This window comes from Quercus lobata, chromosome 2 (assembly GCF_001633185.2).
Source record: "Quercus lobata isolate SW786 chromosome 2, ValleyOak3.0 Primary Assembly, whole genome shotgun sequence".
NCBI classification, from domain to species: domain Eukaryota; kingdom Viridiplantae; phylum Streptophyta; class Magnoliopsida; order Fagales; family Fagaceae; genus Quercus; species Quercus lobata.
Window position 1 is genome coordinate 70,538,261 of NC_044905.1, and position 72,089 is coordinate 70,610,349.

Genomic DNA, 72,089 nt, shown 5'->3' on the forward strand with positions numbered 1-72,089 from the left:
CTAAGGTTTTATGATATCCATAAGATCATGAGTTCGAAATCTCTCGCCAACATCTTGGGGCCACCTCCATGAAATTCCTCCCTACGTGTTAAACGGAGGGACTGCATACACTCGAGGAAATAGTCGAAAACAATGTTTGAGATAATGATTATAATTAGGGAACCTTTCTGAAGATGGGTTTCATTATGATTTAATTCTTTAAAGACAAATGGTCAATTCTAATTGACCAAAATCAAAAGTTCTACTAGAATTTGTAATTATTGACAATTCTTTAGTTTTATTTATTTTACTAGTCGTAGACCCAAGCATCATGTGGAAATATATAATTATTTTAAGATATGGTATAATGTATAAATTATTCTCAAAATTTTATTGTAGATAATTTGTTCTTTCTAAAAATTAAACAATTTATAAAAAGTAATTTTCACCTCTATTTTTAAAAATATATAATTTTATCATTTTTGGTGTTTTTGATTGATATATATATATATATATGTATATTTGAAGTGGTCCATATTTTAATAAGTATTGTTATTACGCATTATATTTTCCTCACTTTTTTTGGTACAACTAAAATTCTTATGTTTCAAATTTATCATTCAAATTTCTCATTCTCTTAAAGAGATTATCATATAATTACAATTAGTATTACTCAAATAATTGATAATAATTTCAACCCGAACCTAAATTTTCCTATTCTTAAGTAAGTACACTGAAGTGGACCAAAATGGATCAAACTAGACTTAATGGGCCAAAATGGACCAAAGTGAACCAAGTAGACCAAAGGGAACCAAATTGGAACAGATGGACCTAATTGGACCCAAACGGACCAGAAGTCTTGTGACTTAACTAGTTAACACCTCAGGTCCTCATGATATTTACAATAGAGACATTGGATTCAAATCCCCTCCAATTATCACATTATAAAATAAACAAAATACCATTCCATGTAAAAGTTAAGCCTTCACTAGAGGATGTTTTGTTTTCAGCTATTAGAATTTGTATATTGCTCTTTTGGATTGTGATCAGGGGCAAATAATGCCTCTCACGGTTTATGTAAATGGGTTAAGGTGTTGTGATCCAAACTCTTTTTTTTGGTTCCTTGGTCCTCCACCCCCACCCAAGTTGTTGACGATATTTTTTTTTTAACCAAAACTTCAAATTAAAAACCGCACAACAGTTTAACGCATTAGTAGTAGAGATTGTTGACTTTTTTGGCTTAATTTAAAGATTACATTAATTGATATAATCATATAAGATTTCTTTAGCTTTTTCTTCTTTCTCCCCCAACCCCCAAAATTGACCAAGAGTCGCTTTTTTAACAAGCTCTGTTGGTACTAGTGGTGGTTGGGTTGGGTTGGGTGAACAATTAAACAAATAAGCTCAATTCACTTATAGAAGTTGACAAATTTTTGTTTCAAAATTGACTTAGTCAAGTTTAAACCAGTTCTCAATCCCATTATCATGCCCAGGTCAGGCAAAGAGCTTAATAATAAGCTACGCCTGCCCTAACCACTAACTGTCCAAACCCTATCAAGTGCAGCCCAGCCTAATTTTACAAATCAAAGTATAGCAATGAAAATTATTGCCCCACTAGAAAGAGATGGGAGTTAGCCAGATAATTGACACTAATTCCACAATTGCAATACAACTAGACGCTAAATAATTCCACAAATGTGGTACCAAAACCATGACTCAAGAAAAGCTCACTCTTATAACAACACACCACAACAGCCAAATCAACACTTACAACCCAGCAAAAGTTCCCCCCACCCTCCCCATTGCAAATAATATTAAGTGGAAGTTGAGTGACGAATCGTGAAACTTCAATGAATCCACTCTACACCAACCAAATCAAATCCCATCTCATTTCCTAAGTCCAGTAATCCATCATACATTGGCTATGAATTTCGGTTCTCGGTTGTCAAGGTGCTGCTGCTACTCCCACCAACACGGTTTGGCTCCCCCACTCTTGCTGCCAAAGCAAGTACTTCGGGTGACATTTCCCAGCTACCACTTTTCCTTCCCCAACTGGATCTCCTGGGATGTATTCCGGCACGCTCCCCTGGGGCATCTACTGTAGTCCTTATATCTGGAGCAATTTCACCTAATTCACCATCCTTTATATTCATGCGATCATTACTGTTAAGTTGCGCTTCACAATTATCTGCCCCAGCAGCCATGTCTTCCCATACTGTTTTCCTGCCCATTTCTATGTCCTCCACAGCTTTCCCCATATTTGGACTCATAAAACCCCCACCCGCTGGCCTTGCAGGTAACCCAGCTTCCCTTGGCACCTTTGCCCTGAAATTGTTCTTGGACATGGGAATGCTGGTGCAAAATATTTCCTTGAAGTTGTCCACCACTCCTTTGTTAAAGGGATTAGCTCGTCGATCATATCGATATCTGAAATTTTCATATGTTGTCTGCAAAAGCAGATATGAAAACTTGTCCGTTACTAACAGGGGAATTAATTTAGGGCAGATGCATAGAATTCCACACTATAGGGTTGGGACATGAAGAAGATGGATATCATACCTGATTTGTACTGATGAGATATAAATGGAAGGCAGTAAGGCCACCAACGAACCACATAGATATGAAAGTGTAAACTATTAGCACAATGGAGGCTGGTGTTTTGATCATTGCTTTCCAAATTGATGTCTGCTCTCCTTCCATGATCCTTCTGATGTAGACCCAGCAGAATGCAAAGACATATATACAAAGAAGGGTCGTCGAGAAGACAAACATGAAAAAGAATCGATAGTTTCGCTGCAACCAGAATTTAGATTTTTCAGATATACTATTTACACCCAAAGCTTTGAGCATCATCAATTCAACTCATAACCAGAAATATGAGTCATTCAATATAACAATTTTAATTCAAATTTGAACTAAACTCATTTGATCAATTTTCAGTCATGCTTATCTTCAGTCAGGCTGATAATCATGAGCTCCAGCCTCCAGCCCTTCCAAGCTACCCCATGGAGGTGGTCTCTAAAATGATTTAAATTCCAGTGTTTTCTCCAGAAAGTCTTTAGGCTAAGCAAAAAAGTTTAGAGGTGTGCTCAAGATCATTAGATTTGAGTCCATCTAATATTTTCCCTTATAGAAAAGCTCATGTTTCTCTTAAACTAATGAAACAGTCTACCCATGAACAATGATGCAGCTTGCAGAACCTCAACCAACGCCCACCACCCACACCCCCCCTCCCCAAAAAAAAAAAAAAAAAAAACGTATAAAATAAAAAGGAAAAGAAAACGATATGACATAGTAAACATAAAACAGGTTTTGGTACTGGCAAACATGCACCAAAAAAAAAAAAAAAAAGCTCCAATCAAAGGTTGTGACTTACCCGCCCAATACACTGCCCAACCCAGGGGCAGTGGTGGTCAAATCGCTCCACACAGTTATTGCAAATTGAACAATGTGAGCAGCGAGCAGGTCTGTAAAGCATGCAAGTATCACAGTATTTAATCTTTATAATGATCCCATTGACCTCTACTTCCTTGATGCGAGGCAAACGTAACTGTGGAGTTTGACTAGCCCCAACTTCTACATTCCCATCAAAGCCTTCTGGTTCGGGAGGGTGTGCATTGCGTGGAATTATACCAGGATCTCTTCCAGAGGTTAGCAGAAGAAGAACTAAAATCTGTAAAAATAAAATAAAGTAAAAATGTTAAACCACTTAGATTTCATTAACAGAAGGTCATTTTGACTACTTCTGACACAGAACAAGCCAAAAAAAAATGCAACAACAAAAATTTTAAAACAGAAAATAAAGATTGAAGGAACCTAGGAGACAACACATAGGCTTTCTTGGAGTCAGCACCAAGTGAAAGAATACAAGGAGTCAGCACCTATAAAAATTGCAACTGACTCCAAAATTAAATAAAACCAAACGAAATTAAAGTTTCTTTGCACTTCCCGCATCAGCTTCAAAAATTGCAATTGCATATTGAAAATATTGTCCAAGCTTGTTAGACAGAAAAAACTAGCCCATGCAAGACCTAACCAAAAGATGAATGAAACATTTAGGCACTTCCGCTTTTGCGACCACATAACCCTGTCTCTGGCCATTTTCAGTCTAGAAAATTTGGCCAATCAGTGGCTCCTGGTACATTTATTTGTCTTTGTATCTGTCAACCTATTTCTGTAATTGATTCCTCCTAGTATGTTATGTATCTATATCACTATAAGTTTACTACTTGTCATTATCCACACACACACAAACAAGTACATCAGTGGCCGTGAAGCTCATGCACTAAAGAAAAAATATCAAATGCAGAAACACAAGGGGTTCTACTACTTGCAAAGATTCTGAAACATGAATTCCGATAACTCTCCTGCATCACTAAACAAGCTTTTCTCAAGCCTCCATAACTAGAGGTAGCATATTTTTCTCTCACCTAGGATCTACATAGTTTGACTCAACAGTTGCTCTGCATATTCTTTTTCAGGTAAGTCAGCATGCCAAATAGTTTTGATTTCAAAATACATCCATCATAAAGTTTTTGCAATGATTTTGTGTATAGGTAATCCAAACAATAAAAAAAAGAAATTGATGGCTATTGGAGCATCATTTGATAAGGCAAAATAAGTCAAACCATATAATCACCCCTCCCCCCTTCCCTCTCTCTCTCTCTCTCTCTCTCTCTCTCTCTCTCTCTTGGGCCAGATGTGAGGCCTTAAAGATGCAAACGGTTCTTGGTTGGTAGGTTTTTCCTGCCATATAGGGCAATGTACCAACTATTAACACTGCAGCTGAACTCCATAGACACCAAGAAGGCTTGTCCTTGAACAATGGAGGGGCTCGCAGAAATTATAATCAACTAAACTCTGTATTCTATCTCATTCAAGATTTCTGCATGAGAAAAAGACCACAAAACTCTGCTGTTCAACATGCAATGATGAAACACATTTCTATGAAAGCTTCCTGGAAAAAGTTGGAGATTATAATGATTTAATCCATTTTGTATCTTGTAAAAATCATGGCGGTTTTAGACCTTTCATGTATCCTGACTACTAAAGGCTGCTACACCACATGCTGTAGCTACATTAACTGATATCTTAATTCCAAAAGGAGATTATAAACAAACTTGAAATTTATCTTTCTTCAGTACAAAGAATGCCAAAGCAAACTGGTCCTTATTAAATGTCATAACATCAACAACATTGGAAAACAATAAAAAATGCAAAATAAAGTAATAAATACTATATGTGTGCAGTAAAAGAGAACTCACATAAATAGTGAACACAACAGAAACAACCATTATTGATACTCCCCAGTGATTAGAATAGACATCCATCAGTTTTCTGGCAACAAAGACACAGAAAACTGCAACAGGAGCAACGATAAGAAATATGGTCAATCCCAGTGATCTTACATCTGGTCCAAATATGAACCTTCCCTGAAGAAAAAATATCTGCAAAAGAGCAATGACAACAATTAACACCTTAGCAGAACCATAGAACTATTCTTCATATGATCTTCAAAAAGAAATTACAAACCTCAAACACAATAAGAAGCAAAGGCTTTATTAACTGTTTATGAACAACTTGGACTCAACTTGAGAAAAAAAATTGTTTATGTTTGTCTATTTAGCAAATGAGCCAAGCTCAAGCCTAAATTTAGGATCTACTTTTAAATAAGCCAAACTCAAACATAATATTGTGTTCACAAGCAAGCTCATGAGTGTGAGGTTTGATTTAAGTATAAATTATATATGTTTTATATGCATACATGTAGAAAAACGTACTTATATAGACTTGGGATTGGATTGCATAAGTTTGTAAATGTTTTTATGAATGACTGTGTAAGTTTGTAAATAATTTATGATAGTATAAATAGTCCATTTTGTAGTAAAAACTATGTATAATTGTTAACAATACAATGTTGGAAAATCTAATTTTTACAAGTTCATAAACGAAAAGCATTCTATCTTAATTAACTCAACTAGTACAATTTCTCAAAGAATAAGCTAATCAAGTAGCCTGTGAACAAGGTTGAGCTTGTTCAACAAGAAAATGAACCGAGCTTGTAATCTAACTTGGCTCATGCTCGAAATAAAATTAAATGAACAATCTTGAACTACTTATAATACTCCGATTCTTTTACATCCCTAACTCTATATGTAACTAAAAAATATATATAATAAAGGCACTCAACAAACAAAACTGAAATGAATGGGCTAGCTAATCGAAATTAATTGAAAGAAAGCAATTGAAATGGTCAGTAGAAAACATCATCGTTTTTTGCTAAATAAGAGGGTACCAAATTACTCTCACTGTCTTTAATTAGGCACCCAAAAAAAAAAAAAGAGATAATAAAAAGTTAGCGAATTTGTTTAATCCAAAAATAAACTAAATATATACGTTCCTAGTAAAACATTCTCGGAGCATTATTCTCTGTTCAGATTCTAATCTATTAAAAGGCAAAGCAATATTGTACGAAAAATTAGAAATAAAGACGAGAAAAATAGAAAGTGAAAGAAAAGAGAGAAAGAGAAAAAAAAAGGGGAAAAAGAAAAGTGGATATACATTGCTGCCTTTCCAGGCTTGGTAGACCCGTAAATCGTTGGATCCGGACCCGGGATCCGATCGCTGAGGTGGCGGAACCACGTACATAGTGTGTGACTGTTGAGTCTCTTTCTGAGCTTAATTTAGAGATAAAAGGATAAAAGGATCCTCTATATTTATTGAAAGGAGGGTAAAAAGAGCTTAATCTAGTTGCTCGGTTATGGTTTTTAGGGTTTGGGAATCGGGAGGGATGGACACGTCAGATTCCGGCGAGCTCATCGATTAAGTTCTGAGCTCAGAGAGAGAGAGAGAGAGGGTTTGGTATTGGTTTGGCAAAAGCAAAAAGAGACTGTGAGAGAGAGAGAGAGATGACTGTGAGAGTTGTGTGCGTGAGGGAGGGGAAGCCTTTACAGCATTGGGTGTGTGACGTGGCGAGGTTTGATTGGGCGGTGAATGTGAGTTGGACCTGTGTGGGGGGTGGTTGTGGGACTTGCCGCTTTTCTTTTTTAATTTCTATTTTGGGGGTCTCGTTATTCAAACAGAGAGAGAGAGAGAGAGGATGCGTATGCGATGTTTTTATCATAAGAAGAAGGGAAGGAGAAAGGAGATCGGTCATCGTTTCGCTACTTCGCTCGCTGTCCCAAATGGACCCTTTCTTTTTTTCAATCCTCCAAGCTACATCAATACGAATACGATACCTCTCATTCTTTATTATTATTATCATTTTTTTTCTTACTATTGTTGGGATACCAACATTTTCATAATCATCTTTACAAGTAGTAAGTGATTCTAATTTTATATAAAATAAAATAAACTACATGGTAAGTTATTCATGGATATAACTTGGCGCCAATTTGGAATAAAGTTTAATATCCTGTCAACTTTACTCTAATATTTTTTTACTCTCCCTCGATTCAAACGGGTAATAAAGACAAAATTTGATTACAAACTTTGTTGTAACTAATGGTTACAATTCCCACTAAAAAAATTAATATAATTATATATTTTGAAAGTCTATCTGTTGGATTATATATTCTATACATTCTTTAATATACATGTCAAATTTTGTGTCAATCGGATATTATTTACTATTTGATTCGTACATTTATTTTTTATATATAATTTTAGATTACAAAAACTTGAAATTTAAACATTTGATTGATGACATAGTAATAGTTATTGATCTTTGATTTTTTGGAAATTTTGCAGGCATGAAGTATATAAGAAGAAGATGTTATCCAACAGTGAATTTGTCAAAATTCACATCTAATAAAAAGATATTGAGTGAAGTTGTAGTTTTAAGCTACAATCAAATTTGAAGTCTGATTTTGTCCTAAAAGTAATGTAAGTATCAATCTTAACTTAGCATGTACTTTAAAAAATAAATAAAAAACCAAGTAGTTGCAAAAATGAATATGAAAATTTTGGTGTATCCCAAGATTCCCAACAATATTAAAAAAAAAGAAAGAAAATGTTTTTCTCTTCAAATTCCTTATATATCTTTTTATTTGATGTAAATTTTGAAAATATAATTGTTGGATTGCATGTTTTTATCATATCATTTATGCTTGCAAAATTTCAAAGAGATCAAAAATCAATTAGTATCTATGTTATCAATGATATGTTTAAATTTCAAGAATTCCAATAAAATTCAAACACATGGTAAAAAAAAACCATATAGTTTCATTTACCAATAAAACAGAAATTAAGTTATTTATCTTTTTAAAAGACAATTAAATTCAAAATAGTTATGTGCTTGGTTTCATTGTTTATAAAAAAAGAACACATGGTTTCATTCACCAACAAAACAAAATAGAGTTATTTGTTTTTTCATAACAATTAAATTGAAAATAGTTATGTGCTTAGTTTCATTGTTTATCAAAAAAGAACACATGGTTTCATTCATCAACAAAACAAAATAGATTTACTTTTTTCATAACAATTAAATTCAAAGCAGCCATGTGTTCGGATTTAATTGGAGAATCATATGTATTGCATCTAAAGAATTTGTACCTAATTTTACTCTATTATCATTTTATCACATTATTGATGCTACTTTTATTTGCATCAATCAATATATGTTAGTTATATAATTATGGGGGAAAAAACTATGATAATATAAAATTCTGTGTGTTCGGTATGGAAGACTTTGGTATAAGAAAATTCCATAGAATACATGAAAATTTAGATTTTCGTTTGAGAAAATTTTAAAAAATTACAATTCCTAAGAACATCACAATTCACATGAAACGCAAGAATTATAAGGTCATAACTCTTATCTTTAGGTAGGAAACATATATATTCTAGTATTTCTTGCATATGTGAAAATTAGTAATGTGATATCTGAATCCAACTTTTCATTTTTTTAATGTTTTAAAATTAACTAGATAGAATAAACTTTATAACAAAAATAGTTATAATTTTCATATTTAAATTCTTGAAAGTTTAAACTCACAAAATTTTATCATTTTCACATTTAAAATTCTCAAATGAATAAGTCTACCGATGACGACAATGCTCATGCAATGATTTAAATTAGGTGTGATATAGTATTAAACAATAAGTAGCCAAACAAGTGGGATTCTAAACGTTCCTTTCTAAACAAATTTTTTAAGGGATTGCTCGTAAACAGTTTAATTCTATACATTTTTAATTTGTTGACATTGACGCGAAGGCAAAGTCATCAACTAACAGAGTTGATAGTTCCTCTCAAAACCAATGTTATAAATGTTATTCATGGATACAACTGTCTAATACCTGCCCCTTCCCTCTCCAAATTAATTCAGAGGGTAGGAGAATTAGGGGAATAAGAGAGAGGAATGGGCATACTTATTGGAAGTGACGAGACTGACGAAGTCAACCTCCTTGGACGGTGTCATTGATATTGACGAAGTAACCTTGACAAATGAAACAACTACACCTCTGACGAAGGTAAAGAAGTCATTCAATACAGTCAATAAATAAGGCAGACAATCAAAAAGTCAGTTGGACAGACTGTTGGAAGACCATTAAAATCCACATTACTGGGGAAAAGGCGTTACTCAAAAGAGCATTAAAACCACCATAACAGCCACAAGGGCTAGGAGCTAAGAGAATGAATATATATAGTCCTCACCCCTCCAACGGAAGGTACATTGACACATAAACCGAATCCCTGGTTATTTTTATACTTCATTATTCACTATAAACTTCTTATACTAACTTTGGCATCGAAGGTGTTGTGGCAGGGCACCACACTAGTGACCATCGTGAGAGATTGCTATTTCCACGGCATCGCAGACGAATATCGGACTCCATTCGGACGTGTTCGTTACGACTGACGAGTCTATACCTTATCAGTTTGGTGCCGTTTGTGGGAATGTGACATTTTCGTGCTCCGATCCGAAAACGTAGTATCAAATTCTATATATCCAAATGGAGTCTAATTAGGACACAACCACGTTGGTTTAGCAAGTCCAGGCTCTAGCGGCCACCGTTGAAGATCTCACTAGGCAAAATCAGGAAATGAGGTTGCGGCTTCAACAGGAGGAGAATCGATCCAGAGCCAATCAGGAGGATGAGGGAGATAGCCGTAGAAGAAGTGACCGTCAAGGGCCTGTTACTCCAGATGATCAGAACTCAGATCTTCTCCGAAAGATGAGGAAGGAGATGGACGAGCTGAGGAACGCCATTAAGGAGAAGACAAACCAGAGCCTAGATAGAATAGTCAAGGCCACATATTCTCCCTTCACTACTGCCGTCCTAGAGTGCCCAGTGCCGTCAAAATTTCGATTGCCCCAGCTTGAACCGTTTGATGAACTTAAGGATCCCCAAGACCACCTCAACATTTTCAAGACGACACTAGGCCTTCAACAGCCTCCTAATGAAATATTGTGTCGTTCCTTCCCTACCACTCTGGAGCTACAAAGGAGTGGTTCACGAAGTTGCCAACTTCGACCATCGATAACTTCGAGCAGTTGAGCAACACCTTTTTGTGCCACTTCGTCGGGAGACAACGCCCCAAGAAGCCAGCAGACCACTTGCTTACTATTAGACAAGGGGAGAAAGAAACCCTTAGGTCGTACGTGAAACGATTCACGAGAGAGACCTTGGAGATAGACGAAACTGACGACAAAGTGCAGTTGATGACCTTTAAGGCAAGGCTAAAGTCTAGAGAGTTCGTGATGTCACTCGTGAAGAATCCTCCTAAGATGATGGCAGAGATGCTCTTGAAGGTACAGAAGTACATGAATGCTGAAGAAGCACTAGCCGCCATAAGAGACGTAGAGAAACCAACAGACAAGGGAAAGAAGGAGGACGATCGTAGAGGACAAAAAAGGGAGCGTCTAGATCGCCAGACCAGCGAAGGGAGTAAACGGAGAGATGAAAAAACTCCTCAAACGGTAAAATTTACTCCTTTAGTTATGCCTGTTGACAAAATTTTGGCGTAGATTAAAGATGAGCATTACTTCAAATGGCCAAAGTCATTACATTCGTCCCCCAACGTCCGAGACAAGAAGAAGTACTGCCGGTTCCACAAGGACCATGGTCACTATACAAAAGATTGCCGGGACTTGAAGAAGCAAATAGAAGAATTGATACGGAAAGGAAAATTACAGAAGTATGTGAAGAAGGGAGAATCCAGCGGGTTTAAAGACGATGATAAAAACCAGCGCGGGTTCTCGCCCAAAGATGAGGATCACATGTCTCAACGACCACAAACCATGATCAAGGAAATAAGAACGATCACAAGTGGGCCATCCACGAGCGGGTCATTCAAGTCTCTCAAGAAAGCATATTAGAGGCAGGTGAACAGCGTGCACACGACACCTTCGTTTAAACAGATACGTGCGAACAAGGACATGTCATTCAGTGAAGAAGATGCTAGAAAAGTGAAGCAGCCTCATAACGACCCACTAGTCATAATGCTCACAATAGAGGGATTCAATACGAAGAGAATCCTCGTGGACAATGGGAGCTCCGCAGACATCATCTACCTTCCTGCTTTCCAGCAGCTAAAGCTAGATCCAGAGAGACTACACTCATTTGATTCCCCCCTCGTCAGTTTCAGTGGGGATAGAGTATATCCCAAGGGTATAGCAACTTTGACAGTGACAGTGGGGACCTACCCAAAGCAGTTGACACAACAATTAGACTTCTTAGTGGTAAATTGCCTCTCATATTACAATGTGATCATTGGGAGACCCATGCTCAACCGGTGGAAGTCAACCACGTCCACCTATTGCTTAAAGGTAAAATTCTCAATTGAGAACGGTGTCAATGAGGTAAAAGGAGATTAGGTCCTGGCCAGGGAATGCTACCAGGTCGTGTTGGCCGCAAAGGAGAACCATACATGGATGATCGAGGAAAAAGAAGAGGATAAAGTGGAGACCTTAGAGACAGTGGAACTGATTGAAGGAGAGGCAACAAAGACGACAAGAATAGGGACGATGCTAAGTCCCGAGATGAAAACACGGCTCATCCAGTTCCTTAAAGAAAACCTAGACATCTTCGCCTGGACTCACGAAGACATGCCAAGCATATCTCCAAAAGTTATTCAGCATAAGCTGAACGTAGACCCAAAGAGAAAGCCCGTACAGCAAAGACGACGGGTCTTTGCCCCAAAACGGAACCAAGCGATTACAGACGAGGTTAACAAACTATTATTAGCGGGCTTTATCCGAGAGGTCTACTATCCTGATTGGCTCGCGAATGTCGTCCTAATGAAGAAAGCAAATGGAAAATAGAGAATGTGCATGGACTTCACAGACCTGAACTTCACAGACCTGAACAAAGCCTGCCCTAAAGACAGTTTCCCTTTACCAAGAATAGACTAGTTAGTGGATTCTACAGCAGGGCATAAGTTACTGACATTTATAAACGTTTTCTCAAGATACAACCAGATAAGAATGGCCGAAGAAGATCAGGAGAAAACTGCTTTCATCACGAATCATGGGCTCTATTGCTACAAGGTGATGCCCTCTGGGCTAAAGAATGCAATAGCAACCTACCAAAAGTTAGTGAACAAGATGTTCAGCAAGCAAATTGGCAAGAATATGGAGGTGTATATGGATGATATGCTTGTCAAGAGTAAAGAAGAACTTGCCCACCTAAACGACCTAAAGGAGACGTTTACCACCCTCAGACAATACCAGATGAAGTTGAATCCCAGCAAATGTGCCTTTGGCATATCCTCGGGGAAATTCTTGGGATTTATGGTGTCTCAAAGGGGGATAGAAACAAATTTGGAGAAGGTATAGACCATACTCAACATAACATCGCCCAAGATCGTCAAAGAGGTCCAGAAGCTCACAGGAAGAATTGCAGCTCTTAACAGGTTCGTCTTTAAAGCAACGGACATATGCCTGCCCTTCTTCAAGACCTTGAAGCAGGCCTTTGCCTGGACTGATGAATGTGAAGCAGCCTTTCAGGAACTTAAACGATACTTGAGTAATCCACCCTTCTTAAGTCTATCCAAGGAAGGGGAAAATTTATATTTGTATTTGGCAGTCTCAACCACGACCGTAAATGCAGCTCTCATTCGAGAAAAGGAAAGAAAGTAGCTCCCAGTTTACTATGTCAGTCAAGTTTTCCAAGGTGCAGAAGCTAAGTACCAAAGGATTGAAAAAATTGTCTTCGCATTAATAGTGGCCTCGCGTAAATTGCGACCATACTTTCAGGCGAACCCCATCCTGGTGATGACGGATCAACCCATCAAGAAGTCCATGAACAAGCCCGAAGTAGCAAGGAGAATGGTACAAGGGGCGATTGAACTTAGCCAGTTCGATATTGAGTATCACCCCAGGACAACCATTAAGGCGCAAGCCTTAGCGGACTTCATTGCCGAGTTCACCCTCTTGGACAAGGATAACTTTACCAATGAAACAGAGCGATGGACAGTACAGATCGATGGTTCGTCAGCCCAAAGGAGAGTAGGAGTCGTTATAACCACCTCTGACGGAGAAGTGCTCAAATATGAAGTTCAACTAAAATTCTAGGCTACCAATAACGAAGCTAAGTATGAAGGAATAGTGACGGGATTAAAGCTTGGTAAGGCACTCAGAGCTAAGAACTTGCTAGTCCAAAGTGATTCAAAGCTCGTGATAGGGCAGATTAAGGAAGAATACGAAGCAAAGGAGGAGTGAATGCAAAGATACCTCAAACTAACAAAACATTTGACTCAGAACTTTGATAATGTAGAATTTGTACAGATCCCAGAAGCCAAAACATGGTAGCAAACGAAGTTACAAAGCTAGCCTCGTCGGAAGAAGGAGCGGCGAGCATGGGCCTAATGACGGAGGTCCAGAAACGCCCTAGCATCGAAGAGATCTCCACTTTCGCAATCCAGAGCGCTGGTAGCTAGATGACACCAATCATATCCTTTCTTTAGGATGGGCACCTCTCTCAAGATGTCAAGGAAGCCAAAAAAGATCAAGAGGAGAGCAGCCAGATTCACGATTCTTAACGACAGACTATACAAGAGAGGCTTTTCCATGCCTTACCTGAAGTGTGTTAACGAAGAAGAAGCCAAATATATTCTAGAAGAGATCAATGAAGTAGTTTGCGGAGAACATGCAGGCCCCAGATCGCTGGTAAGTAAAATTGTCAGAACAGATTATTTCTAGCCCACAATGCAGATAGATGCAAGGGAGGTCGTCAAGAGGTATGATAAATGCCAAAGGTTTGGGAATGTCCAACGCCTTTCAACGAAAAGACTGACTATAATATCTTCCCCCAGCCCTTGCACAATGGGGAATCAATATTGTCGGCCCACTGTCTCAAGGTAAAGGACAAGTGAAATTCCTTTTAGTCACCATTGATTATTTCACAAAGTAGGTCGAAGTAGAGGCGCTAGCAACCATCGTTGAAGCCAGGATCCAAAACTTTGTGTGGAAAAACATAACTTGCAGGTTCGGGGTTCCACGGATGATCATATCAGATAATGGGCGGTAGTTCGATAGTCAAAGTTTCAGGGATTTCTGTTCAGGCCTAGGGATCAAGAACCAGTTCTCATCCCCGGGACATCCACAGGCAAACGGACAGACAGAGGTAACGAATCGAATACTACTCAAGATAATCAAGGCCAAGTTAGACGATGCAAAAGGTGTCTGGCTGGAATAATTACCCAGCGTCTTGTAGGCCTACAGGACCACGGCAAAAACCTCAACAAGAGAAACCCCCTTCCGACTCACCTACGATACTGAGGCAGTAATCCCGGTTGAGGTGGGAATAACCAGCTCCAGGCGAGAAATGTTCCATGAAAAAGATAATGACGACCAGCTATGAGTCAACCTAGATTGCTTAGACAAAGTGAGAGAGAAAACCTATGACAAGATGATGAAGTACCAACAGAAGATGGCTGAGTATTATAACAAAAGGGTGAACCTCAGACGACTCAACATAGGAGACCTCGTCCTGCGCAAGGTCACCCCAACAACCAGAGACCCTACCCAAGGAAAATTTGGCCCCACATGGGAAAAACCCTACCGGGTCGTCAATTATTCCTAACAAGGCAACTATCACCTGGAAACAATGGACGGGCAGAGGCTTCCATGACCATGGAACATTGAGCACTTGAAGAAATACCACCAATAGATGTAACAGACAATTGTGTTCATTCTTGAAAGAAATAAAAGGGACTATTCAGCCAATATTTTAGTGCAAGCAAATCTAGTAAAAAAAAAGGCCTCTAAGTAACAAGAGTCTGCCTTGACGGATGTAAGTTACTGACGAAGCCATAAATATGACAAGATCCCTTAAATGGGTGTAAGTCATAAAAATTTTAGCAAAGTAACAAAATTCTGCCTTGATGGATATAAGTTATTGAAGAAGCCACAAACATGACAAAATCCCTTAAATGGGTGTAAGTCACAAAATTTTTAGCTAAGTAACAAGATTCCGCCTTGACGGATGTAAGTTACTAACGAATCCATAAATATGACAAGATCCCTTAAATGGGTGTAAGTTACACAAAAAAAAACATGGTTAAGTAACAAGATTCTACCTTAACAGATGTAAGTTACTGACGAAATCATAAACATGACAAGATCCTTTAAATGGGTGTAAGTCACAAAAATTTCGGCAAAGTAATAAGATTCTGCCTTAACGGATGTAAGTTATTGAAGAAACCACAAACATGACAAGATCTCTTAAATGGGTGTAAGTCACAAAAATTTTAGCTAAGTAACAAGATTCCACCTTGACGGATGTAAGTTACTGACGAATCCATAAATATGACAAGATCCCTTAAATGGGTGTAAGGCTGTGTTTGGTTCCCGTAAAATATTTTCTGGAAAATAAATATTTTTCGAAAATGCTATTTTCGGGAAAGGAAAATATTTTCAAGTGTTTGGTTGCATTATGAAAATTGTTCTAGAAAATATTTTCATATGTTTGGTAACATTCTGAAAATACTATTTCCCACCACCACCCACACAAAACCAACCACCACACAACAGGAAAACCACCAAAACACCACCACCCACACCACCACAACAACAACAAAAATCAAAATCACACAGAAATCAAAATCACACAGAGAGAGAGATTGGTTCGTTGGTTTCCGGTGAAGTCGAAGGCTCGTGGGTCGAAGGCTCTGGGTCGAAGGCTCTGGGTTCATGGCGTGATCTGGGCTTTGGGTTTGCCAGCGAAGTCGAAGATTGGTTCGTGGCGCAAAGGCTCTGGGTCGCCGGCGATGGGCTTTCTCTTCTTCCTCTCTCTCTCTCCCTCTACGCGCGAGCGCGATCTCACTCTCACTCAGCTCTCTCTATCTGTTTTCTGGAAAATGAGATTTGAAGGTAAAATAAAAACGGAAATGATTTTACACCCCAACACATGGTCAACTGAAAAGCATTTCCGAAAAATTTATTTTCCATGCGCAACCAAACATCTGCATTTATCGAAAAGCATTTTCGGAAGTGATTTGAAGCCAAAACAAACACAGCCTAAGTCACACCAAAAAAAAGAGCTAAGTAATAAGATTCCGTCTTGACGGATATAAGTTATTAACGGATTCAAAAGGGACAAGAACCTTACAACAAACATGCTCAAGAGAGAGCATCTTTTGAAGGGTCACGACTAAAAGCTGTGGACAAAGAAGGGGAAGGGTCTCAACTAAAAATTCTCTTGCTAAGTACAAAGCATTGACACAAAAAGGAAACTACAGGAACAGAAATGGCAAACAAGTAAGTATGCAATTGCTAGTTTAATTGAAGCCCAAAAATAGCGAACAATTGCCATTGTCTTTACATCTGGACCAAAGACCCATAAACACTGGGTTAAGATATTTTTCTCAAAACATATTAAGAAAAAAAAAATATTTTCAAGTAATAAGTTCAGGCATCAGCAGCAGCATCATCACCAGTAGGAGCGTCATCAACAGGAACATTCTCGGGAGTGTCACCCTCAGGAGCCGAAGACTGGGTAGCCTCGTCAATTGCCATTTCCTTGTCCACCTCTTCAAGGTCCAGGTTCTCTAGGTTAACTCCAGTAGGAAGCTTAATGAGATACCTCCACAAGGGCTCAAAACCCTTGAAGTACCAAATGAAAAGCACTGTGTTATACTCGTCAGTCTGCTGAAACGCCTCAACGGACCGAGCGGCAATGGTCTTGAGTCTTTCCTTAGCTCCTAGAAGCTGTTCATCCTTTTCCAGGTTCAGCTGACGCTCAACCCTGATGTCGTCACTCAAGGTCTTAATTTTTTCCTTCATAGTGTTGGCCTCGTCCATAGAATCAATAAGTGACTTCTTCATTGTGAAATTCTCCGACTCCAAAGCCTCCATCCTGGATGTTAGAGAAGCCACCTTGGCCTCTTGGGTAAGGTACTTAGAAGTAATATGAAGGCTCTCCCTCAACACCTGAAAAGAACATTGAATCCATCAGTACAACGATAAGAAAATAAATAAATAAATAAATAAAATAAAAAGGAGACTAAAAGTTGCACGAGCATGTTACCTAAACTAATTTATGGACGTGACGAGTCGCAGCCTCATTGAAAGACGCGCCGGAAATGGCCTTCAAGTCCTCTGCAGTCACGGCCCCGTGCGCCCTTTCCACCGCCAGGCCCTCATCATCCCAAACGCAAGACAGAATGGAATTGGCTTTCTCCTTCCCTTTGTCAGTCACCCGAGGCCTTTTAGAAGTAGGAGTAGGGATCTTTTCAACCAAAGTGGCTGGAGAGGCCGTCCTCACCATCTCAGTACCAGAGACAATGAGAGTGACGGAGGCCAGTGGAGTAGCCGAGGAGCCCTTCCCTGTGATACGCACTGCCCTTTTCCCAAGGTTGGATAGCGGCTCGTCCTTCTTTAATCTCATCTTCGCATACAAATCTTTGTTAAATTTGGTCGTCATTTCTGCAAGAAGAAAACGCTTATGAAAAAGAAAAACCAGTATATCTAAGGAAATCAGTACTGACGAATCTAATACTTACTCTTTTTCCCTTCAATTTCAAGATTACGCAGGACAAAGGCAGAAGGCTCCGGCCCGAGGAAGTAGAAAGCAAGAGTCCCTGGGTCTACAAGATCGTCCCAGTTCTCAATTGTTTGCACGTATTCGATTGCTTTCTCCACACGCCTCTTATACCTGCTCTTAAGTTTGGGCCGTCTCTTAACTGCGTAAAGCAAAAAGTAAAGGAGTCAGTGGTGGTAGTGGTAAACGCAACAAAACTTAAATGATGAGAAGTAATAATGACGCACCTAAGGTCAGGGTTCCCCATCGACGATGTAACCTCGGGAGATCACCCCAAACACCTCTAGAGGGAGTCTCAAAATCGTCCCCAGACACAAAGAAAAACCTAGACTTCTAATATTTAAAAAACAAAGGTAAACCCTTGATGATCCTGGTCTTCCGTTGCCAAGGCACCAATTCATAGTACCTGTGCTCTTTAGACTCTTTCAAGCGATATAAGTAAATAAGCTCATCTACTTTGAGCATACCTCCGTCCGTAGCGGCTAGTCATATCCCCATACAACTGATCACTATCCTCCATGAGTTGGGCATAAGCTGCCCAGGAGCAATATCAAAGTGGTCCAATAGCTCCATAAGGAAGGGATGGACAAGAAACCTCAACCCACAGATAAAGGCAAACTCATAAAAGCACACCTCCCCGAGGAAGAAGTGACACGCCCGATCCTCTTCATTGGGTAGACGAACCCTAACTCGCTCCGGGAATTGGAACCTATCCTTAAATCTACCTAGAGTGTTAGCATCCAATCCACACTCCTCCTTGAAAGTATGAAAAGCCCTAACCTCTCGAGGGGTAGAGACGGCAGTATCTCCCTCCACTAGGTCACCGCTAGACAATAACCTAGTCTCGAGTTCACTAGACCTAACCTTAGACATTCTCTCCCATTCTCTCACCAGACTCTGGAACTAATCAATTGATTGACGAATCAAAGGCAACAGAGTGGCCAATGCAATGCTCAAACTATTACCCGTAAAAACAAAACTCTCAAGGTGCGGGAAAACGCCTAAAGACCCTCCTAAGCACACAAAAAGGAAAGAAATTGAGGGGCAAGTTATCTTAATCTCAGAGCTACTAACCATGGAAAACTAGAAAAAACACAAAGGGATGAAATAAAAGCTAAATCCCCAAGAAATCAAAGACAAACACCAAAAGAAAAGGAAAGGAGAGAAAGAAAAAGATTAGAAATTGTATTGCAATAATAAAAAAGAAAAAGGAAGCAAGAAAAAGAGAAGGAGAGTACCTCAAAAGGCAGATGAAGGAGGCACCACCACACCGCACACCAGCTTGAAGAAGAGTTGCAAAGGGAAATTAGGAAAGAAAATACTCAAAGCAATGATTGGAAGTTTTAAGAAAAGTAAAAAATGAGAAGAGGAGAAGTTTAAAAACCAAAGCTCAAAAAACTAAAATTCAGCGAGAAACCCAAGAGTCATTGGAGCATTAACTCCACTGATCAGAACGTGCCACGTGACCACGATGCATGTGGCGCCACCACTATGCATTTAATACGGAGCGAAACCCCAAGGGTCATAGACAGCTCATAAAAACCTTTCATCTTCTATGGTCGTCATGACACGTCACAACAACCATATAACCTTGGGGGCAGTTAACAGGACTAACAAAGTCAACCTCCTTGGACGGAGTCAACCTCCTTCGTTATTCACCATATGCTTCTTATACTAAATTTGGCATCGGAGGTGTTGTGGTAGGCACTACACTTAGGGATGGCAATGGGGCAGGGTGGGGCCGAAGGATGGGATCTTCGCCCCCGCCCCGCATAGATTTTTCTTGCCCCATCCCCGCCTTACCCCACATGACGAGGAAAATTTCTTGCCCCGTCCCCACCCCTTAAGGCCCCGCGAAGCCCCGCCCTACACCATAAAACTTTATTTCTTGTTAATTTTCCCTACAACTATTACCATTTTTTCAAATAAAATGACATGTTTCAATAATAAAAATATACTTGAAATTATAAATAAATTTATTCTATTGAATCAAACTAATTTTTAGCAAATACTAAATAATATTATCTAAATATTTAACAAGATAATATCACAACAAAAATCTCATAGTATGACACAATAAAATAATCCAAACTCCTAATACATAACAAAATAAAAATTGCCTAGTTCTTCAAAAAGAATCTCCACTTAAATAAAATAAAATGATGATATTTTTGTTTAAATAGTAGGGTTTTAGGGTATAAAAAAATTACCTTTTAACTCCTATTAATGCGAGGCAGGGCGGGGCGGGGCGGGATGGGTCTAAAAAATGTAAACCCATCCCCGCCCCGCCCCGTGGTGCGGGTCTAAAATCTCGCCCCATCCCCGTCCCACCACTTTTACGGGGTGGGGAATACCCGCACGGGGCGAAGTGGGGAGGGGTGGGTCAAGCGGGGCGGGGCAAAATTGCCATCCCTAAAGTCTACACTGGTGACCATCATAAGAGATTGCTATTTCCACGGCATTGCAGACGAATATCAGACTCCATCCGGATGTGTTCATTACAACTGACGAGTCTATACCTCACCAGGAAGGTTGGGAGGTTAATAAGAGAGTCGAGATGATAAAGATTTCTCATCTCGCTTGATGTGTCTTGTCTTGTGAAGATTTTTCCCACCCCAAAGAAGTGATGGAGCCAAAGATGGGTTTTGTTTGCCCCACCCTCACCTTGTCTCAAATGCATATATATAATTGATTTCTTTATATAAATATCCTATTATAATTGATTTTTTTACATTTTCCAGTACTATGAACTAAAACACTTTCTTTCTCTCTCTTTTAACACTCATGATCGTCGTTATGCTTTCTCTTTTGTCTTCATCTTATTTAAGTTGAAGCCACTTTATTAAGGGTGGTTAAAATACCTCCAACTTGCCCTGCCCCCAACCTCTCCCATGACTAGCCCCATGATGTGTTTCCTTCTCCGAAGAGGAGATGGGGTAGGAATAGAGTATCCCTAATCCAATCCCACCCACTTTATTGCCATCCCTATAAGATATGGTTTTGAGTTTGTTTTTAAAGATAATTATGCAAAACTATACATGTATTCATCTTAATTCTACTAATGTCAATTCAATGCAAATACACTGACGGGGAATGCCTTGTCCACCTTCTTTCATCCTTTCTCAAAAAAAAAATTGCCGCATCCAAAGTAGTAATGGATGAGATAGGAAGGACAAGTCACCATAACTTGGAAAGGTGCGATCCTTAGGACATGACATGAGCGTAACATTTACACATCATTATTCAGTAATCCACCATTCCTAAACGTGGGCTTAAGTCTTGATAAATTTTCTTGTAATTATACTCATGACGCCTTCCATGCCCCAACTAAAGGGAATGACTGTAATCATGGTAGTGGCCAAAAAGTCTATGAAAATGTGAATTACTTCACCTAAACACAATACAATTTTTTTGTAAGTTTTTTTTAAAGATTTTTTTTTTTTTTTTTTTTTTTTTTTTTTTTTGCATCCTTTGAAAGATAAATTTGATAGTTACAAATAGACGAGGAGAGATTTAAACCTTAGACATCACTGTTGGAAGTATCATAAAGTGTCAATTGAGTTTTATTTTATTATTATTTTTTTAATCTCTTGCCTTTTTCTCCCTCCTATCCTTTGACTGGTTCTCACATGCATTTAGTTGGTTAGATGTAATTAAGTGAAACTAGCATGTAACTCATGCAAACGCACGAGTGCATTTAAAATTGAATACAATTTTTATTATAAAAATATAAAAAATTTGTCAAATTATTATTATTATTTTTTAAATAGCATGTAACACATGCATAAGTAGGGATACATGTAAAATTAAACACAATTTTTATCATAAAAATATAAATAATTAGTCAAAATTTTTTTTAAGTAGACGTAATTAGTTAGATTTTAAAATTCTTACTTAAATTTAATACTACTTATGATCATTTTGTTTTCTAATCTTTAATAAGATAAAATGTGTAGTGATCTTTGTTGTGTGGTGATTTTGATTGAGTATATGTTATTGGTTTTTTTTTTTTTTTTTTATTTTTTAGTTCATTAATATTAGATTCTTAGTATTTTGCACTTATTAACTCACTTGACACAAAGATTAAAAAACTTTAAGTGAACACATGGCTCAAACTTAAGTGAATAATTATGATGTGATTCCCACATAAATTTAGACACATGGCGCAAAATTTAATTACATAAAAGTATAAATAATTAGTCAAATTAATTTTTTTTAAAGTAAACTTAATTAGTTCCATATTAAAATTCTTACCTAAATTTAATACTACTTATGATAATTTTTTTTTCTAATTTTTAATGAGATAGAACATGTGGTGATCTTTGTTGTGTTGCGATTTTTATTGAGTATATGTGATTGGTTTTTTTTTTTTTTTAGTTTATTAATATTATATTTTTAGTATTTTGCACTTATTAACTCACTCGACACAAAGATTAAAAAACTTAAGTGGATATTTATGATGTGGTTCCCACATAAATTTAGACACATGGCGCAAAATTAGATTCTAATTTCAAACTCTAATTAACAAGGGAGTATCCTCATGTCACTATACTCCTTATGTATTAAATCACTATTTCATTTATTTAGGGGGGGAAATCATTATTTACTTTGAAGAATAATGTTAGAGATATAAACTATTTTATAAAATATTTTACAAACTGTTGATGTGGTGAGTGATTATTGGTAAATCAAAAAGTGATATTAATGGTAGGCCTAAATAAAATCACACTCTAATCAATAAAAATGTAAAAATATAATGATCTTAAATGCCATAAACTTTCTATAAGAATATTGGTTTGCTGTCTAAAAATAGATGAGTGCAATATAGAAAATTGAACTTCCACTTTTGGAAAGTTTAAAGTTTCTCAAAAAAAAAAAAAAAACTTTTGGAAAGTTTCGTTTACTTTAGGATAGCTTAAAAAGAAACGAAAATAAAATTACCTATTAAAAAACCATCTAAAAAAGAAAATAGTACTATCACTTATGGTGGACACAGGTTTTATTGTAAAGATATGAGTAAACGACCAAATCAGAATCCTCATACTCATATATTATATCTCCACCATATGCTGTTATCCAGTCCCATGGATCTTTGCAAGAAAATTGAATCCTAACCTCAAGCAATTTATTTTTTAACTATCTATTTGATTATGTTCTTCCCTTTTCTTGCAAAGGGGATAATGTTTTGGATCACAAAATTTGTTTTGGAAATCATAAATCTACTTTTTGTTGGCTCACAATTAGAGGTTAGACAATTCCGGAATGCATGTGATATTTAGTCTTTAAAACTATTCCTATCCTAATTAACTTGGTAAACTCAAAATTTGAATTTGGATTGCTAACACAAAGCTCAGCAGCTTTGACATACCACAATCCAATGTCACAAGCGAGTTTTATAAGGGCAGTGTTAAACTGCTGATGCACATGGATTAAGCTAAAGAGGAGTGAGGAAAGCAGGTCCCTTTAGGATATGAAAGCATTTTGACTAACAATTTAAGTTAGTTAATAGGAAATTATATCTTAGCCAATTTGTGTCAAAAAAATAAAAATCTAATCCAATTAGAAGATTTTAAAAGCAGTGCAGTTTTTAAAAAGCCAATTGTTTTACTTGATCTATGTGGGAATTCTTTGTTGAATATAGGGTGTTGAATTTGGTTGAATATAGGATTCTTTGCAGTGTAGAACGCAAGGCAGAATGCAAGGCAGCATAAGATAAAAATAAGAAGACTAAGACTTGGCCTTCAGATTTATCCATAGGCACAACATTTATTAGAGATCAAATCAACCATTATTTGATAAGATGATGAAAGACATATATTGTAGTTACCAAAAGCTAAAGGGGAAATAAAGAAAGAGGTATATTGCTAAACCGGAATCAGTTTCACTTTCAACAATGACTCTATAATGAACCTATACCTTGCTAGAGCTCTCAGACTTTCTCTCATCCTTGACTATCCCCTTCAAACTAAGCTATGGTCTCAATCTCCTATTTTCTCCACTTACATTTTATATTCTAGTTTTTTTTTTTTTTTTTTTTTTTTTTTTTTTTTTTATGGCATAATTTCTCTACTCACTAAATTTTTTAAACAATGAAAACAACAAGGAAGGAATTATGCTTAACTACGTATATAAGCCATCATGAGATTCAGGACTACTATTTGCACTTTTTCGTCGTTTTTCTCTCCAGGTCTCTCCCCACATCCTGGCCTCTGCAACAGCTTGCTCGCGGTCTACACCTATGTTCAACAACTTTGTTCCAATTGGAGAGCCTATGGTTGACGTGTTTGTTCCACTTGAAGAGTAATCTTCAATGCCCTTAATTTCAGCCGTGTTAGCCTTATTTGGGTTATACTTGCGGGAAGCTAGGTAATTCAAAGCAGTCACCACATCCTGCATGCAAGGCCGATTATTGGCCTTTTCTTGGAGACACAAGATTGCCACATCTACGGTCTTCTTAAAGACAGATTCTGGGAACTGACCTCTCAGCAGTGGATCGGCTAACTGTGTAATTCTCGTGCGGTCTTTCAACATAGGACGTGCCTAAAAACATGAGGAATATGAATAAACTCTGATAATTCATGAGTTGAAAAAAATAAATAAATAAATAAAAAATCTTGTGTATTTTGTAGAGAGCTGCATAAACTTAATTTGACCATGTACAGAAACTTTTATGGTAAGCTTTAGCCATAGGAAACATCCAAAATGAGTACTATCAAAATCAGTATATATGCAACTAACAACGATATGAAATCTTCACCTATAGCCTCTAATTGTCAAAATACATAACCCAGTGGCATAGACCAATTACACTCACTCAATAGATGAACTTAGACATCAAGCAGACCCAAAAAGATGACTAAAACCCTCAACATAAACGTGAGAATGAATGCAATGTTATCAACATCCAACATGCAGACCTCCAAATGACTAACCATATTCACTTGACATAATCAACTGGAATTAGTTATTGCTATGGGAAATCACTTGAGAAGACCCTACAGAGATGGTTACTTCCTCTGGCATGTACATATATGCTAACTTTACTGACAAATGCTCTAAACAAAAAGTGCAATTGATAATTCCCTTTGAGAATCTATAAAAATGTAATCCTTTTTGCAAAGTGATAGAAATGTAGATTGACATTAATTGAATTACCCACTCAACAAGCTGTTTATCACGACCATAGTTGTCATCTAGTGCTTTCCGTCCAGTTAGCAGCTCCAACAAAACTACCCCAAAACTGTAGATGTCAGATTTTGATGTCAATTTTCCAGTTGTAGCATATTCAGGGGCACAGTAACCTTGAGTGCCCATGACTCTGGTGGAGACGTGCGACTTATCACCACTTGGACCAAATTTTGCTAGCCCAAAATCAGAAAGTTTTGGATGGAACCCCTCACCCAATAATATGTTAGCTGACTTTAAGTCCCTGAATATAACAGGAGGTTCTGCTTGATGGTGCAGAAACTCCAATCCTTTGGCTGCACCAGCAGCTATCATCATCCTAGTGTTCCAGTCTAAAGGCTCCTTATCTGGTCGAAGATCTGCAGAGAAATCATGGGATCATCATTCAAACAATAGGCAATTAAGAATATAATGGATATCATATGTTCAACAGAACAGTAAGTAATGTTAATTAACAACCTGTTCAAATTACATCATGTAAAAACTGTACTAGATAGTCTACTTTAGTTCAAATAAGTTGGAAAATGTCTTTATAATTGCTTTAATGAGTAGATATCCATCCAAGAAATGGTTAAACAGGTTTTCTTTGTTCTTTTTCTTCCTACTCAGAAAAATGTAACAAGGCAAAAGTGATACACAGCTTATATTGAGTTTCAGACTATTGCATTGTAAATGTAGCCTAAGATGTATCTCAATCTCAACTCTTAACTTGAGTGAACACCCTTGTTCTTGAATCATAAGAATGTCCAAGGATTAAATTTCCAATTGAATTTAAATTTCGATTTGATCAAGCATCTATGCTGAATGCAAAAGAATAGCACTGAGTAATTACAGACAAAGAAAAAGTAGAAACATTAATACCACACAACATCATTGCTAATCCATTTTTCATTTCTAGAGAGGAACTCCATCCTAACCCTAGACCTTCTCCCCCCCACCGAAAAAAGGAAGCAAAAATGAAAAATGTCTATTTTGAATTTTGTGATTCAGATGAGAAATTCTAGTTGTTCCTTTTTAAAAAGTTAAACCAAGCATAAAATTTTAATTTTTCCTGAATTCCTTCAAATTTTTATTTAACCTTGTGAAGTTTAGTATAATCTTAGTAATCTGAGCTTTTTATGGGGGGTGAATACAAATGATCTGGTTTTGTACATATGAGGAACTAATCTTCTGTAATAAAATCAGAACTAAAGTCATCTAATAAAGTACCATGGAGGTGATCTTCCAAGGATCCTAAGGACATATATTCATATACAAGAAGACGCTGATTCCCTTCAGCACAGTAACCAAACAATGTGACAAGGTTAGGGTGACGCAGAAGAGTAAGCATGAGAACTTCCACCAGAAATTCCGGGTCCCCTTGGAGACCTGAATGGTTAAGTTTCTTAACAGCTACAACCTGCTAACAATAATAGATTTTTCAATGTTAAATAAATAAATAAACCATTAAAATTCTTGTGAAAATGCAAGCCAAAAGTAGAACAAAAATAAAAATGAAAGAAAAGTATATGGCCACTATTGTAGGAGAATGAAATCCAGAAAAATAAGCTTTTCATCCATCAAATGATTTACCTGACCAGTTCTTTCTAACTTTCCCTTGTACACAAGCCCAAATCCACCCTCCCCAATAAAGCTTTCTTCCCTAAAGTTATTTGTTGCAGTTGCAAGCTCTCGATAGGTGTATGTTGGAGGCTTGTCAGGATTTTTTGACTCATCCTTTGGGGGATTTGATCCCAGTCTTGATTCTACATTGAATTTTGAAGCAAGTGCTGTAAGTTCTATAATTTCCATAAGCATAAAGTATATCTAAGGAACAGGGAAGAATTATATCATGTCAATCAGAGTCAACATATAGTTCAGAAGAAAAAGAAAAAACGTGAATGGTGATTGGCTAGCCAAGCAGACAAACGACCCTGCATCTTATTGTCCAAAACAACTATTTTTATCAGCTGTAGCAAAGGAAAGAAACTTCCAAGTTCAGTAAATTGCTGCAAAGTTCTCTAACAAATATTTCATGATTCTAAAAAGGTTAAGATAAAATTACAATCATAAGATAGTCCTTTTTTCCCTGATGAACATGATGGCCCTGTTTTTTTAAAATTACATCTATGAATAGTGTTGTTGTTATGTTGTTAACTGGTTTTGTAAACAAGTTTGATAACGCATTTGTATTTTTGGTTGAAACCTATTACATGAATGGCCTTCATCAAAATTCATTTACCAATGGATTCAAAATAGCATTGGCCTCAGGTGACCTAATTGGAGTCACAACACGTTACCATTTCTTTTTGGATAAGTACAAAACATTACCACTAATTAAGAAAGGAGCCCAAGACAGTGATTTTATCCTTCAATGGGAAGGTACAATGATACATTTAAATGTTTCATGTGTAAATGTGAGTAATAGAGAACTGACTCTAAGTCTTTTACCACCTAGTATTGAGATTATAGCAGCATTGTTGTTGAATTTAGATAAAATATATAGTACATGTGCTTGGACCAAAGTTTTCCTATTAGTCTAGAGTAAAAGCTTCATGCAGCAGTCACCTCCACTCAACAATAAAGAAACATCTGAGATGCCAGCAGCAATAAAGAAATTAGTGCATATTGAACTCAATGGAGGTGTTCAATCAACTTACTACAATTGAGAGAATCATGTCAAATAATTTGTCAGGGTTTTTGTTACGTGAACATATATGCAGTATAGAGTTAAGGAAAGGAAAATAAAAGAGAGAGAAGTGTGAAGAAATTTATATATTGATCACTATTTGAAACACAACCTGCTCTCTCTGTCCCTATGTTGTAATAAGGTGGGGCAGTTCACTTGAATTGCTTTCTTGTTGACAAGAAAACCAAACATTTTCTCAAATAATATATGAGCAACATAAAAACCACAAATTGTCCATTGAAAAAGTAAGAAATACAAAAAGTAAAAACACAAGGTTTTGCAATGTTGTCATTGTGCAAATCATGCATTCCAACCAAAAGATAAGCTCACAATGCCGGTTTCAGACCTCAGAATCCTAATAGTCTTTGGATTAGACAAGTTTCCACGTTTCTCTACACAATTAGGCTAATAGTGATCAATCCTGACAGAAATTAGTAAAGTATAGTGGCTATTCCAACTGTTTGTTGAATTTTTATTGGAAATACAGTATTCCCAGTGCGCAAGCAATGACAAAGACTATGTGGCCGCTTCAGCAAGTCAGTGATAAAATGAATTGCATCTTCAAACATAATATTAAGAAGGATTGCATCTTCCTATTTGCAAAGTCAATTTCAATAGCTGATACGGCTGGCTCTATTTAAGATCAAGTAATATTTGTTTTGCAACTCAAGACTGAATTTTTTTGAGATTATTTTAATGCATTCTCAAGAGCACTGCTCATCCATGCTTGAGCCAAACACGCTGATCTGAATAACCAGCGCCGATCTATAGTATAAAGTTGCTATTTATCTCTCTTTTTCTTTTCTTTATTAAATACTACTTAATTCCTTAACAACTGAAGTAAAAGTGTCATGATCCTCAAGGGATTATGATATGGACCATCAAAACATGACAAATATGATATTTTCTCAAAAACCAAAGAACAGCCAAAAGTCTTGTAACTCAATTAATTGACACTTCCTAGTGTTTCCTATAAAGACATTCAGGATTTAAATCTCTCATCCCCTAACTATCAAATTATTATTATAAATAAATAAATAAATAAAATTTAAAAAAACTTTATATATCAACAAGAATCCCATTTAGGGGTCATTGAATATGCTTAGTACCACCACTTGAATTTTACTACAAAATCTAAGATCACAAATCCATTGGAGTTATATTCTCCACACTTGGCCTAATACATTAGAATCTAAGTAATGTCACACCACTTGGATTTTACTACAAAATCTAAGATCACAGACCCATTGGAGTTATATTCTCCACACTTGGCCTAATACATTAGAATCTAAGTAATGTCAACATAACATGATCCTCAGTTACATGCAGCGCGCCGAACAAGTCTAAATGCAGTAAGATTCAGACATGGTAATTAAATCTCCAAAAACCCATAATAATCAAAAGCAAAATTCAGACATGGAAATGGAGAAACGAAAAATTCAGACATGGGAAATCTTCCAAAAAAAAACATAAAAATCAAAAGCAAATTGTCTAAGAACCATATCATTACATATCAATGAAACCCATCAAAAAGTTGTTTCAATATGCATATATATATTAATCATACAAACCAACCTGAAGATAATGCATCATGAACATTTTTTATTGCAGGCTTGCGATTATCCTTAACCTCATCCTCAAGCTTCAGCTTTATATCCTTCCATTTTTTCCGAAACCCAAAACAACGGCTCATTCTTTCTTGCTTCCTATCAAAACCAAATTCTATTTCATAAAACAAAAAAAAAAAAACCTGAGAATATTATTCAGGTGCCAATGAAAAAAAAACAACCACCTTGGCTACGTTGAGATTAAAAAACAAAAAACAAAAACAGAACGATGAAATGAGTTTGTTGTACCTGTTGTGTTGGGACAACGTGTGTGCACACTTGATCTTAGCCAAAAGGCCGAGAAAGGTATACGTGTGTGCACACCAGTTACAATGTAGGAAGGGAAATCAATCAGGAAATGTTGGGTTCCAAGTCTCAAACGCACGTCTTCCTAGAAATGAACGTTGAGAACACGATGGTTAATAGAATCTCAACGTTGTACATGTCTTGTGTATATCTGAGTTTATGATGTGATCAGACAATTACGTAGCACTCATTTCCTTGGTCAACTTTTTTTTTTTTTTTTTCTTTTTAATTAATATAAAAGAAATTAAAAATTGTTGTTCTTATCCTTCTAAATTTTTGGATATATACATAGTATATAATATACTCATGAATGTAAATATGTGCATAAATGGTAATGTAATCTTGTGCTTTCAAGATTGGTCCATATATGACTGTCAGCACTGATTTAAGTAATATTGGGATGATTTCTTTCCTTCTAAGATTACAATGTATTAAGAACTAGCTATGTATTTTACATTTATACTAACCCCCAAAAAAAAAAAAAAAAAAAAGCTATATATATTCAGCCAAAAAGAAACTAGTAGTATTTATGTACATATTTCATTTCTAAATTTCTCCCCCCAAAAAAAATTTATTTCTATTTTTTCACCATGTGCGTGCATCATAACAATTGGGATATTGGAAATTTGGGAGGATCATTAATTCCTAATCCCTATCGATTAGGTAGTAAGGATGTTTCAAAAAAAAAAGGTAGTAAGGATGTTAGTTTTTCTTTTTTGAGGAATGGATATTTATAGTTTTTTTAAGGTTGTGTTTGGTTGGGATGGAAAAGTGAGGAGATAGAAGATATTTAATTTTTTATCTTATGTGTGCTTGATTGGAGGAGTGGAAAAGTAAAGAGATAAAAAAACTCTTTTGTTTAGTTAAAAAAAAATAGAAAAATGTAATTTGTATAAATTTATTGATGTCCCTATTACATAAAAAAAAAAAAAAAAAAAAGATTAAAAGAAAAAAAAAATCATGTCAATATAAAATAAATAAATAAATAAATCTAAATGTTTCGGTCCATTTGGTTGGAGTGGTGTAAAAGTGAAATGATAGAAAATATAGAAATGATAGAAAAGTGGGAGGATAGAAAATATTTAATTTTCTTTCATATGTATTTGGTTGGGAGGATGGAAAAGTGAAGAGATGAAAAATTTATTTGTTTGGTTAAGAAGAAAAATAAGAGGATGGAAAATAAAATTGGTATAAATTTACTCCTATTCCCCTACTACATAATATAATAAATAAATTTCTTTGTAATCATTAAGTGTCCGTTTGGTAAATATTATTTTTGCCAACTTATTTTACTATTCAGCTTATTTTTGCCACTATTTATGGGTCTCACTATACTATTTCAGGTAACTTTTACCTTTATCTACTACAGTACTTTCAAAAAAAGTTTTCAGTTTTCAGTTCCATTATATATGTATATATATATATATATATTAATTAGAGGTGAAAGCCACCATTTAATTCAAAAAAAAAAAAAAAAAACCCCAATTTGATTCAACAAACAAACAAAAGAAAAGAAAATAGAAAAGCACAATAGTAGCAAACAAACCGAAACAGATGACCAAGAAAAAAAAAAAAAAAAAAAAAAAAAAAACCGACAAAGACACGTAGGGAGCTTACAAGGACTTTTTTGTCTAGAATTTTTGGTCTTGTTTTCCCTTCAGATTTCTCCTTAATTTGGGGTGAAAACAATTTGATGGGTCTAGGGAAAAAAAACCAGGCCCCACCACTTTTTTTTTTCTCTCTCCCAACCACATACTTACTAAAAATACTTTTTCTCCACTTTTATCTCCTCAATTTTCCATTCTCTTTAAAATCCCTCCAAACAAACATACCCTTAAAATTGAAAAAAAAAAATAAATAAATAAAAAATAAAAAATAAAAGAAAATAGAGAAGCTAATGGTGGGAGGAGATAGGGATAGATAGGTAATTTCCCATCAAGTTCAAGCCCCTTCCTTCTTTTCCTACATTATCTCTCCAAATTAAGAAGATTCCAAAATCAACCCAGATGGTGAGGCCAAAGAAAAGGGTAATTATTGGATACTCCCATAGTAACATAAATGTATACTCCCCCTCTCACATAATTGTGAGTCTCATTAATTAAATTCATAGTGGAACTTACAATTCGTGTGAGATGGAGGAATACGCATTTATTGTATTCCCGGAGTATTCAATAATTTTCCCAAAGAAAAAACTCCTATGGCCCACCATTTTCTCCCAAATTTTTTCTCCCAACCAAGCACCCTCCACTCCCATTTGGTATTTAGAGTTAAAAAAATTTCTAAAATAATTCACTATCTTTTTAGATAAAGCAACCCAATATTAAACAGCATCTCATTGAATTAGATTTGATCTTCTTTTAAAAAAATTAGAACTAAATTAAGTAAGTTCTTTTATATAGTTTATAAATTCTCTAATTTAAATTTTTATTTATTAATACTTTTAAGAATCTATTTATTAATTCTAATTAATTAAACACATATCATAAAATAATGGTTTCAAAATTTGTTTATACTAAAAATCAATTGATGTCTTGACTTGAAAATAAAAAGTAATCATTATGAGCACAATGAGCGGATGTCATGGTTCTAGTTTTTGTCAATTTTTTTTCTAGTGACAAGTTTGATCTCTAAAACTAAAAGTGTCAAGTCATAATCTTACATCCTTACTTTTCTTTTCTTTTCTTTTTTCCAAAATTGGTGTTATTGATAAAATAGGTGCATTTCTCATCATTCCTTAAGGGGTTAATTGCACAAATCCACTCTAAATTGAAAAATTATTAGATACTCCCGAAATACCATAAATGCGTACTCCCTCCTCTCACATGAATGGTGAATCTCATTAATTAAATTAATGGTGGGACCTACCATTCATGTGAAAGGAGGGAGTACACATTTATGGTACTCCGAGAGTACACAATTGAAAGCTTGAAAATGTGTTAAAACACAAGAGCTGTTTAGACCCCCAAATTAAAAATTACGACTCAATTGATTTTTCTCTAACTTATACTAAGTGCAGAACAGAGTAAATACAAGCAGATAAATAAATAAACTACTCTAAGCCAATATCAATATAACACAACAGTAATATGAAAGCTAAAAGAGTATGGAAGAAAAATGCAAACACAAAATAACACGTCAATGTGTTATCGAAGAGAAAATCGAAGTACTCGGCATAAAACCTCTCTGCCGCCCTCCAAGTGGTAATCGATCCACTAGACAATCAGTTGAGATACATGGGTTAGCAAGAGACCCTCCAAGCTTAATCTACCCGATGCACCTAAACCCTCCAAATTCCTACTCCAACAAAGCTTCTCGGAATCGTGTCTTGTCTAGCTCTCCGGATCCCGCAATACGCCCAATTGCATCCACCAAAGCATGGCTTCTTCCAATGCTTCCCAGCAGCACCAAAACCTCACTAAACACTCTGAAAATGTGTGGTAAGTGTTTGAACTATCTACCTCTTAAATGTATGGAAATGGAGAGGTAGGAGTTGAGGAAAATCCACAAGTAATTGTATAGAGAATTGTGAGTATAACAATCACTAACTCTTAATGTTTATGGTTAGGGTTTTCTCTCAAAAGCACTCCTCAACATATGTGGGTAATAGGGGTATATATAGTGTAGGTACAGATAGTGTGTATCAGAAATGACAATCTGGCAAAACAAAATATTTCGCAGGTATCTCGCACGAAGGCCTTACCCGCGAGACAATCACGAAAACCAGCTGTCTCCATCATGTCTTGACTCTTTGCATTCCAGTCATGTACAAGGTACATGCATCACTTCGCGGGAAGCTTACTTGCGAGCTACCAGCAAAAACAACTTTAGTCTTCAATTAGCCTTGAGTCTTCACACTCTCTTTCTCTCACACACAACCCTTACAAATAAAAACCCACATGAAATACAGGCTACATAAGATTGAAGATAATTACAATAAAATTTTGCACGGAATAAAAGCCAACAAAAATATAGTTGTAAATTACAACTTTACAACAATAATTTTCCCTCTAAATTATGTGGTCTTTATACTTTTCTCTCCCAAACTATTAAAACTTGTAATTGAAACCCAAATTTTAACAAAGCTTGCAAATTGCGGTCAATTCTTCATTTTTTAAGACGCTTTTGCTCCGCATAGGCATGTAGTGGGTTTCCTCCAAAATAAGAGTTGTTATCGCATCATAGAGGTAAAAAAAATTGAGGTTATAATTGTGGTTTTATGTTAGTGTGGTTGACTAGTTGCTGCTAGTGGAAAGAAAACAAAAAATTGTGGTTTTATGTTAGTGTGGTTGACTAGTTGCTGCTAGTGAAAAGAAAACAAAAAAGGAAATAGTTAAGGTTCAATGATGTGTTGGCAATTGGCAAATCCTACTCTCTCTCTCTCTCTCTCATTTCCCTATTTTTTTCATACTTCTTGAAAATTATTCTCTCCTAAATATTTTAGACTTTCAACCTTATAAATGCTCAAATAAAGCGCAATTTATTATCTTTAATTGAGTGTCGAAAAATTATAGAATTACAATCAATTCTTCAATAATTTTCACATATGATGTGACTAATTGTAAATGATGAAAAAAAAAGTATATTTATATAAATGTAATAGGCAATCAGTTATAATCTGCTAAATAAGATAGTTGTGGAATTGATTGTAGTCCTAGAATAACTAATAGAGTAACTCCATTGTGGGCATTCATAATTGCAGACAATTAAAATTTTTTTTTTTTGGGGGGGGGGGGGGTGTGGAGGATATTGTGCATTGCATTGACATAGTGGGTTTTTTCAAAATAAGAGCTAACATTGCATCGTAGAGGTCAGAAAGCTGAGGTAACAATGTTAGTTTTCTATTAGAGTGGTTAGCTAGTTGCCACTAGTGGAGAGAAAAAAAGAAAGAAAAATGTGAAGGTTTATAGATGTGTTGGCAATTGAAAAATCCCTAGTATCAAAACATGTCAAAATCGATTGTATTATTAGAATTGTTGAGTTGAGTCAAGGTTAGAAGTTGCTCAAAGACAAAAAGGTTTTGATTTGCACAAATATTATGATTTGATGAACTTTTGCCCATATCTTTTTCACCATAATTAATTCCTAAGTGAAATTGTTTCACTAGAAATAAGACATCTAAGGCTTCGATACTAACAAAAATTTGAGCCAATTTGGATTTGAAATGAGTGAGATATAGTCATTTGAAGTTAGAAATTGTGTTATCTCTAAGAGTTTCACTTGAGTAGGGAAAAAAATTGCTCAAGTGAAATTGTCAGGATTTGCAATCTGAATTTTGCTAAAAGAAAGGTTTATGTTAGGTTTTAATCCACTTTGTACACCTATATAAACCATTTATTGCACGAAATTTAAAGGTAAGAAAGGATGTTGTACCAAAGCTAAAACCTTCGAATGTTGAAGCCTTATTCTTAAGCCTAAGCAGAATCATTCAAGTTTCTATAGCTAAAACAAGAAAAACTATTGTGTGTACCTATACACCTTAAGTTTTAAACTGTTCTTGAAACCACAAAGTTTGATTCCGGCAAGTTCGCTACTACTGGAAATCTTTGGGAAGTTCTTGAGAGTGCCAAAGGTTTTGGCTCATGGAGAAGATTTTCATTTGTAGATAATATCAGTATAGAAGGATTCTAGAGGTTTTAGGACTAATGCAGTCAAAAGTCAAGTGAGACATATGCAAAGATTACATAGAGTCTAGGATTACAGAGGTTTTGAGTATAAACTATTGTAAATGTTCCTTTATAATGGACTTTCTAACGATAATCATTAGGTCATGCTCAAGGCGGTTATGAGCTTAATGTTTTGTTGGAGGAATTGGCTTGGGAAGTATGGTTTGGATATTTGGAACTCAAATTCTGGGTGCTTGATGTGAGTTGTTTGGAAAGGAACAAAATCATCGTTTGTTTGAGAACACCGAGTACTCCTTGGGTCAATTAAAATGACACTCTTTTTGATCATTCAAGGTGTTAGGATTTCACTGATTGTTCATCCACTATTGAATTCCTAGCTTCTCTTAGACCTCCCATTTGATTTCTTTGTATTTTTTATTCTTTTGTATTCATCATCGTGAACTCAAAGATTCTTTTTGCCATTATTAATAAAAAAATTTAAATAAATAAAAAAAGATTTTCTAATGAGATTAGATCCTTGAAGTGGCTTTTTCATTGAAGGTGTACTGCATTAATTTTCCACACCGTTACCAAATCTTAATGTCATTGTTTTTTGCTTTAGATTTGGTATCGTAACTGTTGATTGATATAAATTTTTTGTGATACCTACGAGGAATTTACAACATAAATTTTTAGTGTTCCATATCGTTACCAAATCTTAGTGCAGAGTTCTAATTATGAAAACACACGCAATGCAACTCACACAAGTCTCGTGGGTCTACTTGTTTTGTGGTGGTTGTGATAAGTTGAGAGAAACAAATTAGCTCCCCAAAAATCTAGCTATTGAGCTACAGCAGTTTTCACAACAATAGAAATGGATTTGGAAAGAAGTTGAACTAAAATTCTCTCATCATTATGGTTACGTTGATAAGAAGAATAAAAAATGCAACTCCAACTATTACAAAATGAATGGTACAGTTTTCACAACAGTTTTTCTTGACTTACAGAATGACTGAAGATAATCTTCATCAACGGTTCCAAAGCCAGATAATTGGATACCATAGGCAGCCAACCTACGGATATCCCGTGGAATCGGGGACTGCCAAAGTCCTTCCCACCATGCTGGAGGCAGAAGCGGTGTAAAAGCACATTGACTGGGCTGGTGACGACAACTCAATGGACCAGCAAATCTGTTCCAGACATGTCCCCATCCAACCTGAAGCCTTAAACCTTCTTCTAACAAATTACCTTGGAAGCTACTTAAGAATGAAAAACTTGGTCCCGTAGAATTCTCCTCTGAAAGATTATGACGACCAATTTAACTACTAGACCAGAAAGTTTACATCCGATCACATATGAATAACACAAATACAGATCAAGGAATGAAAGACTTACCAAGACTGTATGCTGCAGCCAGCCCAGCTATTAACTGAGCATAGGTAGTCCCAACACGCCTGTGAGCCCCAGAGACAACAGCATACTTAGCACGTGATGCAAGAAAGAAGTCCACAAATGCGACCCATCTAGGTGCGGGGCCCCAATCCTTCACCCTAAAATCTGAATTATGCAATCCATTTTCGCCACTAGATATATTCCCTTTGAAAAGTTTAAAATCAAAATGAAGCACCTGGGAAAAGAATTGATGAATTAAAATCAAATGTGCATATCAGACATTTGCATGGTGTAACTGATATGGGGTTTAGAGGTCAACTGAAACTAGGTACAAAAATATATATAATAAACTGCAACTTGGATCTAGGAGAGATGGAGAAAGTGAGAAGTAATGAATTTTGGTGACAATTTGACTAGGTATTCAAGTTATGATGGTTACAAATATAACCAGAATAAAGGGCATCATTTATTGAAAAGAAGTTTTAACTTTGACGGGATTGACCTGTATGGATGGCATATACATATCGAGAATGATGTGTTGGCTTTATGATTTGGTACACGGACTAAATTACCTCTGCAAATTCACTTAAATCTGGTTTGATACTTTTTACAAGAGAGGGGCTATCTGACACTAATACCACCTTTGGTCTTGACATGAGGTTTCGTATGCGTATGGCTTTTCTAACGCAATTCAATGCAGCTCGTACAGCTCTTACAGATCTGAAATATAGAATACAAGAACCCGAATCAATATCAGTTAAATTCATACCCCTGGAGCATATTGAACATTCCACAGCATTTTAAGTATGTTCATTCATCATGTAAAAGCATCTGTAAGTGTGAGCTTTATTAAAGCATTGTACGTAATCAATATCAGTTAAAGTCATACCCTTGGAGCACATTGAACATTCCACAGCATTTTAAGCATGTTCATTCATCATGTAAAAATTGTGTGCTTTCTTAAAGCATTGTAAATATTGTTGTTCCTAACAAGTATGAAGGGACAAACAAAAAAATTTAATAAATTAGTACCTTTCTTTTCCCAAATATTTAACACAATTTCTGGTTGATTTCCAGACTAAAAGGACACATTTACAAAAAGATCCCTTGGAAGAATCCAGGAGCATTCCATGTGCAAAAATTATAAACTACAAGTTGTTCATAATAATTACACGAACAAATAACTAGTGCAATTATCAAGCAAACCTGGTCACCATTTTTCTGGAACTATTCCTTTCCATAAGGGTTCTCATTCTTCTGCTAGGATCTATTTTGTATACGGTGATATCAAGTGCATTACAGTAAAATCATTAGTTCATAATGAGGAAACCCTATTTCATAGACCTCAGTTATTAATCACACACACCCACACGTATACATATGTAAGATGTGAAACTAAGACTTATTCTAAGCCCAACCTGCCACACTTTACTACCAGAGCCACAGATCAGGGAAAAAAAATATGAGTAGCTGCTCCCAGTCAAGGAATTGACTGTAAGTTGCAATACCTATTCATAAGCATCCGCATGTGCAATGAGATATCAGGATCCACCCCACCCCCAATAACCCAATTTACTGCTTCCTCTACATCTTTTGTAGGAGATATGAGGACTTTCATCAGCTCCCCAAACACGTTAGCCCGAGATTGGAGAGACTCTGGCTGTCCAAATAAATTAGAAGCAGCATTCCTCATCTCAGGGTGTATGTTCTTCAAGAAAAATTGAGCTGCCGTTGCATCTGTGGTACCTTGTAACCTGCAGCACTGAGGTTAAAGTCAAGTGATGATTGCTGATCATGAGTGACTGATTATTAGCAAAAGTTTTCTCACTTTACCAAATGATTGGGTGCTTCCATTTCTGCCAATCGCTACAGAGGACATTTGTTTCAGATGGCTTCTCAAAATCATCAGTTCTCATAATCAGATGCCTTTTATATTTTTTCTCACAGCCATTGTGTCTCCACAGATGCTTGACTTCTTTCAAGGTAAAAGTGTGGTTCGAGTAAGAAATGTAATCACCAAAAGGATATTTCTTCCTAAAGACAGAAGCAAAGAAAAATTCAGATCAATGAAATGCATTAACAATACAGCAATTGCATATAATATATATCTCTGTGTCAGTCCTGGACTCTAATATGCTGTTCTAATTGAGTGCTCCCCCCCACCCCCCCCCAAAAAAAACACACACACACAAACCCACCATCTCCCCAAAAAAAAAAAAAAAAAAAATGAAGAGCAAACCCCAGAAATTGGACAACATATATGGTAAAATGCTTCCAAGGAAGATTGCATTCTAAGACATTTCACCTTCTGTGGATTACACTATCCCAGTAAACTAATTAAAACATTCAAAGTTAACCGGACCATGAAGCCAAATACTGTATAATGCAATGATAAAAGCATAAACCACAGCATCAGCCTTTCAGAAAATTCAGGTTGTTAAGGGAAGAATAATAAAAACAACATAATGATACAGAACAGAAAGGCTTGAGGAAAGACCAATATGCCTGGTTTGCCCAATGATCAAAGACCGGTTCAACATTATACTTAGTGCTGCACCAGTTAGGACCTTGTACATTTCATTTCCAAAACCTGCCTCAGATGATTTCCCCATCACAAAACCATGTCTGCAGAACTGCTCCGGAGGAAGACTTCGCACTCTTGAAGCACCTGAGATAAAGTTAACCATGTGACCTTCTAAGTCTCACAAGTTGTTAAGAAGTATAATTCACTGTCCTGTCCATGTCAGTGATGGCCAAATCAAGACATTAATTGCCAGAGATTGGTTATAAATCAAGAGATTGATTGCTAAAGAAAATTGTAGGATTGAAGCAATCAATATGCAATTCATATTCAAAATTATCATTGACTTTTGAGTGTAATCTCCATTATAATTATGGACTCATTTGGGCTCTTTTCCAGTGTATGTAGGCCACAAGGCTGAAATTCATATCCTCTCATGTCTTCTCTCTCTCTCTCTCTCTCTCCATCACAAATTTCTACACAAGTGGTTTTCCAGGAAGCACAAGTTTCTCATAATGAAATGACATGCTTCACATACCATTACAAAGGCACATAATGATGATGTCAATGACCAATAAAAAGAAATATATAGAAAATCATTGGATCAATATTTATAGATATTAAATGAATGCAAAGGAAGCTTCTATGAAACTTGAGAAAATTCAAAGGAACAAAAAGTAGTTAAGAATGCCTGAAGCATAAATCTATTGAAACGGTTGGAGACAGTTTCTTCTGTGTCACAAGATATACAATTTGTTAAGGTGCAAATACAATTTCTTCTGGCAGCAGCATTGAAACTAATGTGCATCCAGGTGTTATTTGATTTTCATTCAAAACTTTTCCTTCCATACTCCTAATAAGATCATTACATGGTCCCAATAGTAAGAGACTCAAAATATAAATTTTATAGGAAAAATGGCATCTAAAAGGGATATTCTTATTGTAAACTGGATTACATTACATCGTATACCCAAAAAAATGAAAATCCATGGGCATGAGGATAGCTATAGGTATGCGCAGAAATTTTGAAACTAGAGGTACAATGCCTACTAGCTCTGAATTTTTTAATTAAATTTATGTTGTGATTGTAACTAACATTCCTCATGAAAATTATGGAAGCAATCCAATTTACTCACTTCTATTATATAACCCTTTATGCCACACCGCGAAACCCTTCTCTATCCCACTTAGCATCATAACCTTTTACTTATACCAAACTGTACTTAAGCTTGGGAGGAACTCACACTAGATAAGCAACTACTTAATCATTCCCAAATGCTTCCAAGTTCACCTACCTTACACAAAAGCCTACTCTAATCACAAAAGAAAACTAGAACATTACCCTCATTGAACTGCAATAACAAAACTAAGGTATTGAAATGTATATAAGACCACTCACCACCCGCATATAATAACATATCATATGTAATACAATAGAAGTAATTCACCCCACCTGCCAGAACCCTCCATGAAAGTAAGTGTATTACTTGCTTTAAACAATGCACCTAATTTGATTAAAACCTTAAAAGTAATCTGCTACAGGTTAAAAGCAATTATTTTTTTTCTTTTGATTCTCAAACTTGGGTCTGAAACCAAACACAAATCCAGCTCAACATAAAGAAATGAAGATACCCCCCCAAAAAAAAAAAAAAAAAAAAAAAAATGTACCATTTAGAGCAAAGTGGTTCTGAATAATTCTTCTGACTCGGAGGCTTTCATTCCAGAACCCTCCATGAAATGCCTCTCCCATCTCCTCCACCGTGGCGCATGATCTCTCAGTCTCCGACTTTCCTCCTATCTTCCCCACAACCTCATCCTCCGCATCGCCACCGCTCACGGGACCCGAGCTCTCTTCTTGAACTTCGAGCTTCACTGGAAAATCAACATCGGTTGGATTTGGAGGAGAATCAACGGTTCTCAGAGAAAGCATCAGCAGCCCCATACCAATGCAAAACGCACACACAATCAAACATGACCTTCTCCTCACTCTTCTCCTTCTCAATCCCATTTTTTCAGTGTTAGTGGGTCGGTGGTGGAAGCTATTGGATTTGGATCTGATTTTTATAACGCAATTTTATTCTTTTATTATTTAAAAAAAAAAAGCGTTTTCGATTTTTTGCCGACAACAGTTGGGCCGGATCCCGGCTCATTAACCTCAAACCCGAGCCCATTATGGAGAGTGGTGGGTGCGCGTTACGCACTGCCACCTCGACAAAAGACCAGTCAACGTTTCCTAACAAACACTAACTAATTTTCTCTCTCTCTTATCCTTTTTTTTTTTATTTCTAACCTTCATTTGCGTCCGTACATTCGCTCCTCGATCCCCGCCATTGTTATTACGACCATTTCAAATTCTTCAAGGAAAAGGAAAAGAAATAGCGGTGTGAGGAAAACAATATTCTTATAATAAATCATAAATAATTAATTGTTATAGATTTAAATTTGAATTTAACATCAAAATTATTTTTTGCGTCAATAATAAAAAAACAAATAACAACTTACGACTCCAAATTTATTGTTAAAATAGTTTGAATATATCATTTCTGAAAGAAGAAATAATGGTATTCGGATAATTCTGCTTTGTTTTCGCATATTTTCTATTCTTTCACTTTGTTTTTCGTTCCTAAAACCAAAGAAAATTCACAGTTTCAATACCATGGAGAACAACAACCACCTTCCTGACGACCATACCGGCATTTCGCCGGTGCTGGAAGCAAAAGACGACGCAGAGCCAAAACTTGATTCCGAGGCAGAGGAGATCAAGAATGAAGAGTCACAGACTGAAGAATCTGTTCCTCATTTTGACCTCAAGAAAGCTTCCGAGGATATCGACAAGTTTCTGTCGTCTCTGACGAGCGACGACGTTTCGGTGGAGGTTCCTGAGTTGGTGGAGAAATACTTGGATCTCGTGGAGCAGAAACTTTCCGGCGAAGGAAGAGCCAAGTGGTGCCAGGTTCCCGATGAGGACTCGGCTTTTCTCGAGTCTCTGGATCGGGTTTCCAAGCTGACGAAATCGCTTCAGGAACTGAAAACGGAGGAGGAGAAATCGGAGTCTCGTGGCTCTCTGCTCAATCGCATCGGAGGGATTCAACAGCGAGCGATGTCGTATTTGGAAGAGGAGTTTCGGTTTCTTCTCGAGGAATCAAAAACCGCAGAGTCCGAATCCGAATCAGCCGAACCGGAGGCTTTCCCCGGCTACTCCGACGACGTCGTTTCCGGCCTGAGCAAAATAGCGAAGCAAATGATCTCAGGCGGCTACGAGTCCGAGTGCTGGCAAATCTACATAATGTCGAGAAGGAACGCGTTCGAAGAGAGCATCCAGAGGCTAGGGTTCGAGAAATACAGCATCGACGAGGTTCAGAGGATGAACTGGGAATCGCTGGAGCGAGAGATCGCCACGTGGATCAAAGCCTTCAAGCAGTGCGCCACCGTGTACTTTCCCGGCGAGAAAACCCTAGCCGATCGAGTCTTCTCCGCCGAGTTTCCTTCCATCTCCGCCAGCCTCTTCAGCAACCTCACCCGCGGGATTCTCATCCAGCTTCTCAATTTCGTCGAGGGCATCGCCATGACCAAACGCTCCGCCGAGAAACTGTTCAAGTTCCTCGACATCTACGAGACCTTGCGAGACACGGTTCCTGCCATGGACGGTTTGTTTCAGGACGAGTGCGAGAATGAGCTCAAAACAGAGACCAACACCGCTCGGAGCCGCCTCGGCGAGGCGGCGATATTCATATTCTGTGATCTCGAGAACTCAATCAAGGCCGATACAGCGAAAACTCCGGTTCCTGGTGGTGCAGTTCATCCATTGACTCGCTACACGATGAATTACCTAAAGTACGCGTGCGAGTACAAGGAAACGTTGGAGCAAGTATTCAATGAACATTCTAAGATCGAACAAATCGACTCGACAAATCGTCCTCCTTTCGAAGAATGCAGCCATACACAACAGCAACAACAACAACAACATGGTTTCATGAACAGTATGGACAATGAGAATGAAAACCAAACACCCTTTGCTGTGCAATTGATGACTGTGATGGATTTGTTGGACACCAATCTAGAAGGGAAGGCCAAGCTGTACAAAGACGTTGCATTGAGCAATATCTTCATGATGAACAATGGACGCTATATCTTGCAGAAGATCAAAGGGTCAGCAGAGATCTACTCGGTGATGGGTGACACGTGGTGCCGAAAGCGGTCGTCGGATCTAAGGCAGTACCACAAGAATTACCAGAGAGAGACGTGGAATAAGCTACTGGGTTGTCTAAACCACGAGGGTTTGAACCCTGTCCATGGGAAAGTGGCGAAGCCGGTTCTCAAAGAGAGGTTCAAGAGTTTCAACCAGATGTTCGACGAGATACACAGGACGCAGAGCTCGTGGGTGGTGAGTGACGAGCAGCTTCAGTCGGAGCTTCGGGTTTCGATATCGGCGGTGGTGATACCGGCGTACAGGTCGTTCTTAGGGAGGTTCTCGCAGTTCTTGGACTCAGGGAGACAAACAGAGAAGTACATAAAATTCCAGCCTGAAGATTTAGAGAACTACATTGATGAGCTATTTGATGGAAACCCCATGTCCACGGCTAGAAGGAAACCATAAATAATTGCATGCATGCATGCATGAATTAAACCCCGTTTTGAACGTGAAAGGAAATTAAGAAAAGTACTTGGAAATATTTTGGCTGATACAAATTACATGGGTAACTCGGTTTGGCCGCTTTTTGAGTTTTTTTTCATTCATGTAATTTTGTTTCTCTTCTTGCTTTTTTTTTTTTTTTTTTTTAGTGCTATGGTATACTCTGCAAATTTCATGGACAAATTGATTATGATTGTAATATTCTTATTATATTTTCTCACAACCACTGCTTAGTGTATGTGTATTGTTGGATATATTTCAATAATTTACTTTTGTGATAAAGTAAAAAGAACAATACACATATTTAAGAATAAGTAATAACACAAATAAATGTGATAGCAAAAGTAATAAATAAATATTGAATATATATAAATAAAAATTTGCAAATAATTAAAGACTCAGAGACCAGATGCAGGAAAGGATGAACAATGCGTCAAAGGTTGAATAATTGAGATCAAATCTTGTGTTTTATACAATCTCTTTAAAGCAGATTTCGCCCCTCACACAATCACTGTGGTGTTTTGAGACTCGTGGACATCTGACTCTTAGGATAAAATGATCTACGACACGAAAACAAAGCACACAAGGTCGTGCTCTGCGAACTACTCAATGCCTCTTTCTTTCTCTTTGACACAAAAATGAATGAAAAAAAAATATATATATTCTCACTTTAAGAGTTTTTTCTGAAAAGTTGTTTTTTTATGAATGAAGGACTATGAAACTTATACGTTACTGAATAGGCATTCTGTTTCAGTGACAACTGCTGTGCACAGGTTGACTCACTCAATAACTGACTCAATAATAAAATATTATTATTAATTAATTGGATAAGTGGGTTTAGTCCACACATTGCCTAAAGCCCAACCTAATATCCAACCCAAACCTCATATTTTCTATTATTTATAATGTGAGACTCAATGATTTTCACCACTTATAATAACATCTTCAAGTGAACATAGAAAATATCAATTTCTTATTCACTCCATACTATTTTTTCAACAATCCCCCACATGAATAGAAATTGATTAAAACATAATGCAAATGATGATGCAGACATAAAGAGAGTAGAAGAAAAGTTACTGTATCGGGAGAAGTAGCTTGTGGCTTTGAACTTTCCTTTGTGAAAGACTATCAGATATACTAGCTAACCGATGAACATGATGTCTTGAACTGTTCAGCCGTTTATGTATACCAAGACAATAGAATTCACACAGCTCCTTTTCGGACATTTTTCGATTCTTATAATTGTATTCATTTCAGCCCTGAACATATCCTGGTAAATTCATAAAGTGCTCTAGAGAATTCAGCCTTAAAAACTCTCATGGAAGCGGCCCACTTCACACTCATATAGGTGATTCTTATTAAGAGTATCCTGCTATACCCCACTCGGAATTCCAAGATATAAGAATCATTAAAAACAAAGCTTACCCTAAACATTGCTTACAGACATCACTATTTCATCATAGGAATGGGAGGAAGATGTTATCTCCATAGTGATAAAATAATAATCTCCATGATTCGGTTGTCCCTTTGAACCTAGATCTTGGGATCTCCAGTCAGCTAGGTTGGGTTGCCATCCTAGAGACTTTTAGTTAATAGGCTTTAACCCCATTCCCCTCGATGAGCAGTTTACTAGCTCTCCACACAATTAATTGATTACGGATCCGTTTTATAATCTGGAAGTACTTCCATTAAAGAGCAACTGCCTCATGGTAATATGTCTCTAATGAATATGTCAAGACCTACCATCACTATTGGTTCGTTTGGATACAGCTGAAAACTGAAAACTGAAAAACACTGTAGCAAAATAATTTTTAAATGTGTAAATAGTACCGTGGGACCCATTTTAATGAAAAAGTTGCTAAAAAGTGTAATTTGTAGGTCCGTGAACAGTGCACATAGTGCACTGTTCACAGGAAAAAGTCAAATATTGTAGTTACTATTTGTGAACAGTAGCCGCAACAGTGACTGAATAGTAAAAAAATTGGTCAGAAACGCGTGAAAAAAAAAAAAAAAAAAAAAAAAAAAGAGCTGAAAATGCAAAACGTGCGTTTGGGAAACACAAATGCGCTTCCCAAACGCACACTATGTATGCTACCAAAACACTTAATTGGTAATTACACATTTAAAAATAGGTAGCATATTTCTCATGTCATTGTTTTGTATCTCAATCAAAACCTCTTTAAATAAGCCACCTCCTTTTTAAGAAGGCACCACCACGTTTAAAGAATTATAAAAAAAAATTATTTGACTTTTCTGTAATTCATTGTGTCTTACAAATTTTCTTTCATTTCTTCTTTGTTTCGTCCAAATGTATTGCACCATTCGCAGCACACGTCACCGTTTTGCAGAACCATTTCAATTCCACTCAATGTTATCAATGATCATAATCACATATGTTCATTAAATGCATAATATAACATTGGGTCAACAAATAGTTATTGCAAAGAGACAATTTTACAAAACAGTGATATGGTTTGGAAGTCCACATGCTTAAGGGGGACCATGTCTCATTACACAAATCTTTCATTTGTGGATGTGGTTGATCAAATTATGCAAAGAAAAAATGACCCAAAGATTGCAATATTTTTCACAACCAGCTAGATGATTTGGAATAAGCGGAATGAAGCTCACTACGGTACTCCACGTCCTGACCCCTCTTTTCTAGCTAGGTCTGTTGTAGTCCATGCTATAGAATATTTGGAAGCTAATTATGGAAGCTTGTATTGAGTTTGTAAGATAGACTTGTTTTTCTTTGGCTCTCCTTGATGTAACCTTGCATATAGCTGCTGTTTTTGATAGGTGTAGGGAAAGCTCTGTAGCTAGTACAATTTTCTTTGGCTCTCCTTGATGCTGCCTTGTTCTTGTATAAATTTATTCTTTCTTTGAAAAAAATCTGCCGTTTATTATCAAAAAAATCAACACTTGCAAAAAATCCAAATTTACTCTATATTAATTTTGAATAGCCCATTGCTCATATAACCCTTTCCCACGTACATGCCATTCTTTGTGAGCACAAACTTGTTAGATTCAATGACCAATTTGAAACCATTCTTACTCAACAGTGAGCAAGAAACAAGATTCTTACGAATATCTGGCACATGCAGGACATCATTCAAAGTAAGTTTCTTGCCTGAAATCATCTTCAATATTACCTTTCCTTTTCCTACAACCTTAGAGGTTGAGGAATTCCCATGAATATTTCTTCTCCATTGTCCACAAGATGGTATGAAGAAAACAGATTCTGATCTATACATACATGGTGAGTAGACCCAGTGTCCATCCACCATTCCTTGGTATCTCCTCCTACTAAGTTCACTTCAGAAATCACTGCAAAAAGGGCTATATCATCCACATCTTTAGAAAGATTTTCCACTTCAGTAATGTTGGCTTGAGAGCCTTTCTTGGTCCCTTGATCTTGACGCTTATGGCAATCCTTAGCGTGATGCCCCATCTTGCCACACACAAAGCATTTTCCGTTGAACTTTGTAAAGTTACCCCCACTAGTTCCTTGCTTTGAGCTTTCACCAGAGTACTTCCTCTTATTCTTATTACGCTGCACAATGTTTGCTTTAGATTCCATGTAGTGATTCCCTATGACTCTTTCTGAAGAACGATTATCTTCCTCAATTCTCAATCTTACAATCAAGTCTTCTAGCCGCATCTCCTTGCGCTTATGCTTCAGGTAATTTTTGAAATCTTTCCAAGATGGAGGCAATTTCTCAATGATAGTAGCCACTTGAAATGATTCACTTATAGACATACCCTCAACATATATTTCATGTAAGATTACCTGTAGCTCTTGCACTTGACTAAGCACAGTTTTGAAATCCACCATTTTGTAATTTAGAAGTTTGCCCACAATGAACTTTTTAGTTCCAGCATCTTTTGTCTTGTATTTCTTATCCAAGGAATCTCACAACTCTTTTGCTATCTTGATTGAACTATACACACTATATAGTGTGTTGTCCAATCCATTCAGAATATAGTTTTTGCAAAGGAAGTCAGCATGTTTCCATGCTTCCACAGCAGCAACCACTTGCCTATCTGTCTCATTTTCCTTGAGTTTTGGTCTCATACAAGAATTTTTCCAAATTCAGGGTCGTGAGATATAACAGCATTTTTTGTTGCCATCTCTTAAACTCAATACCATTAAATTTCTCTAGCTATTCTCCATGATTAACAGGAACAGTAATAGGGACAACAACAGGCACAATTTCATTTGACATTTCTGTCAAAACAAAACTCCATCGGATTGAATTCTCAAAATCCAACCGAAGCATTGTTTTTTATATTACACAACAATCTAGAAAAATTGACACGGCACTACATTCTTTTTTTTGGTTAAACACGGCACTGCATTCAAGTTAGGGGTGCCCATGCAAACCGAAGACCCGCCGGAACCGACCAACCCGACCAGAACCGACCCATCATGATCGGGCTAACACCTCCAACGGGTCTCAAACCGTCAGAACCGACTCCGGCGGGTCGAGTGGCAGGTTAAGTCCTCAAAAACCCAAGCCACCCGACCCGCTCGACAAAAACTCAAAGAATGACGAAAATCACGTAGATCCGGTGACGATCTGGCGCTTCTCGGCGACGATCTAGCCACGTTTGGGCGTCCTTCACTCAGATCAGCTCAAATCCAGCCAAGATCTAGTCTCTTCCTTACTCAGATATGCTTAATTCCGGCAAATCCAACCCAGATCTACTCAAGCCTGACTCCGACTCGGCTAAATCTTGGCCAAATTTTCATAGATTCAAAGGAATCTCGTCCAACTCTCGTTAGATCCAACCAGATCTGACAAGATCTGGCTAGATTTCGGCCAAAAACTAGTGAATCAAAAAACCTGAAACCGACCGATTCTCACCCAAAAACCGATACAACCCAACCCGCTTGATCTGAAACTTCAAGCGGGTCGATTGCAGGTCGAAATCTCCTCCACTCAATAATGTCGGGTCGAGTTCGAGTTGGGCACAAACTCAACCCGTAGACACCCCTAATTCAAGTATTACTTTAAGGCATAATAGAACATAAATTATATAAGAAACTAACTAGTTACTGTGCAAAAGTATTCTACACAGTACCAAAGAGACACCATCTAGGTGCGATTTGGATAGATGTCAAAAGAAAAGCAATATGCACTAAAACCAAATCAGAGTCTGACAATCACTTTGTAGAATAGACAATACAAAGCCAACACAGAAAAAGAGATTATAGAGTCACATGAATAACTATACGGTCATAAGCATATATAATGTTGTATCCCACCGTCTGGTTAATGTGTGCAAGTTATATGTTAAACTTTCTATTTTTAGAAATGTTTTTTTAAAAATTAAAAAAATAAGAAAAAAAATTTCAAAAATGAAAATTAATATGAGCCCTAAAGGTACACATTAATAAAATCCTATTTAAAATACCAAATTGCAGGCATAATTCGTACAAAGAGTGAACAAATGAAAACAAACCTCAGCCAAACAATGATTCATATAAGATTTTGACCAAAAAAAAAAGATTCATATAAGACAAATTAGCCTATTATAATATAATTTAGGCAAGAAGGCAAATGAAAGGCATTTGTTAGGCACGCGGTTATGCCAATGATGGTGATGGCCCCCTTGCATGGAAACTTGAAATTAGCTGGGCAGGGATTTTGTTTTATCTTGCCAACAATCCTTTGATGTGGCCGGATCTAGCAAGCTAAAATTACTACGATGTCCTCACAATTTTTTAACTAGACAAAAATTTACCTTTTGCAATTTCCCTCCGATTCTTATTTCATCCATCTCCCACCAATACTTACTTTTTCTTCTCCCTCACTTTACCAATATCATAGAAAAAACTAATAGATGAGTTCAATATTCAGCAGAGTTCAATATTCAGCAAAAAGACAAGAAAGAAAGATGAGTTCAATGAATGATTAAAAAATGTTTACAAGAATATAGTGTTCAAGAAATTATAAATAAGATACATATATTTCTTTTGTTCTTAATTTATTTTTCAAATATATTGAAATATGAAGTTAATATTTATTTATCATTTTTTTAAAATTATTGAAGAATCAATGGATGAGAATTTTGTTGCAAGTGAGATTCATCAATTAGTTTTAATGAGTTGTTTTGACTTAAATGAATTACCTCAAGAAGGTATACTATTTTATTTTATTTAATTTATAGTTTATATTTCATTTATAATTGAATATGATGTTGATTTTTTTTTTTTTTTAATCCTTGTTACAACATTGAACAAATGAATGATATTGTAATTGCAAGTGAGATTTATCAAAGTGTTTCAAGGAATTATATTGACTTAAATGAGCTACCAAATGATAGAGAAAGTAATGACATTTGTGGGGAGGAAATAGTGGTTTGGAATGAATATCCAATAGAAGAAATAGGAGTTATTGAAGAAAATGAATATATTAATTCAATAGAAAATGAGTTTGAACCTTTTGTTGGTCAATGTTTTCTTAGTGAAGAAGAGACTTTCATTTTCTATAAAAATTATGCAAATCGATATGGTTTTACAATTCGAAAAGGTCGTTTTGTCACAAAAAATGGAGAAAATGTAAGACGTGATTTCTTTTGTCACCGAGAAGGTGGACAACAATTAAAAAGAGTAGATTCATCTAAGGAGCAACGACATTTGTTGAGGTCTAAAAAATCACAGTACCCAAGCCCAAAGAAATAAGCGCAAGGGGGCCACGAAAAAGAGAAGAAATGGTAAGCCCAAGAGGCTTGAAGCCCAAAAAAGCATCAAGAAGGAAAAAGGGAAGCCCAGAAGCTTATGAGAAAAGAAGAAAGAAAAGGAAAAGAAGCCCATGTCAGAGGATTGAAGAAGAAAAGCTGAGCCGGGATCCTCAGAGACCACCAAAAGGCTCGGATCCCCCTAGGCGTGTAAGCACAGTCAACAAAAGATTAAGACAATTCGAAAGAAAAAGACAAAAACAAACACAAGAAACAGAGGAGAAGCCACGTCCTTCTCAAGCGCCAAATGACCCAGCAAGAAAAAAGGAAAGAATCAGCGACCTCTCATGGTGCAAGTGGGAAGCGCCTCGGGGAACCAGAATGAAGAAGTATAAAAAAGGGAATAGCAGCGGAAGACTTTCAAACCAGCAGAATGGGATTTCGCTTGTTTGAGAAAAAAGATAAAGAAGAAGAACTGCCAAAAGTTGGATCGAGAAAGGCATGACCTCAGCATGTTCCGAAATAGATAGTCAGCCATAGACTTTCAAAGAAACAAAACTAAAAGAAAGGAAAGGATGAAGAACAGGGAAGCGAAACCTGCTGAGCGATGGGCACAATACATGCTCTAGTGACCAGAGGACAAAACAGGAGAACCAATGGTTCCCCTGAGACTCCAGAATATCACTATAAAAAGGGGGGAAGGATTGCGAAGAAATGGAGAGAATTTGAAAACGGGAGAATCATTGATAAAATTCTGTCAAGGAGAGAAAACTCAGAGAAAATTAGTAAAATTACTTCCCGATATCCTAGAAAAAGCCACTATAGCACATACTCGGATTAAAAAAGAATCAAACTTTACAAGTCTTAAAGGTGAGAATAATCATTTAAGACTGTAATTTTTGAGCTTGTTTGAACCTTGTATCATGTCTTAGTGAGCGAACTGTAATCATAATAAAGAAAATTCAATGAAATACTTTCCACTGATTTAAGGATCCCTAACCGTTACTTTGTGCTTTTATTATTTTGTTCTCTGCATTTACTTTGCTGTTTTGATTTGTTGTTCAATACAAATATCCTTGTTTGTCAGTTTGTATGTATTGTAGGAAGCATGCCCTGTACACCATTTGATTCTTAAACAGCCCTTTAGTTACGGTGAATCAAAGCCCAGTCCACCAAATTACAACTATTCGGCCCGGTATCCTTGGGCCTGAGTGTTACGGAAAAAGCACTCTCACATTTTGGCGACTCCGCTAGGGACTAGGTAAAAAAGAGGGAAGAAGCAATCCCTTCGCAGAGCATGCCTCCAAGACAAAGGAACAGCAAAGGAACTAATGTGCCGCCTACGGCCTCCGAGCCTGTGTGAGAAAACAAGGTAGCTTCCAGACAGAGAAGCGAGGTACCCCCGGTAGAGCAGGAGGTTGTGTTAGGACAAAAGCACATAAGGCAGGAACCTGACCCTATGGCTCGGATGACAGCAATGTTGAAGGATCTGGAGCAAGAAGTTCGCCTTCTCAAAGAAGGAAGGACACAGGAAATCAGGGACAATGTCCCCCCTGCTGGTAACCAAAACAGAACGCAACCAGAAAGAGGGTCAGTAGTGGGAGGGAGAACCAACCCCCAATACTTAACACTGGCAGATGTCAATGCCCTCCTAAAGTAAGAACGGGAAAAACTCTCGGAAATCCCTAAACAATTCTCTCAGGATCCCTCGTTTCCTCCAAAACTTCTTGGCAAGCCATACCCCAAGGGGTATGAACCTCCAAAGTTTCATCCTTTTGATGGAAGAAATGGAAGTGCTGTGGAACATGTGAGTAGGTTCATTCACACTATGGGCCCCTATGCAAGAGACAGAAAACTATGTCTAAGGGAATTTGCTAAATCCTTAGTGGATAGAGCATACACTTGGTACACCACACAGGGACCCGGGTCCATCAAAACCTGGGATGAAATGATGGAAAAGTTCTGTGCCAAGTATTACCCCGATGAGGACAAGATCACTTTCCAGAACCTTCAGATGGTAAGGCAGAGACTTGGAGAGGATCCCGTCTAGTTCATTAAAAGATTTGAAGATGTGTCCCTAGATTGTTATGGGGACCACGAAGAAAAGAAGCTCATAGAAACCTGCATATCCAACATGCTTTTGATTACAAGCTCAACCTCGAAAATCTATGTACACGCAGTTTGCTGACCTGTTACAGAGAACTAGAAGGACAGCACAAAATATGAGGACAAAAAGGATGCCAGTGTCCCAAGCCATGACAGCATCGGTGGGAGAGAAAAGGAAGAGGCCTGGCGGAAAGGTGTTCGAGGAACCACCAGTGATCCCATGTACAGCTGAGGAGTTAAACCATGTCCTGAACAAATGGATCGGAGATGGAGTTGTTAGGTCATTTACTGTGTCCAGGCTGCCAACTGAAGAAGAAAGGAAGAACCCTTTGTTTTGCAGGATCCATAATTATGTCAAGCATTCCACCAAGGATTGCTGGACCCTTCGTAGACTCTTCCACAAAAAGTTAAGAGAAGGAACCTTAGAACTCACTCAAAAGGAGCTAGAAATGCAGAGGAACCCCTTGCCTAACCATAAAGGGAAAGGGATGGTAGCAGTAGTAATCCACGGGAATCCGGCAGAAGTAGGAGAATTCGAAGGATCCTTCCACCCAAGTACAGTCAGAACCCTTCAGAAGAATCCCAAGTTCAGGTCACTATTCAACCAACTGGGATTTGGACTAAAAGCAAGAAGGGTGGCCACAGAGTCTCTCATGAGTATAGCAGCAGATTCGGGAATGGAATGCTTCACAGTAGAGTCACATGCTAGTCGAGTTTTCCTGGAAACAACTAATGCAATAACCTTCACCGACGAGGACATGGAGGTTGAGCATCCGGACCACCGTAGGCCCCTTTATCTTATGGCCATTATAAATGGTGTCCAAATCAGAAGAGTACTGGTGGACACAGGGGCATCACTTAATCTCATAGCCTTGAGTACCCTGGAAGCTGTGAGCCTAGTTGACAAAAGAATCTTGGGGGCTCCCATAGAGATAACAGGATTTGGGGGGTCAGTGGAATCAACAGAAAGGTACGTACAGCTAGCCTTAAGGGTAGGGCCGATAGTGGCCATGACAAAGTTTCATGTGATTAATGCAGAAATGTCTTACCATGTATTGTTGGGACGCCCATGGCTCTATAAATATCGCCCTATTCCAACTACGTACCATCAGTGCATTAAAGGGAGACTGAATAGGAGGCCCGTGAGAATCCCTGCCAACCGTAACCCTTTCAGTCAGGGAGAAGTGAACTTTGCAGAAACGATATTTTACGATGAGTTTGAGCCAGATGATGAGAGTCCCGCCCTAGGTACTCCAGGGGCACCTATCCTAGAAGAAGAAGAAAGAGGAGAAAAGGGTACTCGTGACCTGAGAAACCTTCTAGATAGAAAAAGGCAAAAAAGGGAGCTCAACTCTCCAGGATCCCGAGAATGTGTGGTGGTGCGAGAATCCGAAGAGAGGTTGATTTATCGTTTGTGAAGGTGCGTGGGACCTGAATGCATTACGCAGAAAGGTCCTGGACCACCAAGTTGCATGATGGCCCAAGAAGAAATCCTAGAAGAACCAGTCAAGGAAGCCCAAATTCAGCCTGAGGAAGAATTAAAGGAAATAAATTTAGGAACTGAGCCGGGATCCCAGAAACTTGTCTTTATTAGCAGTCGGTTTATGGCACAAAAAAGGGGAACAATTGGTAGCCTTACTCCAAAAATACAGAGATGTGTTTGCATGAACCTATGATGAAATGCCCAGTTTAGACCCGGGATTGGTAGTTCATTCTCTTAATGTGGACCTAGGAATAAGGCCAGTAGTTCAGCCGGCTAGGGTCCTTCACACCGAGGTAGAAGTTCAGATAATTCAAGAAGTCAAAAAGCTGCTAACAGCTGGCTTTATCAAACCCATCTAACACCCTAAATGGCTTTCCAACATTATACCTATGAAGAAGAAAAATGGTCAGATCCGTTGCTATGTGGACTTTCGCAACCTGAACAAGGCGTGTCCAAAAGATGAGTTCCCTCTACCCAATAGCGACCTCCTTGTAGATTCAGCTGTAGGAAGCTCTATGTTCTCGTTTATGGATGGGTACAGTGGGTACAACCAAATCCACATGGCTGCCAAAGATGCAGAGAAAATGGCATTCAGAACTCTAATTGGGAACTTTTATTACATCGTAATGCCCTTTGGTCTCAAAAATGCAGGGGCTACATACCAGCGAATCATGACAGCTATCTTTCATGACATGATACATGAGGAGATGGAAGATTATGTAGATGACATTGTGATCAAATCAAAGACTAGATCTAGACACCTCCGAGTACTTGAGCAAATTTTTGAAAGATGCAGGAAGTACAAACTATGCATGAACCCCATGAAATGTGCCTTCGGGGTGTCTGCTGGAAAGTTCCTTGGGTTTCTAGTACATCACAAAGGTATAAGTGTAGATCCAGCCATCACCACAATGAAAAGACCGACTACTGTGAGGGAGCTCAAAAGCTTCCTGGGAAGGGTCTCCTATATTAGGAGATTTGTGCTTGGTTTAGCTTCAGTTACGACAGGTTTATCCAAACTGTTAAAAAAGGGAACTGAGTTTACCTGGGGAACGGAACAACAAGAGGCTTTCCAAAGAATTCAGTACATCATGAATCATTTGCCCACCGTCCAGGCACCAGTGCGTGGGCGACCTTTGTTATTGTACTTAGCATCAAACTCTCAGGCAATAGGAGCTTTGCTAGCACAGGAAGATGACTAGGGGAATGAGCAACCTGTTTATTACGTAAGTAAGACACTTAAGGATACCGAGACCAGGTACCCCAGAATAGACAAAGCCTGCCTAGTAATCATTTACGCGTCCTAGAGGTTGAAAAGGTATTTCTTAGCTCACCAAATCCTTTTGGTGACTAAGTCCCACCCCATAAAGGCACTCCTACACCAGCCCCTTCTCACGGGAAGGATAGCACAATGGTTAGTCCTGCTCTCTCAATATGACATAGGCATCAAAACCCCAAAGGCTGTCAAAAGTTAAGCTATAACAGATCTGTTGGCTCAATTCCCAGGAAAGGAAGAAAGCCCACTAAGTGAAGAAATCCATGGTGAGGTGGCAGTAACGGAGATCCCAGGAAAGAAATTGACAATGAGATTCGATGGGTCAGCTACAACAACTTCAAATGGAGTGGGAGTCGTACTAAGCTGTGAGAATGGGGACACCATACCCTTATCTTTCAAGCTTGATTTCTCATGCTTTAATAACGCAGTTGAATATGAGGATTACTTGACCGGGCTGACTATAGTACTCAGCATAAGAGTAAAGCATATGAGAGTGTTGGGAGACTCCAATCTTGTAGTTTCCCAGGTGAAAAGTGACTTTGCGTTACGAGAATAAAGTTTAGCAGCCTACAAGACTTGGGCACAAAGGCTGGAGCTAGAATTCCAAACCTTTAGCATAGAGTACACTCAAAGAAGTTAAAACAGGTTTGCTAATGCGCTCGCCACTCTGGGATCCCAAATACCATTCAAAGGAAGGGACATGCTGGTAAGGATAGGAAAGCAAGAACATTCTATTGTAAGGATCCTCCAAGGGATGTACCTTGGAGAGTCCAAACAGTGGGATTGGAGAAGCGAAGTCAAAGAAAAAATGAAAAAGACGGAACTCGGAGGGAACATCAAAGAACTGAAAGATTACACTCAAATAGAAAGGGAATTGTATAGAAGGTTGCCAGGGGGAATCTTGTCCAGGTGTATCAACGAGAAGGAAGGAAAGCTGAAACTAGAAGAATTATATACTCAAGCCTCTGGAATTGCAGAAAAGATCAGCCTATATAGAAGAATGCAACGCATGGAATACTACTGGCCGAATATGAACAAAGAGGCAGCAACTATACAGGAAAAATGTCAGGAGTGTCGGCTTGCGATAGATAAGGAAGAAAGCTATGCTATGTTTGTTGTAGAAGATTGGCGAGTTCCCTTCATAGAATACTTGGCTCAAGGGATCCTGCCAACTGACAAGACACTAGCCCACCAGCTCAAGAAACTTACAGACAGGTATTTCTTGTAGAACGGGATCTTATTCAAAAGGGGATACAGTGGAGATCCCCTAAGATGCCTGGGACCAAAGAAAGTTAGAGAAGTAGTCAGGGAAGTCCATTCCGGTGATTGTGAGAGTCACCCGGGAAAAAGAAGGCTCCATAAGCAGTTGTAACTGTTGGGATATTACTGGCCAACGATGAAAAGGGACTCTGAGGAGCTAGTCAAAACCTGCCACGCCTGTCAAGTCCTTAGAGATGTGATCCACACTGACCCAAATGTTTTGTAGGATATGACAATACCATGACCTTTTCACACTTGGGGGCTCAATCTCATAGGGCCTATAAACCCCCCATCCAATGGTTACATATAGATCTTGGCAACCATAAAGTACTTTACAAAATGGGTAGAGGTCATCCCTTCGAAAAAAAGCCACTAGGGCAGCCGTAGCAAACTTTATTCGAGACCACATCATTACAAGGTTCGGGATCCCCAGGAGATTGATCAGTGACAACGGGACCCTATTCATAAACAAAGACATGAAGGGGTTAACTGAGGCATATCACATCAAACATGGAAGGTCTACGCCATACTACCCGTAAGGAAACGGTCAAGCTGAGGCCACCAATAGGGTGATGTTGAAGATTCTTAAAAAGATGAAACATGAGTATGGAGGGAAATGGAGTGACCATTTGGCAGATGTACTCTGGGCATGTAGGATCTCTATAAAAACAGCCATAGGATTTTCACCATTTTTCCTACTCTATGGAACAGAAGCTATCAGCCCTGTGGAATTAGTTATTCCCACACCAAGAGTGGTCCTTGAAGAAAGCCAAGAAGAAAATAAGGACACAAACAATGAAAAGAGATTGGCAGATCTGGAAGGGGTAGAAGAAGAAAGAGAACTAGCCAAGAAGAGAAGCTAGAGGTACCAGCAAAGAATGACTAGAGCATACGCACTAGCAGTACGCCTAAGAACTTTCACTGAAGGGCAGTTGGTATTAAGGATGGCGAAACACGTAAGGAGGAACCTACAGGGGCCCTCCAAATTCACCCCAAAATGGGAAGGACCCTACATCATCAGGACAGCCCATGAAAATGGGTATTACTACCTTACAAAAGAAGATGTGACAGTCTTGACAGAACCCATAAACGGGAAATGACTAAAACAATACTATGCATGAGGAAGAAGGGATCTCAGCATGCCAGGATCCTTTTGCCAGCCTCACAACTCGCTAAGTGTTTTTCTTTTATCGTTTTTCTTCGCTTTTGTTATGAATTCTTTGTCTAAATGATTTTGTTCAGGAACCTATGATAGCTTGACACTTTGTGGTCCGTACTATCTTTAATGATTTTCCCTATGTTGCTTAAATGATAACCATATTTTAATGAAGTTCTTTTTCCTTCAATCTTTGAGTTTTAAATATTGTAAAGTCCAGATTTGGATAGAATTGGGAGAGGATACCTGGGTCAAGACAAAAAAAAAGGTATATATAATACCTTTTACACATGACCCAGGACCCACTTCACAGATGATTCCAAATACCCCACAGATAGTTTAAACCGCATGGTCTAGGATCACAGGCAAAAGTAAAGTGCCCAGGATACCTAGCCCAGCACTTGGCAAAAGGGAGACCTGTCACGTTCATGAACTGGGACCATATCAAAAATATATATATACAAAAAAAAAAAGAAAAGGGAAAGGATACCTAGTGTACCCAGTTCAGTACTTGCAGAACAAAGTAACCACCAGGTACCTGGCCCAAAACCTACAGTGAAGCTTGTAGGAACCATGGCCCAGGACTCAGGAAAGAAAGGAGAAAAGCAATGTATCAAAGAGAAAAGCAAATCCACATGCTATTGAAAGAAATTAGAAGTAGTCTTGAAACGCAAACACAGAGCTATGCAAAAGAAAAGATGAAGAGTATTGTTCAAAAAAAAAATATAGAAACTTATACAACCCCAAATTGTTTATACGGATCTAAAAAGGGAAAGGAAAAAGCTAAGAAATAAGGCCGGCCAATAGGGAGCCATCTGGAGAAATAACAGGCACAGCTGAAGAAGAAAGAATTCTTTGTCTTTTGACCTTCAAATTTTGCAAAATTTTGTGAGCACGAGCCAAAATTTCCTTAGCAACAGCAATCTTAGCATCAATGCTCCTGAAGACTTGCCTCTGAAACAGCACGCGGGCCAATAGGCGCAAATGATCCAACAAAAAGGACAAATTGAACTTGGCCTCTAGAAGGTCCTGGACCACCCCTCTCCACTCCAAAAGCTTTTCTTCAGATAAAGAGTTCACAGATAATCTCTCAAAGAAACTAGCACAGCGCACAACAATTCCATCAAGATATCACCCAGAAAAACCCCCCCTAAAACCGCTGGTGAAGTCCCCATGACTTTTGAGCAAACTCTCTAACAATGGCAGACCTTCAACCGGAATGGAGAAGCGAAGGAAGCTACCATAGGAAGACCCAAAGGAATAAAAGTGACTAGCAGGAAGGCTGTTAAACTCCATAAGATCAAAATGAGCTAAGAAGGTGGAAAGCCTTGAATCAAGATCCAAAACAGCCACTCCTGAAACATCTCCCATCACTGTATCCCCACCTGCAGAAACTGGAAAACCTTTAGCCTTTTGTTTTGTTTGAAAATCAGTAACCTGAACAGATCTCACAACTCCCTCAGGAATAACAGGCTCAAAATCCCTAATACCTGTATCAACACTCATAAAAGAAAAAAAGAAAAAAAAAGAGACTTAGTGCAAAAAAAAAAGAAAGGGGGGAGGAGTGACAAAAAAAAGAGAGCAAACCAGTATCAGCTTCCTGAGGCGGAGCCTCTTCCTCCTGCTCCTCTGATTTCTTGGAAGATTCTGGGAAAAGACACAAAGCAAGTTGAAGAAAGGGTGGGAAACTGTGGCGAAACAGCTAAAGGAAGGTAGAGATGCAGGGGGCTTCGCCATAGAAGAAGAAGGCGGAGGAAAAGGTGTAGAAAGGAAGAAAAAAGGAAACACAGTAGGAACAATCTACACTCACCTTTAGAATTCTCTGATTCCAAAGAAGAGGCAACACTGGGAACAGACCTCACACTGGCTTGACCTAAAAGGAGAAAGGAAAGATGAAACTCAAAAAAGGGGAAGGGGAGAAAAAAGGGGAACAAAAGAGAAATAGAGATAAAACACTATTATAACTGGAAATCGCCACCGCTTTTAGGATACCAGCGCGCTTCAGGCGACCCACGAACTCCTCATTGGAAAGTTCCTTATCTACCTAGATGGGCCAACCTTGGATTTTCCCCGGAACAAAATCAAAAAAGATAGGCACCACCTCTCGAAGTCCCTGCCTAATCTGAAGGTCAAAAATCTCTCTAGGGTCTGTGACTTGGGCGGAACCAGCAAAACCCGCCTGACCAGAAAACACCCAAGCATGAGGGGACGGAGGAGCCTCGCCATGAGACACCTGAGGGAAAAATAGACTGGAAGAGTACCAGGGGTCCCATAAAGGAAAAGCCAGACGCGCAGTGACTTCGTGAGATTCACTCAGAGCAGAACCAAAAGAACCTTCGCCCTCAGAACGGCTTGGGGTGCGCTCTCTTCTTTTTCGGGAAGAAGAAGAAGCCATTGAAGCAATGAGAATGATGAGAAGAAAGGGGGATTGGAAGAATGGAAAAGGGAAGACAGGAATAGCAGACTGTTTGAAAAGAGAGAAAAGGGACCTAAGAATGAAAGACTCAGGGAAGCAAAGAGATAATGTGAAACGGCCGCAATAAAAGCGTAAAGAGCAATTGGAAAAGACAGTGTATAGAAAGACGCGCCAATTGCCAAAATATTTAATTTTGAAGAAGAGATCAATTAGCAGTTATTAATGGAAGTTACGGGGAACGAAAAAGGTGGGTAAAGGAAATTTTACTCCAAATACTCAACTACCACATCTCGTGCAAAAGGGAAATTGTAAAATGAAGGAACACAACACGCAGAAAAAGATTAAGATAACCAAAAAGCAACAAGAAAGGCCCAGATCCTGAATAAGGAAGAAGGGAACCCAGGGGTACTTAAAAGAAAATCCTACATAATCTAAGAAACCCTGAATTACTAACGCGTGGGCTTCAGGCAACCCACAAGCTCGGGTGGCTAAATGTTGAGGTCTAAAAAATCACAGTACCCAAGCCCAAAGAAATAAGCGCAAGGGGGCCATGAAAAAGAGAAGAAATGGTAAGCCCAAGAGGCTTGAAGCCCAAAAAAGCATCAAGAAGGAAAACGGGAAGCCTAAAAGCTCACGAGAAAAGAAGAAAGAAAAGGAAAAGAATCCCATGTCAGAGGATTGAAGAAGAAAAGCTGAGTCGGGATCCTCAGAGACCACCAAAAGGCTCGGATACCCCTAGGCGTGTAAGCACAGTCAACCAAAGATTAAGACAGTTCGAAAAAAAAAGACAAAAAGAAACACAAGAAACAGAGGAGAAGTCACGTCCTTCTCAAGCGCCAAACGACCCAGCAAGAAAAAAGGAAAGAATTAGCGATCTCTTATGGCGCAAGTGGGAAGCACCTCGGGGAACCAGAATGAAGAAGTATAAAAAAGGGAATAGCAGCAGAAGACTTTCAAACCGGCAGAATGGGATTCCGCCCGTCTGAGAAAAAAGATAAAGAAGAAGAACTGCCAAAAGTTGGATCGAGAAAGGCGTGACCTCAGCATGTTCCGAAATAGGTAGTCAACCATAGACTTTCAAAGAAACAAAACTAAAAGAAAAGAAATGATGAAGAACAGGGAAATGGAACCTGCTTAGTGATGGGCACAATACATGCTTTGGTGACTAGAGGACAAAATAGGGGAACCAATGGTTCCCCTGGGACTCCAGAATATCACTATAAAAAGGGGGGAAGGATTGCGAAGAAAGGGAGAGAATTTGAAAACGGGAGAATCATTGATAAAATTCTGTCAATGAGAGAAAACTCAGAGAAAATTAGTAAAATTACTTCCCGGTATCCTAGAAAAAGCCACTATAGCATATACTCGGATTCAAAAAGAATCAAATTTTACAAGTCTTAAAGGTGAGAATAACCATTTAAGACTGTAATTTTTGAGCTTGCTTGAACCTTGTATCACGTCTTAGTGAGTGAACTGTAATCATAATAAAGAAAATTCAATGAAATACTTTCCACTGATTTAAGGATCCCTAACCGTTACTTTGTGCTTTTATTATTTTGTTCTCTGCATTTACTTTGCTCTTTTGATTTGTTGTTCAATACAAATATTCTTATTTGTCAGTTTGTATGTATTGTAAGAAGCATGCCATGTACACCACTTGATTCTTAATCTGCCCTTTAGCTGCGGTGAATCAAAACCTGGTCCACCAAACTACAACTATTCGGCCCGGTATCCTTGGGCCTGAGTGTTATGGAAAAAGCACTCTCACAACATTTGAAACAAAAAATAGCAAGGTACTATTTTTAAACTTAAAATAATTTTAAAAATTACTATTTATGTTTTATTGTCTTAGGACACTAAATCTCTAACACCTCTAACACACTACTAATCAATAAAATATTTTTATTTCTTTCATTTTAGATTTTATTATTTTTACTATTTAAATAAAATAAATGTCAACTCCATGTAAAACCCTAAATCTATGGGGAAATATAGCGAGGCACCAACACAATCCCACCAATTCACGTAGGTTTGTCCCAACAAAAAGTTGGTGGACTGAGGGTGGGGCCTCTCACATGCTTACTCTGATAAGGCTAGTGCTACGAGACCAGGAAAAAAAAAATGCAATGACTCAAGCTTGTGCCATCACATATACTCAAAAGGAATTGGTCATTGTTGCAAGAAACAAGATTTTATTGTCTTGTTACTTATTGACCTCATATCATCTTGAAATGTTACAAGCATAGAGGTTATAAGAAGAAAATGTAGTGTGAATGTGTATTTGTCAAAATTCACACTCAATAAAAACTTGAAATTTAAAGATTTTATTGATGTGATCTTTATTTTTCCTAGAGTTTTAAAATTTTGATTTTACCTCTTGAAGATGTATATTGTTTACATCAGTAGCCTCTTCATCACAAAATAATGTTACGCATGTTTAGTTTGTCCAATAAAATAATGTCTCGTAACAGACTAAAAATGACATGAATAATAAACACAATTAATACTTATAATAAATTTCACAATAAATTTCATTATAGTTAAAATAATTAATTGTGATATAAATACTTAAATAATTTCACAAATACTTATATAAAGTTGCATTGATAGCATTATTTAATCATTAAACTTAGATAATTGTTTGTAGTAAGCAGCCAAAGAGTAAAAAGTTATTCACTGTACTGTGTAGGCCTTTACGAAAAGGGGAAAAAAAAAAATGTTGTGTGGCTCTTTTTTTACCACGTATCCACATGAGGACAACTTTTTTTTTTTTTTTTTTCCAGAAATTGTTGTGTAATAGGTAGAACTTGTTTTAGAAATTTTGTCCTCCTTTCAACTACTACACCAAGGGAGGAAAGTCTTGGTCTTCAGTGGTAAATGTTTCTTCTCTTTCAATTTCAGTACTTTTTTTTTCTTTCTTTCTTTCCTTCATTTTCTCTCAGATCCCATCTCTTTCTTAGTATTTTTTCTTTCTTTCTTTCTTTCATTCCCTCAACAGACAAAGACCACTGAAATCAAAGAGAACTCAAGCACAAATTGGGGATGGCTTCAAGGAACACCCGATCATGAACCACGCCTGGCTAACGCACCCATTTCAAGGCCCCTCCTGTCGTCTGCAGCAAATAGTTGTTTAGCTTTGAACAGTTCCGGCGCCGAGATTCACAAGTATTTAAAACCCACATCGATTTCTTTTTTAAAAATATTTAAGTCATATTTTTTTTACTGATTATATGTTCTGGTTTTGTTCTAGTAACATCTGAAATTTGTATGAGGTGTAATTTTTGTAAGAGGATTTTTTTTTAATGAGAATTTTTGTAAGAGGTTGTTTGGTGGTAGAGTGTTGTTTTCGGTTAGCTTGTTTCAGGTATGTAACTTGTGTTTCAACTTTCGAGGTGGGAGGAGAAATGAGTAAAGGGTAGTTTAGTCTTTTTACAAAAATATAATTTGTCAGATGCTTTTCTCTTGATCCCATAAAAGTCGTTGCTGTCTTGTGAAAAAGCAAAACAAAACTAATAAAGTATTCCCTTATATAATGTGTGCCCTTAGAGCATTCTTATCAAAGATTCTAAAATTTTTAACATTTAACACTTCAAAAACTTACTTTATTTATTTTACCATCTCACTTTAAGATACATCAAAACTTTTATATTTTTTATCATTTCATTTAAATAATATAAACTACTCATTAAAATAATAATAAAACAACTACACAAAAATCTAGCTACCGGCTAACCCCTTCCTCCACCACCCCTACCACCGCTCCACTTGTCATAACCACCATTGTAGCAACCACAACCCACCACAACCGCCACCACCACAAGTTACAGCATCACTGTGGCAACCACAAAACAATTCTGAATGTGAAAAGCACTATAGATAGAACAAAAGCACTATATATTTTCCTTTCCTCCATTTTCTTGGCAAATAAACAAAGATTCAAGGAAACTCTGAATGTGAAAAAGAACAAAAATTGAACCCAAAAATCAATACATTAATATCTCAATTTCCAATTTTGATTTTTCATTCCCTCCATTTTCTGGGAAACCAAACAAAGAGTAGTATTAACGAAAAAACAGAGTATGAAAGAAGAAACAATAGAACGAACTAGCGCGATTGGATCCAACAAGGAGGCAGCGATCACCGGAGTGAAGAGAGAGAGAAATCTTCGATTAAAGGAGTGGAACCCGGCAGAGGATGACCCACGAACAATTAGACCCATGCTACGATCCACCCTCATGACTGCTTCGATCCACGCTCCAAACCAAAAACCCACACTTCGACCCACGACTCCTTCGATCCACGCAGACCCACAAAGAGAGAACAAAGAACAGAGGGAGAGAAGAGAGAGCAGAGGGAGACCATTAGACCACATCGAACCCATGACTATCGGACCACCATTGCCAAACTAGAACCATCATCGGACCAGAACCATCGCCGGATCACATCCATCGGGAGAGAGGAGAGAGAGAGGAAAGAGGAGAGAACTGAAAATGGAGAGAGAGTTGTGAGAATAAAAAACTATTTTTTTGTTTTACAATTCAGGCTGCTCACTTGTATTAATACAAGCTTACTGTAGCAGTATGTCAAAAATTTTACCATTTGAAAGCTTTGATGGAGTTGCTTTTTTGGTGTTTTGATGCTAAAATTTAGCATATACCCCTCAATAGAAATGCTCTTAAGGCACACATTAATTGGACCCTATTTAAAATACCCAATTGCAGGCATAATTCGGACAAAGAGTGAACAAATGTAAACAAACCTCAGCCAAACAATGATTCATATAAGACAAATTAGCCTATTATAATATAATTTAGGCAAGAAGGCAAATACATGAAAAGTCTATGGACCATGCTAAGAGCATTCACATCAGCTCTGGTATAAATGTGTAAAATACACATTTTGGCCACTTTTACACATTTTAAACCAAAAAACACACTACATCAGTCCATTTAAAATCGTGTATAATCATCTAAAATTTTCAACGAGCTACAGTACCCATGTAAATTTACATGGGCACTATAGCATGTGTATTTAGTTTTTTATTAATTTCCGTTCGCACCAATTTTTCTCTCTCTTCTCCGTGCACAACGACCTCAACTCCTCATCTTCTTTTTCTCAGATGCACACAAACACATCCTCACAGAAAAATCAACACAGAGATATACTTGGCCAAAAAAAAAAAAAAAAAGATACACAAACACACCCACACACAAACAAACCCAAACGGAAAAACAAAAAAGAGACAGATCGGTGCTTATCGGAATGATCAGAGCTCGTGGGTCTCACTTGATCGGAGCTCGTGGGTATGGGTCTTGCTTGATCGGAGCTAGGGAGATCGGTGCTTGTGGATCGGAGCTAGGGAGAACTGAGCTGTGGATCGGTACTTGTGATCGGTGCAGCTGTGGATCGGAGCTGTGGATCGGTGCAGCTGTGGATCGATGCTTGTGATCGGAGTTGTGATTGGAGCTGTGGATCGGAGCTGTGGATCAGTGCTGTTGTGGATCGATGCTTGTGATCGGAGCTGTGGATCGGTGATCGGAGCTGTGGGTCGATGCTTGTGATCGGAGCTGTGGATCAGTGATCGGAGCTGTGATGATGTGGATTGGTTTGTAACCGAGAGGGAGAAAGATGAGTATAGAGAGATAGACCGAGAGGAGAGACTGTGTATGGAGAGATAGAAGAGAGAGAGAGAAAGAAATCAGAAAATATGATATAGAGAGAGAGAGAGAGAGAGAGAGAGAGAGAGAGAGAGCGTATAAAAATGGCAAAAAATGGGTTAGGTGAGAGATATAATAAAATAATTAAGAAAATTGATTATTTAAATAAGAGAGGCGATAGAATAGATGAACTGATGTGGGTGTTTTGTAAAAGTGATGATGTAAAATAGAAAAAGTAGGTTTTTGGTGTAAAATAGACGGAATTTTTTAGATGAGCTGATGTGAATGCTCTAACAAATCAGACTATAAAAGATTCAATTGTCAAACACGAAAAACGATGTTATCAGAGAACCAAACATCACAAATTCACTTTTCAAGTTAAAGATAGATATTTGCGATAAACAATAAATCCACATATTTCAAACCCAGTTTTCAAGTTTTTGCCAAGTATATAAACAATTGCCGATTAACGTATTTCGATAAACACATAATTCCTTTCGCCGTAAAACACAAGAGTAAATTGAATCCGCGTTAAGATTATTGAAATTTTACTTGTGATAAAGTAAAATGAATAATATATAAATTTAAGAATAAACAATAACACAAATAGATATGATAGGCAAAAGTAATAAATAAATACTGAATATATATAAATAGAAATCTGCAAATAATTAAAGACTCACGGACCATGTGTGAAAGGATGAACAATTGAGTTCAAGTCTTGTTTTTTACACAATCTCCTTAAAACATTTTTCGCCCCTCACACAATTATTGTGGTGCTTTAAGACTCGTGGACGTTTGTCTCCTAGGATAAAATGATTTACAGCATGAAAACAAAGCACACAAGGTCGTGCTTTGCGAACTACTCAATGTCTCTTTCTTTCTCTTTGACACAAAAATGAATTGAAAAAAAAAAATCTCACTCTAAGAGTTTTTTCTAAAAAGTTGTTTTTTATGAATGAGGGACTATGAAACTTATACGTTACTGAATAGGCATTCTGTTTCAGTGACAACTGTTGTGCATAGACTGACTGACTCACTCAATAACTGACTCAATAATAAAATATTATTATTAATTGGATAAGTGGGTCTAGTCCACACATGCCTGAAGCTCAACCCAATATCCAACTCAAAACTCATATTTTTTATTATTTCCAATGTGAGACTAAAGAATTTTCACCACTTATAATAATATCTTCAAGTGAACATAGAAAATATCAATTTCTTATTCACTCCATGCTATTTTTCCAACATGTATGACTTCAAATTAACTCACAACTCTTCTAATATATACATATATATATATATATATATATTGCAAAATGTTTGAAAGGGCTACATTTTGACTTCAACTTGAAGGTATCATTGTTTCATGCATAGCCGGCATGCTAATTTGTCCTTCTCCCCAAAAAAAAAAAAAATTCTTACATTTTTAGTAGGATTTAGTTAACTTAAATAAAGTTTTTTATAATTGAATAAGAGATTTGGTGTCTTCATTAGATGATTAAGAACACAATTATCAAAAGCAAACATCATAAGTTGAAACTCTATTTAAAAAAAAAAAAAAATCTGACCTTTTTTCCTAGAGGATGTATAAAAAATTAAAATTAAAAAACACACACAATAATAGAAGGTCCAACGCCATCGGGGCAAATAGATTTGGTGATTGATTAATTTTTCCCGTTTGGATTAAACCTGTACTTGTCATTTTTAGATAACATATGGTCTAGTGATTATAAGAGCACTAGCATCAGAGGATGCCAAAAAAAAAACTATTTTGCATCTTCAAAAACTACTTTATTTATTTTACCAATTCATTTTACAACTTACCCTACATTTCAATTTTTATATTTACATATGTGGGGGCCCAACAATTTTTGGGCCAGCTCCATTTATTCGTTGGAGCCCAAAGGCCCAAGCCGAGGAAGGTTATGGCCCAAGCACGGTAATGCAAGTACAAAATAGTATTGGGATACAGCCGAGGATGATTCAGTCCACGGCCTGTCCAAAGTCTCCTCGGAAGAAAGGGCAAGAATGGTATAGAAACAACTTGGGAAAAAATCTAAAATATCTGTGCCTATAGAAAAGGATATGCTGGAAAGTGTAACGACCAGGGAAAGCTGCCCTTATTGCCATTCAATATTCTGCACTTGACAGAGCCGTACTCCCCAGCTTTTTCAACCACCCCCAACCACTCTGGGTATGGGCTGATGGGACAAGTATCAGTTTTGGAATGTCGGCCCTACACGTGGACGAAGGATAAAAAAACGCAGGCTAGTATAAAAGGAAAAGTAAGTAATTCGTAGAAGAGGCAGGGAAAAATGGCCAAAAACCAGAGCCTCCCAGCCCGCCTCCAGGAGAAAGACTCCAGGGGCAAAGACGACTTGACCATGTATGGATATCACGAAAAACCCACCGCCTGGTGACCAAGGCCTAGCCTTTCAAACCCACGCTCTACAAATGATATTGTTTGGGCCTTTTTACGTGCGAACCCATCACTGCTACGGTTCGTTACGAAATCGTGTCCTTACAATTGGCGCCGTCTGTGGGAAAGGCTTGTGTGTTGGCATAGGCGGTAGGTCGAGAGAGTTCCTTTGTCATTTCTAACAAACGATTATAGAGTTCTAGTGTTAAGTTCCGCTAGGGGCTATAATTCCTGACTAGGGGCTACGCTTGGTAGCGTCAACCGCATAGATGGTTCTAGGGGCTTGGCCGAGGAGCTAATTCCCCTAAAGCCAAGGTCCCACGTGAGAAAACTGAGTTTTGGACAGAACCAAGGTATTGTATGGTCCTCGGACTCAAACCTATGGAGAAACCAACTACTTAGATGAGAAAACTGAGTTTTGGACAGAACCAAGGTATTGTATGATCCTCAGACTCAAACCTATAGGGAAACCAACTACTTAGATGAGAAAACTGAGTTTTGGACAGAACCAAGGTATTGTATGGTCCTCGGACTCAAACCTATGGGAAAACCAACTACTTAGAAGAGAAAACTGAGTTTTGGACAGAACCAAGGTATTGTATGGTCCTCAGACTCAAACCTATGGGGAAACCAACTACTTAGATGAGAAAACTAAGTTTTTGACAGAATTAAGGTATTGTATGGTCCTCGGACTCAAACCTATGGGGAAACCAATTACTTAGATGAGAAAACTGAGTTTTAGACAGAACCAAGGTATTATATGGTCCTCGGACTCAAACCTATGGGGAAACCAACTACTTAGATGAGAAATCTGAGTTTTGGATAGAACCAAGGTATTGTATGGTCCTCGGACTCAAACCTATGGGGAAACCAACTACTTGGATGAGAAAACTGAATTTTGGACAGAACCAAGGTATTGTATGGTCCTCGGACTCAAACCTATGGGGAAACCAACTACTTAGATGAGCTCAAACCTGTGGTAAGGTCAGCTACTTAATAAAGATTCTAAGTTGCTCATCCTCGGCTTAAATACCATAAAAGGTTAAAGCTATTAAAGTCGTTAGGAGGATGATAAAACACCCTATTACTCAGTAACCTGGAGGGGCTGTTCATTTCCGGGTTATATGTCTTCGTATGATTACCTCCTGCACCGCACATAGCATTCAGTTGTCATCTCGGCTATTTTGGGGTAAGTGTTGTTTTCACAGGTTGGCAGTGTTGTGCCAAACAACTTTGATTGAATTCATGATAATAACTTTTCCTTAGCAAAAGTTTCTGACCCTAAGTGTCATTAGTTCAAGTCTGCATTATTGTGTCGAACAGCACTCGTAAAGTCCATAACAGCGCCTTTTTCCTTGATAAGGGATTTTGGCCCTAAGTCTTGTGCTCTAAGGTCGGCGGTGTTGTGCTAGGCCGACTCAATAAGCTCATCATAATGTCCTTTCTTTTTATTCCTAATAGGGGTTTCAGCCCTAAGTATCACTTGTTCGATTCAGTATTATTAAATCGGATAGTTTCTATAAACACAAAACAAGACCTTTTTATGGACTAGGATTTCGGTCCTAGACGTCGGTCAAAGTGTAAAAATAAAAAGAATTTACAAGATTGCATATCTATTCACGGCGTAGTCATTTCAGAAATAAAGAGATAGAACATATGAAGTAAAGCAATAACAATTTTTATTAATAAAAAGAGGTATTACAACGTACAAATAAGGGCTTAAACAAGCCTACACAGAAGGTGGATTACAAAAATAATAAAAGAAAAACAACAACAATATAACAAGTAAACAGTTCGATATCCTTTTCTCTCGTCTTCAAAGTCCTTCCGAACTCTGCCCCAGTAGCGCCCATATTGAGAGGAGGACCTTCTTCAGAAGAAGATGGAGGAGATGAAGAGAAAGAAGGAGGAGAAGAAGAGGGAAGAGATGAAAAGAAAGAAGGAGGAGAAGAAGAGGAAGAAGGAAAAGCGCTAGGATGGATCTGGCGGTGGAAAGAAGAAGAAAGAGAGGCAAAAGGAGGCACCAATGAACGAAAAGAGGAAGAAGCAGGGGCACTTAGTCCCTACGTCAGTCCTGACTCCTAACACACTGGTGCCATGTTAACTATGCTCATAAGGGAGCGGCTGGTACTGATAATGGGTGTCATCGGCTCAGTCACGCCGAAAGTTTGATGTGACGAGCCCCTGCTTCGGATTTTGGCTGAAAGGAAGGTGAGACAGATCTTGAGTCTCCGCCATCCCTGCCTTGACCGAGTCATTTCGAGTTTTATTAAAATATGGTGTTTTTGGGAGGGGTATGGTTCCTTCATTACTTATTATTATGGTGAACGTATCACGATTTAATATATAACTAGCGGGTAAAGTAAACTCTAGAGGAGGCTAAGGATTTCACATCTCAGAAGGATAAAAAGGGTCTCTGTACAAGAGCAGTAGCCTCCTACTTTTCTTCTTATATGTAGGGCAAAACGGAAGGTATTTAGGGTCCGTTTGGATACAGCTGAAAACTGAAAACTGAAACTGAAAACTGAAAAACACTGTAGCGAAATAATTTTTAAATGTGTGAATAGTATCGTGGGACCCATTTTTAATGAAAAAGTTGCTAAAAAGTGAAATTTGTGGGTCCGTGAACAGTACACGATGTGCTGTGATTGGTCCAAAAAAATTTGAAAAGTCAAAGTTTGCGCATGAAAACGCCCAAAACGCATGAAAAAAAAAAAATACGTTTTGGAAAAACGCAAACGCAGGATTGGGCAGAAAACGCCCAATCCAAACGCAACCTTAATTTATCCAGATTTCCAAGAGAATCTGTAAACGAGGATGTACCCGTTCCACTTCCCCACATCATCAAACGAACCATCGAATTTAAGTAGTCTCGTAAATAGAAGTCATTAAAGACGCGTTTCGGATAATCAAACGGCGAGAACGTGTCAGGAGTAAATTCAAAAGAGTGTCTCGTAGACCGGTACATTTCCTGGGCAGATGGAGAACCGCCAACATTAATAAAAGGTTGAGTTAAATGAGCCATAATAAAGGCTTGGTATTACCAAAACCCTCATCTCCAACCAAGAGGTCGGACAACAGGGTTTTGAGAGGCTATTGTAGGGCCCAACAATTTTTGGGCCAGCTCCATTTATTCGTTGGAGCCCAAAGGCCCAAGCCGAAGAAGGTTATGGCCCAGGCACGGTAATGCAAGTACAAAATAGTATTGGGATACAGCTGAGGATGATTCAGTCCACGGCCTGTCCAAAGTCTCCTCGGAAGAAAGAGCAAGAATGGTATAGAAACAACTTGGGAAAAAATCTAAAATATCTGTGCCAATAGAAAAGGGTATGCTGAAAAGTGTAACGACCGGGGAAAGCTGCCCTTACTGCCATTCAATATTCTGCACCTGACAGAGCCGTACTCCCCAGCTTTTTCAACCACCCCCAACCACTCCGGGTATGGGCTGATGGGACAAGTATCAATTTTGGAATGTCGGCCCTACACGTGGATGAAGGATAAAAAAACGTAGGCTAGTATAAAAGGAAAAGTAAGTAATTCGTAGAAGAGGTTGGGAAAAATGGCCAAAAATCAGAGCCTCCGAGCTCGCCTCCAGGAGAAAGACTCCAGGGGCGAAAACGACTTGACCATGTATGGATATCACGAAAAGCCCACCGCCTGGTGACCAAGGCCTAGCCTTTCAAACCCACGCTCTACAAATGATATTGTTTGGGTCTTTTTACGTGCGAACTCATCACTGTTACG

The 72,089-nt window shown here is 37.8% G+C and overlaps 4 protein-coding genes across 7 annotated transcripts; 1 reads left to right on the forward strand and 3 right to left on the reverse strand.

The window, feature by feature from the left end:
• Nucleotides 1-1,570: 1,570 nt before the first annotated feature.
• Nucleotides 1,571-7,074, reverse strand: LOC115976396 (probable protein S-acyltransferase 7). Its single transcript, XM_031097648.1, has 5 exons — nucleotides 6,541-7,074; nucleotides 5,244-5,426; nucleotides 3,356-3,652; nucleotides 2,539-2,772; nucleotides 1,571-2,426 (listed from the first exon to the last, which is right to left on the reverse strand). The coding sequence occupies exons 1-5, from the start codon at nucleotides 6,625-6,627 to the stop codon at nucleotides 1,902-1,904; spliced, it is 1,326 nt and encodes a 441-aa protein (XP_030953508.1). The 5' UTR covers nucleotides 6,628-7,074; the 3' UTR covers nucleotides 1,571-1,901.
• Nucleotides 7,075-23,802: 16,728 nt separating this feature from the next.
• On the reverse strand, nucleotides 23,803-29,862 carry LOC115976397 (probable serine/threonine-protein kinase PBL7). Of its 4 annotated transcripts, none has more exons than XM_031097651.1 (6): nucleotides 29,674-29,862; nucleotides 29,393-29,523; nucleotides 26,722-26,894; nucleotides 26,359-26,548; nucleotides 25,120-25,508; nucleotides 23,803-24,504 (listed from the first exon to the last, which is right to left on the reverse strand). In XM_031097651.1, exons 2-6 carry the CDS (start codon nucleotides 29,508-29,510, stop codon nucleotides 24,085-24,087), a joined length of 1,290 nt encoding a protein of 429 aa, XP_030953511.1. In that variant the 5' UTR covers nucleotides 29,511-29,523; nucleotides 29,674-29,862; the 3' UTR covers nucleotides 23,803-24,084. The 4 variants fall into 4 exon arrangements, with proteins under 4 accessions (XP_030953511.1, XP_030953510.1, XP_030953512.1 ...); XM_031097650.1 differs by having other exon boundaries at nucleotides 29,393-29,539; nucleotides 29,674-29,841; XM_031097652.1 differs by lacking the exon at nucleotides 29,674-29,862 and adding an exon at nucleotides 29,610-29,651.
• Nucleotides 29,863-36,190: 6,328 nt separating this feature from the next.
• LOC115976399 lies at nucleotides 36,191-41,290 on the reverse strand. Its single transcript, XM_031097653.1, has 7 exons — nucleotides 40,915-41,290; nucleotides 39,231-39,393; nucleotides 38,559-38,759; nucleotides 38,234-38,479; nucleotides 37,298-37,445; nucleotides 36,729-36,960; nucleotides 36,191-36,629 (listed from the first exon to the last, which is right to left on the reverse strand). Exons 1-7 carry the CDS (start codon nucleotides 41,252-41,254, stop codon nucleotides 36,292-36,294), a joined length of 1,668 nt encoding a protein of 555 aa, XP_030953513.1. The 5' UTR covers nucleotides 41,255-41,290; the 3' UTR covers nucleotides 36,191-36,291.
• A 561-nt stretch (nucleotides 41,291-41,851) lies between these two features.
• Nucleotides 41,852-44,019, forward strand: LOC115978229 (exocyst complex component EXO70B1-like). The gene has a single exon (XM_031100246.1). The coding sequence runs from the start codon at nucleotides 41,903-41,905 to the stop codon at nucleotides 43,841-43,843; it is 1,941 nt and encodes a 646-aa protein (XP_030956106.1). The 5' UTR covers nucleotides 41,852-41,902; the 3' UTR covers nucleotides 43,844-44,019.
• The last annotated feature ends 28,070 nt before the right edge of the window (nucleotides 44,020-72,089 follow it).

What these genes read in the sequence shown, in the direction of transcription:
- LOC115976399 (XM_031097653.1), bottom strand. Translation starts at nt 41,254, where the DNA reads ATGGGATTGAGAAGGAGAAGAGTGAGGAGAAGGTCATGTTTGATTGTG. An exon ending in TTGATCATTGGGCAAACCAG is followed by an intron (nt 38,760 to 39,230) that starts GCATATTGGTCT and finishes TTCTGTCTTTAG; the next exon opens with GAAGAAATATCCTTTTGGTG. An exon ending in ATTTAAGTGAATTTGCAGAG is followed by an intron (nt 36,961 to 37,297) that starts GTAATTTAGTCC and finishes TTCTTTTCCCAG; the next exon opens with GTGCTTCATTTTGATTTTAA.
- LOC115976396 (XM_031097648.1), bottom strand. Translation starts at nt 6,627, where the DNA reads ATGTACGTGGTTCCGCCACCTCAGCGATCGGATCCCGGGTCCGGATCC. An exon ending in AAGCCTGGAAAGGCAGCAAT is followed by an intron (nt 5,427 to 6,540) that starts GTATATCCACTT and finishes GCTCTTTTGCAG; the next exon opens with ATATTTTTTCTTCAGGGAAG. An exon ending in ATCTCATCAGTACAAATCAG is followed by an intron (nt 2,427 to 2,538) that starts GTATGATATCCA and finishes CTGCTTTTGCAG; the next exon opens with ACAACATATGAAAATTTCAG.
- LOC115976397 (XM_031097651.1), bottom strand. Translation starts at nt 29,510, where the DNA reads ATGAGCCGTTGTTTTGGGTTTCGGAAAAAATGGAAGGATATAAAGCTG. An exon ending in AGTTAGAAAGAACTGGTCAG is followed by an intron (nt 26,549 to 26,721) that starts GTAAATCATTTG and finishes TATTGTTAGCAG; the next exon opens with GTTGTAGCTGTTAAGAAACT. An exon ending in CTTGGAAGATCACCTCCATG is followed by an intron (nt 25,509 to 26,358) that starts GTACTTTATTAG and finishes ATTTCTCTGCAG; the next exon opens with ATCTTCGACCAGATAAGGAG.
- LOC115978229 (XM_031100246.1), top strand. Translation starts at nt 41,903, where the DNA reads ATGGAGAACAACAACCACCTTCCTGACGACCATACCGGCATTTCGCCG.